This window comes from Diachasma alloeum, unplaced genomic scaffold (genome assembly GCF_001412515.2).
Source record: "Diachasma alloeum isolate Michigan unplaced genomic scaffold, Dall2.0 Dall_scaffold_78908, whole genome shotgun sequence".
Taxonomy (NCBI): Eukaryota; Metazoa; Arthropoda; class Insecta; order Hymenoptera; family Braconidae; genus Diachasma; species Diachasma alloeum.
The window spans coordinates 4,271,970-4,334,233 of NW_021683643.1; the positions used below are offsets into that span (position 1 = coordinate 4,271,970).

At 38.5% G+C, this 62,264-nt stretch overlaps 6 protein-coding genes across 6 annotated transcripts; 5 read left to right on the forward strand and 1 right to left on the reverse strand.

Annotated features, from left to right (window-relative positions):
• Positions 1-12,412: 12,412 nt before the first annotated feature.
• On the reverse strand, positions 12,413-13,294 carry LOC107047703. Its single transcript, XM_015270504.1, has 2 exons — positions 13,289-13,294; positions 12,413-13,101 (listed from the first exon to the last, which is right to left on the reverse strand). The coding sequence occupies exons 1-2, from the start codon at positions 13,292-13,294 to the stop codon at positions 12,532-12,534; spliced, it is 576 nt and encodes a 191-aa protein (XP_015125990.1). The 3' UTR covers positions 12,413-12,531.
• Positions 13,295-21,731: 8,437 nt separating this feature from the next.
• Positions 21,732-22,625, forward strand: LOC107047799. The gene is made up of 2 exons (XM_015270635.2): positions 21,732-21,821; positions 21,924-22,625. Exon 2 carries the CDS (start codon positions 21,924-21,926, stop codon positions 22,560-22,562), a length of 639 nt encoding a protein of 212 aa, XP_015126121.1. The 5' UTR covers positions 21,732-21,821; the 3' UTR covers positions 22,563-22,625.
• Positions 22,626-31,271: 8,646 nt separating this feature from the next.
• Positions 31,272-35,664, forward strand: LOC107047761 (PH domain-containing rcdII). Its single transcript, XM_015270592.1, has 2 exons — positions 31,272-31,363; positions 33,848-35,664. The coding sequence occupies exon 2, from the start codon at positions 33,848-33,850 to the stop codon at positions 35,108-35,110; it is 1,263 nt and encodes a 420-aa protein (XP_015126078.1). The 5' UTR covers positions 31,272-31,363; the 3' UTR covers positions 35,111-35,664.
• A 4,174-nt stretch (positions 35,665-39,838) lies between these two features.
• On the forward strand, positions 39,839-42,691 carry LOC107047727. Its single transcript, XM_015270537.1, has 2 exons — positions 39,839-39,975; positions 40,079-42,691. The coding sequence occupies exon 2, from the start codon at positions 40,079-40,081 to the stop codon at positions 42,374-42,376; it is 2,298 nt and encodes a 765-aa protein (XP_015126023.1). The 5' UTR covers positions 39,839-39,975; the 3' UTR covers positions 42,377-42,691.
• A 3,303-nt stretch (positions 42,692-45,994) lies between these two features.
• Positions 45,995-47,777, forward strand: LOC107047728. The gene is made up of 2 exons (XM_015270538.1): positions 45,995-46,227; positions 46,328-47,777. Exon 2 carries the CDS (start codon positions 46,328-46,330, stop codon positions 47,696-47,698), a length of 1,371 nt encoding a protein of 456 aa, XP_015126024.1. The 5' UTR covers positions 45,995-46,227; the 3' UTR covers positions 47,699-47,777.
• Positions 47,778-51,967: 4,190 nt separating this feature from the next.
• Positions 51,968-56,075, forward strand: LOC107047755 (transcription termination factor 2). The gene is made up of 3 exons (XM_015270585.1): positions 51,968-52,282; positions 52,379-52,638; positions 53,886-56,075. The coding sequence occupies exons 2-3, from the start codon at positions 52,380-52,382 to the stop codon at positions 55,760-55,762; spliced, it is 2,136 nt and encodes a 711-aa protein (XP_015126071.1). The 5' UTR covers positions 51,968-52,282; position 52,379; the 3' UTR covers positions 55,763-56,075.
• Positions 56,076-62,264: the final 6,189 nt, after the last annotated feature.

Sequence of the window (62,264 nt, forward strand, 5' to 3'; positions counted from 1 at the left end):
GTGGCATAAAATAGTATAGACCACTCGGGCATAAACTTCGTTTTCAACGAATGTGAATCAGACTTCGCCTTCAGCTCGGCCTGTAAACTTCACAATCGTCGAAAACGAAATTTGTGCCCTTGTACTCTAATGTACTAATGTCAAGTCGTGCAGAAGTCGAGTTTTGAGCAGGCCGCGCGAAGCGTGTTCTTTTTTTAATCAGAAAACTGAATAGATTTAGTTTTTTTTTTTGTAAAAGTTCTTGTGTTAAAATTTCTTAAATATAAGTTCTTTGGCATAATCTTTCTGAGTTTTGTATTTTCTCTGGTCTATCATTGGAAAAAGAGAAAAAAGTTAAGAAATTTGTTCCTTTTGTACAAAAAAAATGAACAAAAATTGTATAGGTAAATATTATTTTAATTATCTGTTTCTAATTCCTTGGTGAATGCCATATGATTTTCTGTGATATTTTCTCATACTTTGTTCAACAATGTAATTCAAATTTTCAGAATCCTAAATTTGTGTGAATTTCCGAAGGATTTCAAAGGTAGCTAATCTTATTAAAGACAATTGTAGGGATTGGAAGGTGAATAGTGCTTCCTAGAATTTGGGTCAAACGTAAATCTTAATAAATCTTCTCAATTTAGGGGATCAATAGAAAGTTATGACAATTAAATTCCTGAAAAATTAAGAACTTTTATTCTCAGTTGATGGGATCAAATGAATCATTTATACATTTATGTTATTGTGTAGAATTAAAATTGATTTATGCATATTTACAATTTCTGGTCTTTTGACTTTCATTTATCATTTCATAACACAAATATTGTCCTAGTTCATTTAATGTTAGAGTCTTTCTTAATTGATTAAAATTGTTGAATATATGTTACAAATTTTAGTGTATATATATACCTTTTTTACAACCTTGGCTGTTACTTAGAACGTTGAAAACCCGATAATTACGTCAATGTTCTTTCATCAATATAAAAATACCTACTATGAAATATGAGCTAGAAATTATTTTAAATATTAGGAGAAATCGTCAAGATTATTATTATCTTCTATCTATCTCGATTCAAAGATTCAATTTGAATTATGAGAGAAAATGAAAGTAATTCATGGATATTTACAATTTACAATGACAATTAATTGATTATTTCATACCATTTTCGTAGTTGATTCAATGTTAAAATGAAATAAAGTTACGGCTAATTGATCAAAATTGTTGAATATATATTACAAATTAGAAGTGAATCGACATTCTTCACATTTTTAATGGTTACTTAGTGTTTCTAAAATCCAATAATCACCTTCATTTGTCGTTTTAACCATGTACTTACTGTAATAAATGAGCTATCAAATTAAAAGCACTCTTCAAAAACCCAAAATGACTCATTTCACAATGACTAGCCCAACTCAATGTTTAAAACTCCACTGAGGATTATCTAACAATGATATACTACACTACCCCTGTACATTTAGAAACTTTTTGTAAATAAAGAGTACATTACAGTAATTGATTTCAATTCCTCGGAAAAATTTTATACCAAAATGTTAGTTTCCGATTCAAAAATTCAGAGACCGATCATTTTGGAAATATCTCACGCATGAAAAGGTTCGAAATCATTAATTGGGTGACCTTTTTCGTTATTATTAAAATTCAATATCAAAAGAGGACGATATTACAAAAAAACATCAAATGACTTCTGTTCTAGCAAGCAAACATTTGCCACTAAAAACAGGCCCATAATAATTTACCCTACCCTGGTAAAACAATCCGATTATTTCCGACTGGGTGATAAAAAATGAATCGGCGTTAATGATGTTTTTGTCTTTGCCCGTTAAATTCCGATTAGCTGATAGGTAGAGTTTGGAGTTTGAGAAAATTATGAGAGTTAATGGGAACAAGGGTATGTGGCCGTTATCGTCCGATTACTTTCCGAAAAAGTGGTTGATAAATCTCATATTACGCATATAAATATTTAAATGAGCAATAAATATTAAAGATTTATATGAGCAATATGAAATCTATTAACCACTTTTTTGGAAAGTAATCGGACGATAACGGCCACGTACCCTTGATCCTATTATTTCTCATAGTTTTCTTAAACTCCAAACTCTACCTACCAGCCAATCGGAATTTAAGGGCAAAGACAAAAACATCATTAACGCCGATTCATTTTTAATCACCCAGTCGGAAATAATCGGACTGTTTTACCAGTGTAGCTTTCTTCACACGTACGGAAACATTTTACAGAAGAACCTAAACCTTTCTGGTATTCGCTAGAAAATTTATTGGGATTTCTGAACAACTTCTATTAAAAACTATACATTTTTCGCAGAATCTACTGAAAAAAATTGCAGCTTCTCTGCGTTTTTTTATTCAATAGAAATCTTCAATTGAAAATGTTCCCAGGAAAAATAATAGAATTTGATTTTTCTTTACACCTACTTAAATTGAGATATTTTCTTTAGTAATTCCTCCGTCTAAATTTTCCAAGTTTTTTGTTTGATTTTTTGTGCCGAGGAATTTTTATCGGAAATATCTTAATAGAATAAATTGTATAGAAAGATCGTATTCCACGAATTTTTTTTCTACAATAGTCTCTATAAAACACTTTCTGTTAAAAAACGACGCGGGGGAAAACTGCGGAATTCCTCAATAGAATCGGCAAGAGACTAATGGAATTTTCAACAGAAAACTAATATAATTTCTTCCCAAATGTCTTAGATTTTTCTATGAATGTTTTTCGTGCGTGGATAATCAACATACGATACTCTGCCCAAAATTCCCCACTTATCCCTTCCTACCTCGATCATCGCTAATGTTTAAAAACCTATAAGTCTCATATTCTCCTAAAATTAACAAAAAAATGACAATTGATCTAAAAAGAGAATCCATATTCCTCGAAGAATTTATTCTGCTTGTTGATATTTTCCCTGTACTCCTCTAGGACGTTGTAGACACGAGCCCAGGCCAAATGATGATCATAAAACTTGAGTTTCTCAGCCTCATGCTCCTTCGAAATATCATCCATGTGTTTCTTCCTATAAGTGCAGCAGTCATAATCAGTCCTGAATCCATGATTCTTATAAATCCTCTCAGCAGCAGCAACACCAGGAGTCAGAAAGACATTGGCAAAGTAACTCAGCTTGATGTTCGTAGCACAGATGTTATCACTGTAAGTGATGCTGTCATAGACGAGTGGCAGTTTTTTATGCTCCTCTACTGCATACGTGTGCCCAGTGATCTTCGTCTTTCCCAGGTACCTGAGACGTTTATCCTTGACTGGAATCCAAATACTGCTCGTTGGATTCAAGGCTCTTCCCATCTGATGAGCAATGAGGGAGCTAATGGAGTTCCACTGCTTGTGCTTGAAGAATATGTCCCCACAGATGGTGTACACCGCCGCCCTCAGGGTGTCTCCCTTGTTGAAAGTGTCGTGTCTGGGGATTTCGATGGAAATATCCACGGAGATGTCGTATAAACCAGATTGAGCTCTCAGAAATTCATCTGCGATTATGTCTGTCATATTGTCAAGGTTCGAGTCTACAGTGGAGAAACTGTCGCGCATGAGGAAGACTTCTGAAGAGGAGGAGGTGTTAAATGAGACAGACTCCGTGTCACTCATGGAATCATGGGAGAGAGTGGCTGATGAAAATGACTCGTCCGATGACATTTTTAGGGAGGTATGAGGACTGTTGATTAGTTTTGCTCACTTCAACCACTTGTTTATCGCAATAATGAGCTGTCAAAATCACGTTTCCGGAGACGGTTGTTTTGATAACACTGACTTTGGGATTGACTGAGGACAAAGGTTTACACCTTTAAAGATGAGAGATTTGGGGTTTATTATTGACCAAAGCTCAAAACAGTTCAATCGCCACTTTCGTGTTAATTCTATTGATTTTGTTGATTTGAGGTTTTGAGATTTTAGAACGTTCCGCCACTGCGAGTTGTGGTAGAACGGTAAAGGAACCACAGGGCGGTTCCAGTCCCGGGCATTCCTATGCAAACGTCGGTCTTCTTCTTCTTCTTCTATTTTTATGGCACTGACCGAAATGTCTTGCAGCCGTTATCCCACTGGTGGGACGTTGCGTTACTAGTGAGGTGATGGAGATGATAAGGAAGGGATTGTCATGATCCCTTGTGTTAGGAAGCGGGAGATTATAAATTAGGAGGTTTAAATGTGCACACGTCGGCACGTATGCAGCAATGAGAGAGACAGGGTTGAGCATAGAGATGCAAAATGACCGTCATTTTTTAGATCGCGTGATATGACCAAAAAATGACGGTCATGTGACGCACAAATTTTCCAACTACAAATGATTGTCACAAATCATTTGTAACCAAATTGTTGTCAAACCATCTATATAGTTGCATAATGACGGTCATAACTAATTTCCAATTTGTGACGGTCATGAATAAAACTAAATAGTTTCATCTATATGGATGGAAAAAAAACGTGATTTTCATTTTAAAATGCGGATTAGGCCAATACAAAAGGAATTCAACTCAAAATTGACCGAGAAAAAAATAAAGTTTCATCTATATAGATGAAAAATGACTGTCATTTTTTCTTGACAAGTTGCGACGGTAACAGAAGGGGGAGGGGGAATATGACAGCCGTCATGAACGCCTCGTCATGTGACCGTCATATGGCGGGGCATGTGACGCATTTGCATCTCTAGATATTACCCTCATGACGTTTGACGCTTGCTAGGTATGACTCTCGTGACGTTTGACCCTTGCAAGGTACGGCCTCCATAGCGTTTCATCCTCGCAAGGTACAACCCTCGTGAGATTGGTCACACAGGTTACTGCACTGATACCCGGTTCAAGGGGTTTTCTACCAGTTATTTACCTTTTTTACCATTTAGAGGTAAAATATCAGTATACTACAATATACCGTAGAAAACTCCGACTTTCAGTGAACGACCCAACCCTACCACGGAGCATCCCTACGGCAAGGTTTACGTGAAACCAATCAAAATCGAGCTAATAACATTGGCGGGGAAATGTTGGGATCTGTTTGGTTAGACGGGGTTGGGTTAGATAGATTAGAGAGATCTGAGTGGTGGTGACGTTGAGTCGGAGTTAATTTCGAGAGTGGGGGACCATTCTTTTTTTGGCGAGGACTATACACGTTGCTTTACCTTTAGAAAACGGGTAAGAAGTTCTGTACATGAGGTATTTCGCCTGAAAAATAGTTCTTGACCACTCAGGAATTGTGAATTCAACTCTTTGAAAGGTAAGTGGATGAAATAACATTTGATAGGTCCGCAAGAGCCATTTTGTTTGATAAATTGACCTCTGGGTGGTTTCGTGCGAGAGAATTGTTGATGAGATGCCCGGGTATTTTTTTGCTTCGATAAAATCGGTAGTCGAGACTTATTCAATATTGTTTATTGAATTGAACGAATTATTGGACAGATTATCAAAGATCACAGGTAGATTAGGAAGAAGGCCGGTGAAATCGAAGGGACAGTGACAGACTCGAGTTATGTTGATTTGTTTAGTTTTTACGTTGAACATCGCCTGCATGCCATCATTCAGCACCCACCATTTTCAAGTGAATTAATCTTTATGTCATTAGGCCCGATAAATCGCGGTTTTCGGGCCCAACGACATAAAATATCGTATTCACACGGCGATAAAAGCATTATCTGGCGAATGTGAGTTGATAATCCGAGCCGAAGGCAAGCACTTGGGGCCGGCTCGTCCAAGTTTTTTTGCGTTTTATTCAATACACATTGCGACGGTAATGGAAGAGGGGAAGGGGAATGTGACAGCTGTCACAATGCCTCATCACATGACGGTTCATGTGACGCATTTGAATCTCTACTTCCAACTAGGAATAACCGCATTCAAAACAGCTCACGATAATAGACCTTTTCATTCTGGAAATCTAGGGGAAATATTTATTTCGTTCATTCAACGAAAAAATCTCCGAAAAAACCATGGAAAATTCTGATAAATATTGAACTTTACAATGATATACACTTGAGCGCTCAAAAACCATGATTTATATGTAAATTCGATAAAGTGTCCGCAAATCCTAGGGAAATTAACATGGGAAAAAAGTGTCCGCAAATCTAGTGACTCTCAGAATGAAAAGGTCTATTAGTGAGCTACTTTGTACGGTATTAGGGTCGGTATTTACTCGTAGCGGACAGTCCACAAATCACAGCGACTCGTCCGCTCGAGTCAGCGACATACTTGAGCGGAAGGCGCCAAAATTCGAACCTTGCTTTGTTTATCATGAACATCATTAGACATTTCCTCCCAAAACCCAAAATTTTCAGCATAACTGAATATACCCAAGCAGCACAGTTCTGGAGCGTATCTGCAAGTATACCAAAAAGGCTGTCTAATGTCTGTCCGAAAAGGTAACTTGTGTCTAGAAGTTACCTAGAAGTTAACTAAAAGTTATCGTATGACTGCAAGATACCTTTTGGACGGACATCAGTCAGCCTTTTTGGTATACTTTCAGATATCTTTCGCAAGGTTTGCTACTTGGGTACATTCTGCCTAGTCTGTAACTTCTCATTGAATTTGGATCCAATTACTGAACTAACATTGATCAATTATCCTATTTTCAAATTTTGGCGCCTTTCGGTTAGGTGTGTCGTTGACTTCAACGGACGAGTCGCTGTCGTTTGCGGCCTGTCCGCTACGCGTAAGACCCACCCTTATGCTATTATGAATCAATTGCACAGGTGAATCAATATTACATTGCGATATTTGACTGCACTCGACTTGTGAACCCTTTTGAAAACTACGCGCCAACGTGAGATGAATGGTCCTTCCTGATATTCTTTAATTCAATGTTCTGAACTAATGCGCTAGTATTTTCTAGAAATTTTTCGTGTGTGATGCCGGAGTAAATAATAATCAAGAAATTGAATTTTCAGATGAATCAAAAGAATGATTCTGACATTGAAGTCAGTTCGAGCTTCAGATTATCTCCTGGTGCCTCGCACAGACGAGATAATGTCAACTCTGGATTCGCTAGAGTTATTGCAAAATCGGTCTCCTTGAAAAAAACAGTATATACCAAGCGGATCAGGCAGGACTATGCAAGGAGAAGATAAGACGGCTGGAATCACTGCTGGCACAGTGTGCTGAGAAGGAAGTACAAATGACACGTTCCAATGCTGAGATGGAACGCAACTTCTTAGAACTCACTTTGAAACACAATACTGCAGAACAAAAGGTGCTTGAGTTGGAAAACAAATTGGTTGCGACTCTGGCCTCACAGAGAGATATGGAGCATCAAACTGCGGAGTTGAGATCACAGAGGATCTCTCTCTGGACGGGACTACGGAAACATCTTTCGCAGGCGTTACGTACAGACAACGACCTTGGTGAAAAGCTCGAGTCCTTGAAAGCCACTGCTTCACTTCAGACGGAAGTTGCAATGCAAAAAACAACGTGTGAATGTACGGAGAGCTTCGAGCAAGAAGTAAAGTTCCTGAAGAATAAATGCAAAGAACGTAGTGTGAAACTTCAACAGTACGGGGCAATAAGAAGCAGAGTAACACCCTCAACTTTGAACGATGAATGCCATCATATTCAGGAGAGGAGAGATAGGGAGGCACTGAAGACTTTAGAAAGAAAAATTTTGATTGGATTTCAGAAATTGAAAGACATAAGGAGGAAGATGGCCGCATATATGGAGAGAAACGGCGGAAAACTACTTTCAGATGAGAATGAGTCCACTCTAGATTCAAATGATGAAGATAAGTCTTCCTCAGAAGGAAATCATGAGGATGATCCTGATTACGAAGCGGAGAGTGTATCTGAAAGAGAGCAAGAAGGTCTTCTGATTAGATTTGGGAAGCATCGCGTACTAGTTTCTAGTGAGACATATTTCGATATGGATTGGAAAGAAGAATATGGAGGCAAAAACCATGCATATTACTGCAGAAAATGTCCGAGGCATTTCAAAACAACGTGGAATGTACAGGACCATGTGTGGCATCGCCATTTTGGAGGGAAATACAGATGTGTACTTTGTTTTCATGGCTACACAACGCGGAGCCATCTGATAGTACACACAAAAAAACAACATATCAACGTAAATCATTGCGATGAATGAACTGAATAGAAAAACAACTAAATGCTCACAGAAAGTAAAATGTTTGCCCAACTTTAATATCTTAATTCTGCTCTAATATTTAACAGGCTTTCAATTTTTTATTTCAGCTTTCCAATTTTCTAAAAATATCGATGCAATTTCCACTAAGTAAATGAAATTTACTATCAAATCAGAATCTCATGGTACCCGAATCATTTTTTCAACATCACTAACAGTCAACACTTCGAGGATATTCTTTTCTGATAAATTCAAATCTAAGAATAATAAACATGTTTTTGTAAGGTTTTTTGGGGGGAAAAATGGTAGCTGTGACGTTATGAGTTTTACCCGTTTGGTAAAACTCAAATTAAAGGATAATTCTTCTGCTAATCTCTCGATTGTTAATCCTTTCCTGGTTCACTCCTGCCTCGGCTACTTCGGCGGTGAGCTCACGGGGGGTCCGCTCACTCGGAGGGATGTTAAGGATGGAGGATCGTGGAGGGGTTAAACCTCTTAGTAAACACTCGCGTACAGTTAGATAAAAGTATGATATATTGTCTAACTTGATGGTGAATTACACGATATCTATATTGATGGGTCGGTTTAACGCGTAGTTAATGGTGTTTTACTCGACTGAGACTCTGACTTGTGGTAGTCTTATCTGGCTGAAGGCCTGAGCTTTGACAGATCCTTTCTGTTTCGCTCTCGATCGTGCTCTGCCGTACCCTGGTGCTTCCAGAGTCCTCGAAACTCATCAAAGTCTCAGTTTGCTGATCTAAGCAATCTCACGGTTTTTCTCACTAACACAGTCTTGTGTCGTCATTGACACAAACTACAACAGTCAAACAGTTCGGTACCCCCGAACTGGACTTGTTGAAAACCGTGGGACTGCTTACCAAAGTGTCCAACTGACACCCTGGAATGGCTGACCATTGTCTGGATGGCAGGAAAGAGAAATCATATTTCTCATTCCTCTCATCCACCATTTATGTGAACATTTCACATAATTATTAACTAAATCGACGTATTGGTCTTTCCCAATACGTCACAGCTGTAACAATTTTTTTAAAAACTCCGTCACTTTCATCTAGTCCCAAATATTTTTCCAAAAAATGACTGCAAAGGACAGCGGATTCGTCTTGTTTCACGACTGCTGTTAATTGGGAATAGACGGAAGTGAATTAAAACGGTATAACCTGGTGTTTTGAAGATTCGGAATTATGCGTAAAATACAGAGAAGTGGAGCATTACGTGGATTATTCAAAGTATTATTCAAATATTGTTAATTGAAAAACGTCAAAAGTCACACTTTACGATATCTTGAAGTCGAGAAACGCCAAAATATAGGGATGAATCATAGGTGGAATATAAAAAAGGGAATAATTCACTCTTTCGCCCATTTACTTGATGACCTAAGATAAGAAGGCGAGAAAATGAGTTGTCACAGGACGTCGACTCTAAGCGAAGGATTCCCCCATTTTTCTACAGTTTTGGATTCTGTGAAACGAACTCAATCTCCCATTCTGTGTTATACCGATTCGCTGAACATTAATATAAGGAGAGAGGTGGGTAAAATGGGCCTTTTCCAGTTGTCAATAAAGCGAGATTAGTAGAGTGAACTTCTAATTTTTTTTTCATTTGAGGGTATTTTTTAGACGTCAAAACGGGACTTGACCCATCTAAATTACATAATTCGATCAGGACGTATTGATGGTTTAAAAATGTTTATTCTATCTCACCTTTTCTTACTAGAAATAAAGTACATGTGTTTTGATTAAATTTTAGAAAATAAAACTCATACTTACATGGCATGAATGAAAATAATTTCCCCTACAATTAAAAAACTTCAATCATTGACATGCATCTAAAAATCTTCATCTTTCATGGCATCTTGTTAGAAATTTAGGTGTTTTATCTTTTGTACCTCTAAAGCTGCTGAGAATGACAACAATCGTAAACAAAATAGGTCTATCCATGGAGGACACGTTCCCGATTATAATTATTTCTTCATGTCCTAAGATTTAAACGAAATTAACTTTCGACAAGCATTTTTAGAAGATAGAAAACATTTTCCATCACGCACTATTCATAAAACTATTCTTAACATCTGAAAAATATTCATCTGAAAATTAATAATCACCTGATATTAGGGAAGTGGTATTATACAGATGAAATCAGGCTCAAACAATGATTATTATCTGCAATTATTTAGTAGCAACTAGGGAGAAGTATTAAATCGTTTATTTTTTCTTTCAATCTACATGAACTTGCATTATGCTTCAATATTTGGTGGCTCCCACTGTTCCTCCGTGAGGGCTCCTGACGGAAGTTTTCACAATAAGCTTATTTGAATTACACTATAAATGATTCTGCATACTACTGCTAGTGATGAATCAGTGTAAGTTTACAGTTTTCTCGATAAATATCTTCATCATTATTGAATCAACCTGTCGAAAGTTTTGGAATTTAATTTAATCAACAGCATTAAACTTTATGCAAAAAATCTTCGATCAGAACCGATAACTCGATACTTTCCATATTGAATAGGAGAATCCTGAGAATTCTCCTCTTGTTCTGCTTCGACTGCGCTCATCTCAATTCTGTGATCAACATCATCAAAACCTGCCTCTGGTGAAAAATCATTGTCGCAATTTGCATCTGTGGTAATGTCATCACCATAATCTCGATCTGAAGCTGACTCATGACGATCACTGGAGGATGACACGCACGAAAAAATTTAATAGAAAAACGTATCGAATTCGATTTTTCTATATAACTTATTCTTTTCATATATTTTCTATAGAATTTGCTCGACTCAAATTTTCCAAGTTGTTTTCATTCTATTTTTCTTTTCTTCTCATCAAGAAAATCAAATGAAAAAACTTATAAAATTTGAGCCGAGGAAATTCTATAGAAAATAACTCAATAGTGCTGGAAATAATATTAATTGCTTGCAGGGAATATAATATAATAACAATTTATTGGAACATCTTCAGACTAATTCTTAGAAATTTGTAGCGTGAAATTTTTTGGTTCAAATGAAAGTCGTTTGAGAATGTGTTGTTATTTCTTTCAGTGGACCTTCAACGTGGCTCTACTTACTGTCAAATACACAAATCCCTTTACTCGTTCAATTTCATGTTAAATAAAATGCAAGACCTATTACTAACATTGGAGTAAGCACTCGGACTCGTTTCCGACAATGGAACAACAGCAATTGTTTCATAAAATTCCTAACTAGATGAATGGGAGAAAAATCTCTGTTCGCTAAAATCTAACTCCGAAGGTCCAAAATGCGATCAACTTTGAATGAACAACTGTGTTATTCATTCACGAAAACATTTTCAATTTTTATTTCGCAACATAGATGTGAGAGCCACCAAGTCGGCTTTAAACTAACTTCTCTTGGGGGCCAACCAATGAAATCTCTGGGAGTGAACCAATGATAGGCCTCAGTCAATGAGATCACTGGGTTCTCCGTGATTTCATTGGTTGGTCCCCAAGAGAGTAGCTAGTTTCGAGATAACTTGATGGATCTCACATCTGTTGCGATCGTGAATAATAAATGGAAAATAATTAATTTGTGAAAAAAAAGTGGCAACGTCGACTTGACATAATAGGGTTCTCGCTGTACAGATATAGTGACACGATAGACGCATGTAATTTTTTTATTCAATCACGAGTCGTTTCTGCGAAAAATTCATCACCCATATCGTTCTAATTAACTATCGATAAGAAAAATAATAGCAAATGATTGTCAGGGCCTTTCTACGAAGTTACCGCAAACAGAGATCACTTTAGATCCGCAACTCTTTTTTATACAGTTATGAATTTACCGCATCAATCCCCATCCGATGGACAGGTGCTACATTATCACCGTTCACAGCTGTGCGCGCAGAAATTATGTTTGCTAGTTTTTTTTGTTAATGTTGGTTAAAAAATGTTCTGAACACAATTTTTCTTGCAGAAGGTGTATTTATCAGTATCTCACATGTAGACAAAATTTCGTAATATTGGTTGTACGTTTACGTTCATGATGTAGATTTTTATACATTTGCTATAAAAACACGAGTTAAATTGCGTTTTTTAAAAAACAATTTATTTTACTTGAACCATTCTCTGCAGCAATCTGAAACTCCACACAGGACTACGGATCATATCGAAGAATGTATTTAAAAATTTCACAACTTGGCTGCATTTTGTTATTTCGACGGTTCATCGTTCAACTAAATAGCAAATGAATTGGAATGTCAAACAAATTTCACTGCAAAGGCTAAAGATATTGCTCTAAGTAAAACGACTTGGATGATGCTTTCACCTTACAAATAAAAACAGTACAATTAATACACAAGTCAACTCTCAGTAACTATTTATTCATTCATACAACGAAGAAATGCAGTAAAGAAAGAATGCGTGAAAAAAAGATAAAGTATCTTGTCGAGTAACTCATGTTGAGCCCACTATCTCATGTTTATCTACCGTCTGGACTGAAGTACATCATTGAAGAATCAAGTGATTCATTCAATACAGGCTGTTGATTCTTCTTTGGAGTTGGGATGTCCATGGACGAATCCTCCACCTTTATGCTAGATTCCATCTCACTCTCCTCATCCACTTCTTCAGCAGCCTTTCCAGTTCTAGCAAGAAGATCTGGAATATTCCTCCACAATGATGTCGTAGTGGACTGCAGCTTCATCAGTGTTGTTCTCAGCTCAGTCTTGTCTCGTTCCAAGGATTCCTGAGTCAGTAATATTGAGGCCAATTGCTCTCGTACTGCATCACGACTCTCGGTGATCTCTGCGATTTTCTTCTTCAGCTTTGCCTGCGTATCCCGTGCCTCTCGTTCACTCTCAACCAACTGTGACTCCAACTCTTGGATCCTTCGCTTGTAATCCTTGGATTGATTCTTGAATAATTTTCTCTCCTTGTCCACGAGACCTAGAACTGAGACTGCTTTATCGACTTGAGGGGTCAACTGCTGTCCTGCTGAGTAGGAGGAATCGAGAGTCAGGTCGAGAGTGGTGTCGTTTTGTTGATGCATCTGGAAATTTTATGATTTGATTACTCTCAGAATGAGAATAATGAATGACGATGGATTGATGTATTTCATTCGAAAAAGGCAGATGATGATATTAATCGGAAATTTATATACGATTTTCATATCATTTGGACTATGGACGAATATTTCTAGAATGTTTCGATATCTAGTTTTCAAGTTGGTAGCCTACAGACATTTTCGAATTATTTCTCTGTTCGGAATTCCTAAAAATTGTGTTTTATTGGTTGCTCTCACACGTCGAAAGCACTGGGAAGAGGCGCTGATATTGAGGAAATAGATTTCTGAATCAACATTGAAAGAACATTAGAAAACTGCATTATAATAGTATATTTCGACAGGAGTGAGACGGAATTTTCACGACGGTGAAGTTGACTGCCCGAGCCGAACTCGAGGAATGCATAATTTTTCTTCACAGTGTCCGTAAACGGCATTTTACGGACACGAAGTGTGCGTAAAACGTTTTACGAACCGTGTGATAAAAAATATTTTTTCGTTTACATAAGCAAAAAAGATGTAAGGGACACATTTCATGCCCTTAAAATAATATTGAATTTAGAATGAGTATCAACATTTCGATGAATAGACGAAAACAATTTATGCAGATTTGTTCTTTGAATGTTCCCACAAAACTTAGTTTTTGGCTTACCTAATCACGGGTAGACTTCGGTTAAAGTTACGTTAATATGTATCGAGAAAAGATCGCCGATTGATCGGGCTCAGTAATGGGGGATTTTAATTTAACTTCAACGATAGGTTAAAGGTCTTGAACCAAAAATTGGCCTACGTTTTTTTTATTGGCCTAAATATATCTACGAAAAAGTCGCATTTAGACAATCCTAATGGTGTGATTTCGTTGAAGGTATTTCACTTAATTTTATCAACAAAATTGTTATTATTGCTAGGTAATGATTGTTATTATGACTTTACCCTCTACGGTTTGGTCAGGAGGGAACCGCCGAATCCCCACCTTCATTAGTACATTTCGACACTAGGTCGTGAGGAACTCTTCTGGCGAATATGTTCTGTAAAATCACATGAGGCGTAAAGTTGTTCACGGCCGTGTATCGAAATTGTATTTTTCCTCTTAAAACTCGTCTGGCGTTGGCGTCCGAGCCGAAGGCGAGGACTGGCCAACCACACGAGTAAAAAATCGCATCGCAGTAGCCCGGGACAAGATTTTTTTGTAGTGATTTTCAAGTTTTCGAGTTTGGGAAGTATACAATACCAATTCCCAGACGAGAAATCGTGAGAAGCAGTACAGAAATAGTATATTATGTCATTAGCGGATAAAAGCATTATCTGGCGATTGTGGCTTTATAATCCGAGCCTTCGGCTCGGATTATAATCATATTCGGAAGATAATGCTTTTATCGCCGTGTGATATACGCTATTTTATGTCGTTGGGCCCGAAAACCGCGATCTAACCGAGCGAAGCGAGGTTAGATTCGCGGTTTATCCGGCCTAATGACAAAGTATTTTTTGCCATTGGGCCCGAAAACTTTCGTCCGATTCTCCAAGGATCGAACCATGGATTCTCTCTCTCTCCTACAATTATTGCACTGCACTACAGAATTTTCTTCCGACCAAAATTTCATTGCTATATGACATTTAAGACTTCACTTGAAAACGATGGATGGGTGGATGTCAACGAGGTGTTTTTCAAAGTTAAAAAAAAACAAATCAATCATTTTTCCTTTTTTCCCATTTCCGACTTTCCGAGAGCTCAATAATTAGATTAATAATGATTAATTATTAATAATGATTAGTTCAATAAAAAAAACAGAATAACTCTCGAATTCCTGTTTCAGATATCTCGTTAACCCATGCACAAAACCACAAAACGAGGTCAAATTTTATTGCACAGAATGCGTTGCTGTCTTATCAAATGTTTATTCATTGACTTACGTTGGAAGGAGTTGAATTCCACAAGTTTTAAGAGTGCAAAAATTATTTTTCAAGCGGTATACGTTTTGTTCACAAGTTCTAACGCGTTCTGTAACGACGAAACAACGTGCAAAAATGGAGGCGTTCTCGTTGCTAGGTTCCCGTCGTTACGTCTAGTCTCACTGAGAGGAAAGGACAACAGCTGACGTGCGCATAGGAATGCGCGGGAGGAGTTTACCCCGCACCACTTCTCCTCCTTTATCAATTGGCATTAGCGGTACATTACGAACAGAAATGCAACTGCGTCACATGAGCTAATAGCCTCACCCTCCCCCAAAATCGCCTATTTAATCCATAACTTCCTTCAAATTGCATATTTCGATAAGAGAGACGGAATTTTCACGCATGTGAAGTTGGTGACATGAGGCGAAGCCGAGGGCTTTCAATCACACGAGCTGAAAATTCCCGTCTCACATGTGTTGAACTAGTATATTTCGTTACGAGTGCGGAAAAGTGTTTTTTGGCTCGTCGGAGGTTTATAGCACGAGCCGAAGGCGAGAGATATAATCCCATGAGCTAAAAAACATTTTTTCACGAGTTACGAACAATATTTTTCATCACGCTGTGACGAAAAGTGAACTTTTTGGCACGCTCCGCGTGCCTAAAAGTCCACTTTCCGTGGATTTCCGTGGCCACATTGTGATGAAAAATATTGTTCGTAACTCGTGAAAAAATGTTTTTTAGCTCGTGGGATTATATCAAACCTCCCACTCGCCAAAAAACACTTTTTTGCACTCGTTACGAAATATACTATTTCGTCACAGCGTGATGAAAAGTAACTTTTTAGGCACGCTCCGCCTGAAACGTCCCTTTTCCACCCATTGTGATGAAAAATATCGCTCGATACTCGTGGGAGAAGCGTTTTTTAGCTCGTGGGATTATATCACTCGCCTTCGACTCGTGCTATAAACTTCCCACGAGCCAAAAAACTCTTCCACGCTCGTAACGAAATATACTATTAATGATAACACACATCAAAATCTCCCGCTCTTTACTCCAAAACATCCCAAGTAGCAAACCTTGCGAAAGATATCTGAAAGTATACCAAAAGGCCTGACTAATGTCCGTCCAAAAGGTATCTTGCAGTCATACGATAACTTTTAGTTAACTTCTAGGTAACTTCTAGACACAAGTTACCTTTTTGGGAAGACATTAGACAGCCTTTTTGGTATACTTGCAGATACCCTCCAGAACTGTGCTGCTTGGGATAATGCTAATCCCTCCATTACCATCTCCCCATCTTAATAACGTAATGCCCCGTCAGAGGGACAACGGCCGCAAGACATATCAGTCAGTGCCAAAAAAGTAGAAGAGAAGAAGAAGAAGAGAAAAAAGCGTCACATGAGTCGTCGGTCATGTGACTGTCATTGACAGTCACTTAACGAGGCAGTTATGATGGCTGTCACATTCCCTTCCCCCTCTCCTTTGACCGTCACAAGTTGCCTAGAAAATATGAGTCCTTTTTCATTTAGATGTAACTTCCTTTTTCTTTTATCAATTTTTCTTTGAATTTATTTTGCATTTGCCTAATGTGCTTTTTGAAACGAAAATCAAGGTTATTTTTCATCTGTATAGATGAAACTTTTTTTTAAATTTATGACTGTCACAAATTTGCAATTAGTTATGACTGTTATTATGCATCTATCCAGATGTTTTGAAAACAATTCGCTTACAAATTATTTGTGATCATCGTTTCTAATTAGAAAATTTGTGCGTCACATGACCGCGATTTGTGGTCATATGATGCGATGTAGCAAATGACGGTTATTTTGCATCTCTAATTGCGAAATTCATTAGATGTAGTTGGAGTGAGTTCTAAAACAATCCGATTTCTTCCAATTCTAATGGACCAATTTAATTGGTAAGAGCTCACGAAAAAAGTCGAATTCAATAATGTTCCTTTATTTATTTGCAACAACTTTTATCTTTTGCAAAATTTTGATTAACTCATTAGTTGATGAGATATACGTGACGAAAGAGTTACGCTGCCGATCGCTTGCGTCCAGCCGCGCATGGGCACACGCTCTGTGGAAAACTTGATCCACGTTGAGGTGGCAGTTGCGACTTCAGAAGAATTTTCCCCATTATTGAATAAAACACCGTATCAATCTTGGATAAAATTTGACTAGATTTCAGTAACAGAGCTGATAGTGCTATGAGTAACTCTAGTGAGTGTAAACATTGTTAAAAAGAAATTGAAATTCCATGGACAGTTGACGAGCAATTATCAAGAGAGTGACATTGAATTCAATTGAGGGGGGAAAAAAATCATGGAATTTCACATTTCACTGATTAATGGAATTCCAAATCTTTGAGTAACAGAGAGATAAGAATTCTCCTATTCATTCGGATTTTCAATAAAAACATGAATAGTCAGTACCAAATTACGCAGAATTTCCCATTGATTGAAACTTCGAGAATATTTTCACTTGAATCTTCCTGATTTTTATTAATTTCTATGGAATAATTGAACTGAAATCTCCAGTTTTTATTGATTAGTCCATAAAATTTCGCATTTTCAATTACAAAATTCCTAAAAATTTCAGTGGAACTGAAGTGTGATAAAAATTTACGAGAAGTGTACTGGAAATTTCAATCAAAATTCCTTAACTGTGAACAATTACTAAGAATTAAGGCTGGATACTCAAAGAAATTAGGAATAAATCTCTAAAAACTAAAATTTCAACTCTCTGGTATGAAATTTTATGATAGTTAAAGCCCTCGGCGTATATCTCGTCAACTAATGAGTGAATCAAAATTTTGCGACAGACAAAAGTTATTGCAAATAGATAAAGAAACATTATTGAATTCGACTTTGTTTTCGTATCTGCCATAGGCTACGAGATACGGCGTTTTAAACAATTAAATTGTTAATAACAATTAAACCGCTAACTTTTCAGCCGGATAACCAACGAATTCGGAATCAGAGGCCGAAAAAACATAGAATTAACCCAAGTTATACCTCGGGGACCCCATCACCAATACAGAACCTGCATTGGCGTGTGGAATACACGAGGTACCGGGGAAGTGGGTCTGCAGGACTTGTTCTCAAATTTCACGTAGCAGAGGCAGAATGAAGGATCACGTATGGACGAAACATTATGGGGGACATTTGGGTGCTTCTATCGTGTTTCTCCTGTAACTCGTCGTTCGGGAAGGTACCAGATCACATCGCATACTAAAAGAGTGCATCCAGATAAATATTATATGTCTGCCAGAGATGCACTTTTTGATTCAAAATTAACATTGTACTGAATCAAAATATGATGATGTAGTACAATTTTCGTTGGGTGGTGACACATTTTTGAATTTTGGCTTCGATTGATGAGTTCTTCTCAAGACTTATCAACATGAAATATAATTTCATATAATTTATGCTTATCTACTGTAATATTTAAACGTTTGAAGTGTTTTACTCCAAATTTTAATGAGCGAAAACAAATTTTCATAGATATTACGTTCCGGTCTTTATTGTACTTTATGTACAACAGTGAACGCATGACATGAAACTATTTAGTGATTCCCATTTTATCACAACATATTAATCATTTAGTTGCTCATCTGAAGTGTTTCAATCAATATCAAATGGAATAAATGATTTCAGGGACAAATATCGCGTATAACTTATGCGTTATTATGAAACAAGTAGTTTTGCATTGTGTGCAGGATTTTTGCATCTGCAGTGATTAAGGAATGCACATCAACCTCACAAAGTATTGTGTTGTGTAAATGATACGCTGCTGGTGGAGTGTTTAATCGCTCGAAGCGTTAGTGAAAATGTTATGTGTAATCATAAATTTTCATAGATTCGCAACCCCAGTCTTGACTATCTTCATGTTTATAAATAAATGATTGAAATGAAACATTTTGTGACTCCAATTTTATGGCTCGGAAGTAATGAACGTGTGAGAATAATTCAATTCGCTCCCTTCAATATCAAACAGCTGAATGATTTCATAGTTAAATGTGGCTTTCAGTTCGAAACGCCTCGTGTTACTTAAGTTATTAATGGCGTGGTCAGGGATAATAAAAAAAGTCAAGATATTGATGATTTTTTGGAAATACGTTCTTTGATTGAAATACATTCCCAGATAGCCTAGAAGAATCAACAACGAAAATAATGGTAGTGTCTATTCGCACGCTCCATGGTAGATTCTTAATACTCGCATCTTGTCTGACATCTCCGCTATGAACTCTGGTTTTGAACTCTGGATCCAGAGTTGAAAACCAGAATTGTGACATTATTGTCTAGTGGGATCTAGGAGTCTCCACTAGTTAAAAAATCATCCTTAGAATCATTTGCGCGCCATTTCGAGACTCGCTCTTTCATTCGGGCCCAAAAAAACATTCACATCTTGTCTGACATCTCTGTTATGAACTTTGCTTTTGAACTCTGGTTTCATAGTTGAAAACCAAACTTGTGACAACATTGTCCAGTGGGGGCTAGAACTCTCCCCCGTTTCGGAAATCACCCTTAAAATCATTTGCACTAGATTTCGGCACCCACTCCTGCACTCGGACCCCATTAGACAAATATGAATATTGTTGAGGAAACGTTCACATAAAATGTAAAAAACTATTTATTTCATCATTTATTTGCGTTTAGTCAACGATTTATTTCATTTTTTATTTGCGTTAATCTAGACTGATATTCGTATTCAACGAATTAATATTTTGAGAAAATTATTTGTAAAAGTTATTAGTAAATTATTAGTAAAAGTTGAGGATCCACGATCTTCTATATATCCACGGTAGAAATTACCTTGAATCCACGGGAAAACGTTCCGTATATACATATATCCACGGTCAAAGTTACCGTGGACCGTGTGAATAGACACTGCCTACATTGTCGGATACTGAGAATTGCCAAATGGAATATAAGGAACATAAAATTTATAGAAAAATATCCAATAATAAAAAACTTTGGATAAAGTTCTCGTTTTGGTCAATGATGAAGTATCAGAAAAATTATTGGAAATATGCCTCTGGAATTGGTCATACACGTCAATCTTATCATCATCAATGAATCAATGGTATTCCTCAGGTGAGTTGGAACGAAATTTATTGAGAGTAAATAAATTATCATTTACTCGGGCGAAAAAAGAGGTCCGCGAAATGTTGAAATAGCTATTTTCATTACAAGGCAGAAAAAAACTTGTTCGCCACACGGCCTAAAATAGTATATTTCGATACGAGTGCGAAATAGTATTTTCATCACGCTGTGACGAAAAGTGAACTTTTCGGCACGCTCCGCGTGCCTAAAAGTCCAATTTCCGCCACATTGTGATGAAAAATATTGTTCGTAACTCGTGAAAAAATGTTTTTTAGCTCGTGGGATTATATCGCTCGCCTTCGGCTCGTGATATAAACCTCCCACTCGCCAAAAAACACTTTTTTGCACTCGTTACGAAATATACTATTTTTCCACGAGTATTCAACAATATTTTTCATCACAATATGTGGAAACGACGTTTTACGTACAGCGTGATGAAAAAATGTCATCACCATGCACAATACACATCACTATCCCTCTGCAGGATTATATTTACTGTTGAAGAATACTTTCCATTTTTACCCTAATCATTAGACTAGAAATTCAAATTTGAAGATAGAGTCTCATGATCTCCCACGATAATTTTGCGACGTTGCGGTTGCTCCCCATCAAATAGCTCGTCAAAGTAATTCCCAGAGTCGTCAGTATTGCCGTCATTGACTGAATATCTGAGGAGTCAAATGGCAAATCCTTTCCCACTTTCTTCGTCAGGTGTCATTCTTGTATGGAATTATCGTCGTCGTTTTTCTCCTGAAGAGCATTGCAAGAAGACCTAAACCCCATTCTCCCTTGTTGCATGATGGCTTCTGAGTCCTGTGGATTAGAGCTCAAGGCACTCTTACGATTATCTTCAGGCTTGAGAGACGAGGAACCACTGATGTCAAGTTTCTACCGCTTTGGCGGGAGTTCTGTTGTCTGAGACAGTAGAATGCCATTGTTGTCTTTTTTTTTTTTTTATATTCCGGCCCTCTCTGCCCTCTGATTGGCTAATCGGCCCTATCCAACCCTATGAATGCGGCTGTGATTCTACACTGCACCGCATTCGCACTCCTATAGAACATAGGAGTAGCATGGGAAACCACAGAAAACTCGTGCCGGTACACGCGGTCACTATATTAGCGACCTCCCGCTCGCCGAAGCCTCCAGTTGAAAAACTCGGTTCCACGGGGAATCGAACTCACAACCTTTCGCACACTAGGCTCGCGCCTAGCCGCTTCGGCCACCGACGTCGGTCCCATTGTTGTCCTTATTCATCATCTGGAATTGGAAGTTTTTAGTTTTGGAAGGTTTAGTATTTTTCCCACGAGTATTCAACGATATTTTTCATCACAATGTGTGAAAATGACGTTTTACGTACAGCGTGATGAAAAAATGTCATCACCATGCACAATACACAATATCACTATCCCTCTTCAGGATCATATTTACTGTTGAAGAATACTTTCCATTTTTACCCTAGTCATTAGACTAGAAATTCGACAAACGAACTGCAAATAAACTTCTCAAATTGCATTCGCTTCACTTTCGCGCGCATTTCAAAGAACTTTATCAAACTCACGTCACGGAGGCATGGCGGATGCCGCGGATGCCTTAGTTCTCTCTCAGGGACGTGAAAATAGTCATGAAATCTCAAGACAGTGAACACATGATTCTAGCGTCGATCAACGCCGATCGTTGGAATGATCAATTCTGATACGTAATCAAGGTAAATAGAATGAATTACACATGAAATATGATATTGGTTGAGGTGTAGAGAACATCGAGTGAGAGTTAACCATTGTTGGCGTCTAAAAACTTCCCATTCCAGATGATGAATAAGGACAACAATGGCATTCTACTGTCTCAGACAACAGAACTCCCGCCAAAGCGGCAGAAACTTGACATCAGTGGTTCCTCGTCTCTCAAGCCTCAAGATAATTGTAAGAGTGCCTTGAGCTCTAATCCACAGGACTCAGAAGCCATCACGCAACAAGGGAGAATGGGGTTTAGGTCTTCTTGCAATGCTCTTCAGGAGAAAAATGACGACGATAATTCCATACAAGAATGGCACCTGACGAAGAAAATGGGAAAGGATTTGCCATTTGACTCCTCAGATTCAGTCAATGACGCCAATACTGACGAATGTGGGAATGACTTTGACGAGCTATTTGAAGAGGAGCCACCGCAAGGTCGCAGAATTATCGTGGGAGATCATGAGACTCTATCTTCAAACTCGAATTTCTTCGAAATTGATTGGACGAAATATTACACGGTCATAGCACCTGGCATGTTCGTCTGCAATGCTTGTTCGCACATTACATCTTCCTGTACAATGATGCAGGCTCACATCTGGGTTGCCCATTGTGTGGGAAGCTTCAAGTGCCTTCTTTGTCCGGCACAGGTTCTGTCACATAGATACTATGTTAAGAGACATATGAAAATCATGCACTCCAATGCTTCTTCATAAGCTACAAGCCACAAATTAAAATGTATTCATATCTCGTTGATCGAATAAATGAATATTAACAGTGGAATTTTTTAAGGCCCGTATGGATCATTTCGAACGTTATCTCGATTGTTTTTCCATTTAATCTAAAATAGAGGAGGTTGGGATAAAATGGACACTTGACTTTTTTAAAAATATTAGTAACGGGTTGAAATGTTGATGAAATTTCATCATTTTTTTTTCAATACAAAGAACAATTGTTTCCCTTTGTGATGAGCCTAAACTGAGCTTTATTGATACATTTGTATCTGAGTTATGAATAATTTTAAAAAAGTCCCCTATGTCATAATTTCCAGTGGATTTTACATCACGTAGATGTCCCTAAAAATTAAGATTGCACAATCAAAACAAGCAGGGGACAGCCAACATATGACAGGGGGCCATGTAACAGTGAGTATGTCATCGCGAGTGATGTCTAATTTTTTTTTTCGCCATCAATATATTGGTGGTGGGCTTCTGAATAGTCTGAAATATTACAGAAGTTTATACTTCACAACACCAACTCCATGGGTGCTATCACAATTCCCATGTTTTCCTATGTATACATATTTTCTGTCTAAATTTCAAGTTGATATCTCGATTTTTGTATAAGCTGGAGTGTTTACAAAGTTTTTTTTATGAAAAAATGAAAAAACAGGAATATTTCGAAAACTTTGTATGAACTGACTTATGTATATGTTTTGATTGATTTATACAGAAGGCATCGAAACGAATGTTTTGAAAAAAAAGTGAAATCGGTTGCGTAGTTTTAAAGATACTCCATGTAAAAGATTTTCAGAAAAAGTCGAATATCTCCGCAACTACTGATGTGGTTCAATACGAAACATTGTTATCATGAGAGGAAGATTCTATCCAAATTAATCACAAACTACTTGCCAATAAAAAAAGAATCAGCTCCCTGGAATCATGTGAAAATCACATTATCGCTCAGAAATAAAGGGTATTCAATTCGTCAGGATAGTAGTCTATACATGTTGAGCTTCTCGAGAGATGTAGAGCATTAAGTTGTGTAATTTCTACTTAATTTTTCGGAGTGTTTAAATGTTTCATATGTTTCTCAAAATTGGAGGAGTGAGGATTAAATTATTGCACGTGTTAAACTCTGCTCTTAAATTCTTAATAAATATGGGACATGTAAGAGCTTGTTGATTTCAATTCGTTTGTTAGGAACTTACTTGCACAACTGAATAATTCAGTAGCGAAGTGGTCAAACGGTACAAGTCACTTTTGTCGATTGACCAGTTTTCAATGAATATCTCGGAATCTAAGGGAGATAGCAAAATTTTTATTATAACCTTTTTTGTAGAGCCCATTGAGAGCTACAACAAATGCAATTACGAAAATTTCGCTATCTCCTTTAGATTCGGAAATATTCCTCAAAAACTCAACTGGGACATGAGTCGACTTAAACTGTTTTACCACTTCGCTACTGAATTGGAGTTGTTCGTATTGATTTAATCCGTATTCAAGATTTAATCCATATATCAGATCTAAAGACGAAAATGAGCAAGTGTTTCACTCTAGTATGAAGTTCTTTAGCCGAACAGAGTCATAAGCGACATATTCGCTAATAGTAAATCTTTCTCGAATGAGACGTGACTTTATGCCGAATAAACAAATAAAAAAATTTGTAGCTGAAGACATTTTCGAAGAGTTTGTCGACATTGTATACTTGAAAATGCTTACTCCTTGAAACAATTCTATATTTGACGAGATCCAGAAAATGGAGCTGTTGAATGTTGTCACTTCGATATTGCATGATATACAGAACCGATTTTTATGAAGAATATACACAGGGCAATCCGCGCTGCCATACAGACCTATGATTCGTTTCAATAACTAAACCAAGAGGGGATGTTCATCGATCGTTTTAACGGTTTATTAACCTTTTTTACCAAATAACAGTGTTTAACATTGTAGATCACTATTGGAAAGTAGTTTAATAATGAACTATCGATCCACGTTCATAGACTGAATGGTGCTGTCATTGCATATCGGTTGTGAAATTGTCTGCATGAAAACCTGACAAAACCCTAAACGTAAAATATTAAATATATTTGACGAGAGCTGAGCTCACTCTGCATCGATTCAGATAGTCTCAGCTAACAATGACGACCACTCAGGCTATTTTCCGAGTACTATTTGTTTCAATTTTTCATACGTTAAAAATGAGTTGTTAGAGTGTATTAAATTTTCAATTTTTCAATGGAAAATATGTGTTAGATTTAACGTACCAATTTTGGTGATTTTTGTTGGTAGAAATAACGTTAATGTTCTTATTGATGTCTATAAATAAGATATAATTTTGTTTAATCGAAATTATGAAGGAACTTCATGAACTTCATAAAATCTGTTATAAATTAAGTAACTAAAATCATATCCTCAAATTACGCACAAATTCTTTATAAAATAACACAGACTAGATATTCTATTTTGGTAAAACCACCATTACCGTAAATAGTACAAATTTTTCATGATTTTTAAAAAATGTATGTTGGAAAGAATCGAAAGCGTCAATCGTGAATGAGATGTTCGTTATTCATCAACACTGAGAAAAAATATATTTTTACCAAATTTACTTGAGAGAAGCATTTATTTTTTCAAAAATATATTTTTTTTAAATCGTATTTCTCCAATCGAGTCACTCCCAGGTGAGCCTTATTAGATTTGAATTATGACAATCAAGTTGCTTTAGAGGATGACTATATTGAACATGACCTTGAATGAACTTCTCTAAGGATTATTCATTTTTCCTAAATTTCTTATTTTGAACAGGGAAAAATTTCGAATAATTTTTTAATGTTTATAATTATTGAGGAAGTTCACTCAACGTCATAACTAACATGATCATTTTCTAGAGCAATATAATTGTCATAATTAAAACCTAATGAGAGTTGCCTGCGAATGACTCGATTGGAGAAAAACGGTATTAAAAAAATAAATGGTTCTCTCAACTAAATGGATATTTGGCAAAAATAATTTTTTTCCTTAGTGAATGTATTCAAGAAGAAAATCATGGATTTCTTAGTTCTTTCCTATCTCTAAAGCCTAAACAGTTTGGAATGTTTTTTCTTCATGTGAGCTACGACAGTGAATCTCGTGGTATATGAAGAATTAATACACAGTGGACATTTGAACCATCCACCATGATGTTTGGTCCAAATGTGGTCCTGCATTAGCACTCTCGTTCTTTTAATTTGAGAACACATGTTGCAGTTGTACTCCTTAGAGTGGACTCGCTCGTAATGTGTTCGCCAATCAATCGTAAAGAATTTCGTATCTGAAGACAGAACATAAATATCACCTTCGAGAATTCCACTTCTCACGTTCTCCTCCTCTTCCGTCAATTTCTTCTTCGACTGCAATGCCTTATTCTGACCATTGACTCGAGACCTAGTTTTCTTTGCCTCCTGCTCGAGAACGTTCCCTGTGTCTGCTGACAATGTTCCATTCATTGTTGATTCATACTCCGGAACGCCTACGGATATTTTTTCAGATATTTCAGTCAACTCTTCCAGCTGTTCGACTTTTTCATTTGGTGCTGTCATCGTGAACGAAGAGGATCGTTCCCCTTCCCAGAACGGCATTTCTATTTTCAACTCTTCGAATTTCATTTCATCGTCTACGAGTTCAAAGTCCCGCAATTGCGAATCCTGTTCAAACATCGGCTCCAACTTCACTTCTATTTTTTTCTCTGCACCTACCAACTTCTTCTGAATCTCTGTGTCATTCTTTTGAGCATTTGGAGATGATGAAGGGCCTTCAAAACTCGATGGGATCGTTCTGTTCTGGTCGGTCAATGGATCCATGACTTCTTCTTTGATTATGTTCATGGCTGGTAGAGCAGTTGCTTGGGATTCATAAATCTGCTGATGCATCTTAGTATTCGCTGATTCCAGATTGTTTTACTCTATATATAGGAATTCTTTGATTTTAAATCTAATTTAGTGGAATCCAGATGTAATGACTTGTTCGCAGTAGCCTGATGCAAATATGTGTTTCTTCATCAAACCAATCTATTCACAATTAGGAATAGGCACAGTCATTCCCTGAAAGGTTGAGAGGCGGGGTGCTAGGTGTGTCGAGTTTCTGACGCTGTTCACGATTTTCAGTTGATGAAAACAACGAACATTAATTGATCATTCCGTCTGTCTGAAATTTTTCCTTGTCTATTATTTCGTCTTTTGCACCTAGGACACTAATATTGGATTTCATAATGAATTTATTCTACTTACCTTCTGATTTTTAAGAAAAACACATAAGAATAATTTGACCAGTATTGCACATTCCTTGTAAACATCCAAAGAAATGTGGAATCTCAGTGCTTAGTTGGTTACGTGTTCTAGGGTGATCTATGCATATTCACACGTTATTGAGAGGAAACACGGTTTGAGTGTTTTGTGGAACCCATTTCTCATTGACGCAGTGTCATGAGCTCTAACCAATCAAAGCCCTCCATTAGTAATTTCGTGACATCAGATTGGTTTAAGGATGTTTAGTCAGTGTCGGTAAATTATCGGTAAACGTGTTTTTTTTTTCATGGTCAAGGAAAATTCTGTAATTTTTTCGGCTGACAGCAGAACACATAAAACTAACTTTTCTAACGTTAAAAAAAATTAATCGCAATAGTCTCGGCAGAAATAAATAAACTAATTTTTCCTTATGAAATTTATGTTTAAATTGATAATTCACCTACTAGAAGATTCTAAAAATAGAAGGTAATGTGTAAAATCATACTGAATCCAATGGCCAGAGAAAAATCTGGGATTCCCGGGCAAAAGGAGGAAATATTTGAATGATGGTTCTATCCCATACAGGGTGCGTTTCGCAATCGAGGTAGTCGCAGTAACAGTGCTGTAACCCTATCCAATTTTGCTTGACTGCAACTACGGTAGTTGATTCCGAAACGCACTCATAAGCACATATGTTAGCGCATGCATTTGGTGCATTTTGTCTATTTCATTTCTAAATAGGGGAGGTTGGGGTAAAATGGACACTTTTGACTTTTTTAAAAATATTAGTGACGGGTTGAAATGTCGATGGTCGAGGGTCTTAAGGGTCACGAAGGTCATAGAGGTGCTAAGGGTCATAGGGGTGTTAAGGGTCATAAGGGTCACAGGGGTGCTACGGGTCATAAGGGTCATAGAGGTGCTAAGGGTCATAGGGGTGTTAAGGGTCATAAGGTGAGTTAAGGTCAGAGGAGCTAAGAGTCATAAGGTTCTCGAGGGTCATAGAGGTGCTAAGGGCCATAAGGATCACGAGGGTCAGAGAAGTACTAAGGGTCATAGGGGTGTTAAGAGTCATAAGGGTCATAGAGGGGCTAAGGGTCATAAGGGTCACGAAATGTGACATTTGAGACCCTCACAAAAAAAAAAAAAACTATCATTATATTTTCCTGAAAAGAATTCTTATTATTTCAAATAATTGATTTTTCAGTTTTATAACTATAACATTTTATTATTATTATTATCATTATTATTCTTATTATTACAGGTGTATATATACACTACTGTATATCGCCACCGTCCTTCTAACGGCAAATATTATTAAAAACTACCAGGGTCATAGGAGTTTTAAATGTCATAGAGGTGCTAAGAATCACGAGGGTCATAGGAGTCGTAAGGGTCACGAGGGTCATAGGCGCGCTGAGGGTCACGAAGGTCATAGGAGTGCTGAGGGGCACGAGGGTCATAGAAGTGGTAAGGGTCATAAGGGTCATGGGGGTTCTAAGGGGGCTGCCCATATATGGGGTGTGCCCATATATAGGGGGGTACCTATATATATGGGGGGTGCCCATATAGGGGGGGTGCCTATATATGGGGGTGCCCATTTATAGGGGGTGCCCATTTATGGGCGGTGCCCATTAATGGGGGGGAATTATATGTATGTGCCCTCTTATGGTAAAGTATGTATAGAGCTATCGGAAAAATCCTCCCTCACATCCACTCGGTCACACCGGGAGTGGGGAGCGAGCGAAGCGAGCGGGGTTGGCGAGCGGAGCGAGCAGGGGGCGTAGCCCCCTAGTAATGAATAAATAAATAAACAAAATGAATGTTTGTAATACTATGATATTTTTAATAAACTCTTAATTTAATGTTTTTTTTTTTTCAATACAAAGAACAATTCTTTCCCTTTGTGATGAGCCTAAACTGAGCTCTATTGGTGCATTTGTTTCTGAGTTATGAATAATTATAAAAAAGTCTAAAGTGTCCATTTTACCCTACCCTCCCCTAATGAACATGGGTTAGTGGATTGAAATTTGTATCAAAGTGAGGGAATATCTTCATCTCTCGGTTGAAAAAAAAAATCATTTTTTTTAGTACTTCCGATTTTGTATAAACATCCTTAATGCTCGCTACATAACAATCTACAACAAACTTAAAGTATCATGTTCCGTACTTTATTGTTGGAGCGTTGACATGCTCGGTGAGTTTCTCGAAATTCCAGGCGTGACGATTTTGTGCATCTTAAAAATCTTTTTTGTTCAGTCTCGATTTTATTCCTGATGAATGTGAAAAATCGAACTGTTTGTTGATTTCAATTTGATCGTTATGACATGATTTGCAAAACTAAATAATTTGAGTTGTTCGCATGAATATAAAAGGGACGAATGATTTCACAATGAAATTTCGTTATTGTCTCCGGTATGTTGAGTATTTTTGCACTTAATTCAATTAAGAAGTTATCATAAGATTCGGCGATCAATTTTAAGTATAATATTATGAATTGTATTTAATTGTAGCGTTCAAACACTTCAAGTATTTCTCAAAGTTTTCTGAGTGAGGACAAATTTTTTACACATAATAAACTTGGGACCGATAGTGTTTTATGTTCAGTAATAAGTGTGTGCGACAGAACTGCTTCCTGCTTTTGATTGTATGAGACCGAACGCACGCTACAGCGCGCTGTAATTGTAACAATAATAATTGGAAGTAAACCAATGAGGAATAAGCGTGACAGACTTGCAAGATATCGATAGTTATCGACTCTAAGTGTATCCCAAGCAGCACAGTTCTGGAGGGTATCTGCAAGTATACCAAAAAGGCTGTCTAATGTCTGTCCAAAAAGGTAACTTGTGTCTAGAAGTTAACTAAAAGTTATCGTATGACTGCAAGATACCTATTGGACGGACATTAGTCTGCCTTTTTGGTATACTTTCAGATACCTTTGCAAGGTTTGCTACTTGGGTATGTTCTTTTTAGAATAGGATTTATTTACAGATTATCTATAGATTGTCTACCTTTATCTACAGATTATCTATACATTATCTACATTCATCGCCTAGTGAAAGGCACAAGGCTAGGGCTGATAGACTCACCGGGGAAAAAAGGCGGAAGTCACCAAGGGTCGTAAGATTTAGGTGACTCTGGGCGTATTAATCGACCAGCCGTGTATATATCTATATCTGTATATATATCTACAGTCATCGCTATAACAATGAATATAAAAGAAAATTTTGAAATTTGAGTAATTTCATTCGGTCGATAAAAGAGGAGACTTCTTATCACGTTACATCGCATGGGAAGTGGTGGGGGATTTTGCTCCGAATGTCAACATTCGAGAGCGGTCAAAGATACGATAGGGATGGGCGATGTTTTAAAAAACATTGATTATCGAAGAATCGATGGTTATCAAAAACATCGATGTTGTGAACCGATTTTTCGGGATAAAACATCGATTATTTAAAAAATTGATGTTTTTCTTATTAAACAGGAAAAAAAAAATTTTTTTAATAATTTTTCTTCTTCTCGTTTTTATTGAAAAATATAAATTTAAACAAAAAACCGGAGGAACTTACGTTTCAATGATAACTACTGCTGGAGAGTTAACCCTAGTCTGGTCACCTGACGGGAAAATGCGACTTTAGTCACTTTCGCGGGAGAGTGCCGCCGTGTTTTTTAGGCTCCAGCGTTGCCGAATCCACTGTACACTTCCCGGGCGCGTTTAGCGAGTTCTCAGCAACGTCGCGCAACAGGCACTTTCATTTAACACGGGAAAAAATTGTTCACCTGTTGGAAATAATTTTTGTTTCTCCCAGAATTAAGGATACAATATTGAAAAAATAATACTAGAATTTTCCAGATACTTCAATTGACGAATTCAATTTTTCTCAAATTTTTCCGATCAACCAGTCGATGGCAAAGTGAAAAAAACGACGTGTTGCGACAATTCCCTCGCATGGTGAGGGTGACCAGTCTAGGGTTAAATTTTGAATCTCGAAACAGAGTTTTTGATCAATTGAAAAAAATTTATTAAATATTTTCCGTGGCTGGACGTTAGCTGTAATAATTGTTTAAAAATTTTGATTTAAAAAAATTTTAAAAATTAAATTAAAAAAAAACAATAGAACACTGGACTTGTTCACTTACCATTTATAACATACATACTGTAGAAAATAATTACTCCTGATTGCGGATAAATTATTGTTTTGTTTAGTCTCAATCAATCAACATTATTATTTGAGAAGAAAATGAAAAATTTTGTTAGCTTAATCAGAAACATCGATATTTGGAAAAAAGAATCGAAAATCGATTAATCGGCCGTTGAAAACATTCAATGAAAAACATCGATGTTCGGGCAAGAAAAATCGAGGTTTTCGATTAATCGACAAAAACATCGCCCATCCCTAGCTAAAGAGCGCCCAGTGAGTCATCATCAAAAATACTGACCTTCAACAGCACGAGACAGTCACAATAAGATACCTGTTATCCAGCAAATGTTTTCATATAAGTTGAAATTTGTACGAGAAGGAAAATCAAAAGGTGAGTGATTCAAACCAAAATAAAACTTGAGTTATTCATCGAATTTCAGAGGTTAGGTATCGTTGTGTTAAAGAATAATATGCAATTAACTTACTGTAGGACTGGCAAAATTGTTCCACTGAGATGAGTGGTGAGGGAATGGGAGTTCAATGCATAACCTATAATTCCCGGTGGAACTCTTTCGCCAGTCCTATTGTACATGCACACATTTTCTTAAGGGGTAACGGAAGCCGTCGCAAAAGTTTGTTTTTTCAACCCATTTTTCTCCGATTTTGTCTAATATAAATGGCTGAAATTTTCACCAAGTATTGAGGGGACTCTAAGCGTTGTCGTCCATCTATTATTTTTTAGCATCAGCTGTGTCGTTAAGTTTTCTGCTTTTTTTTTTTTTGAAAAATCTGAAGTCATAGATGGAGGGCAACACTTAGTTTCCCCTCAATACTTGGTGAAAATTTCAGCCATTTATATTGGACACAATCGGAGAAAAATGGATTGAAAAAACAAACTTTTGCGACGGCTTCCGTTACCCCTTAAGTAATCGTTACCAGGATCGACATAGGCAATCAACATATATAAGGTTAATGGGCGCACACGGTTATTAATTAAATTTGTATAATTAGCGAATCATTATTAGGTACCTGGATAATTGATAGACTCGTAAACGTTAACCGTGAAATAATAATCTTCCTAACACTTCCCAACTGTCTATAATACATGACTTACGTTGCTCTTTTGTTTATCTGGATTTAGGGATATGTTTCAAATACCGAATCAAGTGAATAAGAGTTCCTCCTTGATACAATGCGTAAAAAGGACGGTGGATAGACCTACGATTCGAGCAAAGATGTTTATCCAATACCACAAACATCCTAATTTTTTTTCATTTCTTTTCTATTGATAGATGGTTATTTTCCTCATGTTAATAAAAATTGCAACGAACATAAGCTGATGATTCAGAAATCAAATAGATAATATGCATTATATCTAAGCACTATAGCCTGGGATTATCGGTGGTTTAATGTTTTGAATATCCCTATTAAATGCTTGGGTACCAAAGTTTTTCTTGGCCATTTTATTCATTTTTATCATTCCGGTCCTAAGGCAGCGAATGAGAGCTGGCCTTCGGCTCGGGCTGCAAACTCATATTCGCCAGAATAGTATATTTTGTCATTGGGCCAAAAAAAAAAACACTGCTGCTACGTTCACGTCGTGCCGAAAATTGTTTTTTCATCACGCTGTATGCGAAAAAGTAACGCTTCACGTGCCTAAAACGTCCCTTTTCCATACATTGTGATGAAAAATATCGTTCGATACTCGTGGGAAGTGTTTTTTGGCTCGTGGGAATATATCACTCGTCTTCGACGTGTGCTATAAACCTCCCACGAGCCAAAAAACTCTTTTCCGCACTCGTAACGAAATAGTATATTTCGATACAAGTGCGACGGTGTGGTAAAGAGTGTGAAGTTGGCGACCCGAGGCGAAGCCGAGGGCTGCCAATCACACGAGTTAAAACACCCCGTCACACGTGTATCCGAACTATATTTTTTGTTAGTGATGTTACGTTCAGCTAGTGCCGAACTGTGCCATTTTTCGACATGGGCTGAACGTAGCAGCAGTGACAAAATAGTATATTTCGTAACGAGTGCAAAGAAGTGTTTCTTGGCGAGTGGGAGGTTTATATCACGAGCCGAAGGCGAGTGATATAATCCCACGAGCTAAAAAACATTTTTTCACGAGTTACGAACAATATTTTTCATCACAATGTGGCGGAAATTGGACTTTTAGGCACGCGGAGCGTGCCGAAAAGTTCACTTTTCGTCACAGCGTGATGAAATATACTATTCTTTTACTTGTAAATAAAAAAGACAGTTCGGCCACTGGCTGAATGTAACATCACTTTCAAAATAGTATATTTCGATACGAGTGAGACGGAATTTTCCCTATCGACCTTCACTTTTACTCGTCCGGGGATTGATATTGGCCCTTCCTCAAACTCGTAAAAGTAAAAATCACTACAGAAAAATATCGTTTACAGCTAGTGCCATGGGGTTTTTTACTCGCGCGGAGTTGATGTCCGAGTCGAAGGCGGACTGGCCAACCACGCGAATGAAAAAACCCCATGTCACTCGCCCTGGAGCCTATTTTCGAATTGAAATCGTACGTTCGAGTTAATCAAGTGGCATGCGACCCATAAGGCGTAGCATGAGTTGCATGCGACCTGCTGAAATCGAACGCACGATTTCATCGCGAGAATAGACTCCCTGAAATATTCCTATAACTATTTCCTTGCTCATCAGAAGTGATGTTTTACTTGTACGTTTCGCTACTCGGTCCAACTGCTCAACTACAGGGACATTCCCCTTACCCTTATTGGACGGATCTTCGAACAATATCGCTGATCACTCAAATTCGGTCATTTTCCTGAATGGCTAATTCGTATTCGGCGGTCACCATTATTTTCCAAAAGTATTTTTAATCTTCCAGATGAGTGACAGTAGCAATGAGAGTTCATTGTCTCCATCAACTGAAGTCTCTGCAGTACCCTCAAAGCGGCGAAAAATGGAAACATCTAACGGTTCAGGCGTTGACTCTTACAGCAATGACTCTATACTTGGCACTGAGTGGGAATTGAAGCATACAAAAAGAGAACTTGCAGTCCTCCGCGTCAAATTATTTGAAACCGAGGCTGCTGGTATTCAGCATCACAAATTGAGGAAACAAATCGAAGAACTGTTTGAGAAAGAGAAGAGTATCCTGCAAAAGCAGGCGCAGGTGGACAGAGAGACGATAGAACAACTGCGAGAGGATCTGAAGGCATCGATGAAAAGTCTTCGTGAGGCACGTGAAGCCAAGACTGTTCTAGAAGCTCAGCTGTCCCTCGCGAAAACTCAAATGAGGAATCAAATTGCAGGTTCATTGAAGACCTACAAGAAGTCTGAAGAGACAATCAGACTCCAAAATATCGAACTGAAGGACGCGAAGCTTACGATTGAGCGGTTGAATAAAGAGAAACGAATCCGTGAAATGCGCGAGGCTCCAGTAGGTGGAAAAAAAAGTGAAGCCTTGCAAAAGGAATCACAGGATGAGGACGAGGAAGTTACGGCAATTGTGATGAAAAAGGAGCCCGTCGTTGTGTCAAGTGGTGATTCCTCAGATCAAAACGAGACCGTAATATTATTAGCCAATACTTCTAAAAGAGTTTCATCCCCGGATTCGAGTGACAGTGATGACTCTTCATCAGTGATCCTACCTATAAATCAGTCGTCATCATCAGCAGCCCTGAATAACACCACTCGTATTATCGTTGGCTTGTCCCCACGTTCTTCTTCATTCGGTGGTGGTAAAAATGAAGATGATCCCTCATCCCCCTCTTCATCAGATAATTCGTCCGAACCATTAGATCAGAACCCTCCCTCCTCGTCTAATAATTCTAATGATTCAGAGAATGCGATGGACAGGATTAGCAGACGCCTATCGATAGGGAATCATTATGTATTGGTGTCGAGTGAGCAATTCTACCAACTTGATTGGGACGCAGAGCGCTTTCGGGGGGGACTAGGCCACTGGTGTTGCAAGAAATGTTCTTACACTTCGCCGAACAAAGTGGGAATTGAGGATCATGTGTGGACCACACATTATGGAGGGAAATTCGAGTGTCCTCACTGTGACATTTGCCACACTCTTGCTACCGGCAGGTATGCTGCCATGGAGTATGCTAAAAGAAAGCACCCGGATAAGTATCAGTAATGGTACTTAATATTGTATCCACTCGCTTAAATTGTTGTGGAGAAGCAGATACCATTGAATACTCATTTGTCTCATTGTAATACGTTTTACAATGCCTTTCCTAAAGTTAAATATAGTATTAGGAGAGATATTCTTTAGGAAAATTCTAGTGCTGTAAAGTAAAATTGAAGTAGAATCTAGTTTTCTTCTGGTAAAATTTCAAGGGATTTCTGGTAAAATTCCCGGAGATATCAGCGGAAAGTTCATATGAATACGGGAAAAATTCACGTGCTACCTAATGAAATTTCCAGTATCACCACTGGAATTTTTCCTTGACCGACAAGTTACGTCCGTTCCCCGAGCTACTACTAGAATTATCAAAAAGAATTTCTCTATGTATACCTACAAGGCAATCATAAAAGTATGAACCTGTAATTACTTCTACCAAATCGCCTCTTAGAAGTTGTCACATACGAAAAAACTTCATAGAAAAATCTACCGCATTTACTAGAGAATTCTATCACATTTCGACAGAATTTCCATAGAAAAAACCAATAGTTGTCTACTGGTTCTATTGAAAAAATTCGGAGTTTCTCTTCACGTTTTCTTTTCATCGAAAGAATCAATAGACTTTGATTTCTCTATAAAACGTATTCTGTTTTGATATTTTCTACAGGAATTCTTCGGTCTGAATTATCCATGTTTCCTTGTTCGATTTCTTTTATATAAGGAGATAAGAACGTAGTGAGAAAACTGTTGAAAATTTATGCCAAGGAAATTTCTATAGAAAATGAGGGAAGGTGGGGCAAAGTGAAATGTGCATTATTGAGTCAAATTCTAATATTTCTGTTAATGAAGACATCAAGAATTAAAGTTCATCACAAACGTTCCACATTACCCTACTCTCGCCTATTTTAATAGTATAAGCTGTATAAAAAGATAAAATTTCTTTTTTCTATTCTATAAAATGGTTTGTATTGGACATTTTCTTTTGAAAAAAAATGCACAGAAAAGCTGAAGAATTTTGCAGTGGGATCGAGAAAACCTTAATTGAATATCCAATAGACAATAGAATTTTCTAGTGAATGCACTAGATTTTTCTAAGATTATTTTTCTTGCGTGAGGTTCAAAGGCAAAATTTGACGGAGGCTAGACTCCCTCAATTCTTGATTGAACCGATTCAATAAAACTCATTTCCGTACTGATCTTCAGTTTCCCTCGTCCGGGGATTGGTATTGACCCTTCGCCAAACTCACAAAACTGAAAATCACTACGGAAAACTATCCTTCACGCCTAGTGCCATGGGGTTTTTTACTCGCGTGGTTGGCCAGTCCTCGCCTGCGGCTCGGACGCCAACTCCACGTGAGTAAGAAAAGCCAAGGCACTCGCCCTGAAATATATTATTACAGTGTCGACTGTATGTACCTGTCGTCTACGTTGTAATGAATTAAATTTTGGGGTGTTGAAAGTCTAATTGAAAACGTTATGGATCTGCGTACACATCCTGGTAAAACAGTCCGATTATTTCCGACCGGGTGATAAAAAATAAATCGGCGTTAATGATGTTTCTGTCTTTGCCCGTTAAATTCTGATTGGCTGGTAGTTAGTTTGGAGTTTGAGAAAATTATGAGAATTAATGGGAACAAGGGTATGTGGCCGTTATCGTTCGATTACTTTCCAAAAAAGTGGTTGATAGATCTCATATTGCTCATATAAATATTTAAATGAGCAGTATCGACTGTTTTTCATGTCGATAGAAAATAGTATTTTTCGGTCATATGACGAACGATATTTTTTGTCATTCTGGTCGTGACGGAAAATAGTATTTTACCTTACGGCCGAAGCGACAAAAAAAGTGTATTCGTATGAAATTCAACTTTTTGTTAATCTTGGGTTTATTGACAACAACTCAGCTGCACCCCTGGAGGATTTTAATTGCTTCAATCAATTGTAATCGGAAGAATGATTCCACAGTTAGATGTTGGATTGTAATTTCCGAATTACAATGGATAGTCAAATATCGTTAAATACTTAGGTTTGTTGTTATATTGCGTGTTCTCGCCTGCATTCATGTTAAGTATCCCGTTATGCGTGTTATATTTAATTACTTTTTGAAGTCTTTAAAGTGAAACTTATCTAGCCATCAGTGGATAAAGGGAAAGAACACAAAGTGATACAGTCGAACGGGTAAGAAGTCAGACTGTGATTCTCTGGTTCCAATATTTTTCATTATATATTTAGACAATTAGACATTTTGTCTACTCCAATGTTAGATATTGGTAAATTAGCTGCCCGTCAGCTCAAAGAGCTGCGACCAGTGTTACAGTAGTTTTAAATTTATTTAATTTTTGTATTACATTTGTGTTATATAATTCACTCATTCTGAATAAAATAAATGAAATATATGTTGTAATTTGTTATAAACAAGCTATTATAAGAAAAATTTGTTGAACCCTGTAATTGCCTGAATAACAAATGATGATTCTAGCATCCAAAACTGTAACCAAAAATGGGACAGATTATTTCGGAGCTCTGAAGCCTAAATTCCTCCACCTTATTCCCATTCGTATCTGTCATGAAAAATAATAAAGAGTCAAAAGCCATCCTAATATACTATTTTTAACAGAGGCATCGTGAAAAATTGAGTGAAAAATTGGCCTCGAAAACGACTAATTTTGATAATTTTTACCGTTTAGCCATCCATATATTAAGAGGAATGTGTGAATAGGTGAATTAGAAAGAATTGAGCTTCATGCAAGTTCCCTATTGAGTAGCAAAGACTATTATGTTATTAGTCTTTTCATTGGAATTGTTATTAGGCCGGATAAACCATGATCTACCCCAGCGAAGCGAGGTTTCCGGGCTCGTAACATGAAGTAGTTTATATCCCGCGGTCCACACAGTATTTTCCGATGAATGCAAGTTTATAATCTGAACCAAATGCGAATGATGACATTTACTATTCGCTTATTGGTGACGAAAGAAAAATCAGCGTTGAAAGAAAAATTGCTTTCGGGCAATGGCCAATGACTTTCATGTGAAATTTATTATACACTGACAGAAAAACGTCAAAGTTCTCAAACAAGTGTTACTTGTGCCAAGAAAATAGTTTTTTGAAAATTATCAAAAAAGGATTTTTTTGTGCCAAACATGCAGCTAGTGCGCCAGGATGAAAAATTTTTGTCGCAAAAATAGATTTAGTAGTTTTAAAAAAATTGCATTCTCAGTACACGCAAGAAATGTAATTTCTAACACTACTCCTTCCTTATTCGATACTCTCAAACGTATTTTGCTGCCGAAAAATCTTTGTTTTATGCGAAAAAAAGGATAGTATTTTCTCGTTTCGGCTGTCTAATATTCACAGACAATAAATGAACCCTTAAATGAAATAATAATAATGATATGATAGCAATCTTGTAGCTTAGGGACAAAATATTTGTTGATAAATTTTCCTCTATATGAAATATTTTCATCCTGAAGAGGCACCGTCTGGTGTAAATTATCCGCCTCTTCAGCCAAATATTTCGTTGCTGTTGAAAGCAGAATAATTATTCATGTTTTTGAGACTTTCAAATTCGAATCAAACAATAGTATTTTTCCGGGCTGCTGCTACGGGGTTTTTGACTCGTGCGGAGTTGGCGTCCGAGCCGAAGGCGAGAGTTGGCCAACCACACGATAAAAAAACTCCATCGCAGCAGCCCGGGACAAAATTTTTTTGTAGTGATTTTCAAGTTTTCCAGTTTGGGAAGTATACAATACCAATTCCCAGATGAGAAATCGTGAGAAGCAGTACAGAAAATTCTTTTTTGGCAATTTTCAACGATCGATCTTGTTGGCCCAAATAAGACTTGTTTGAGAACGTGTTTGTTTTTCTCCCAGTGTATAACAACAACGCATACTGCGGTCTTTCCACCCAAAAATGAAAACAACCCTTAGAAAGGGTTGAATCTATAATCAATAATATAGGGTGAACAGGCCAGTTGCTGGACGGTTAAGGGAAATTCGAGTTTCGTGGTAGCATCTAAAATAAAACAATCACCTAAATGGGGATATGAGGGCTTCCATACCTTCAAGAATATTTTAATTAGCAGAAAAAAATTATTTGAAGTGAAAATAGCAAAGCAAAGAATGATTAAATTAAGAAATAGTTGAATGCAGCCGGAACCCCTCATTTCTGGACGACTGAGCCATATTTTTTTTATTTATCAAATGCTGATCGGTCGAAAAAATAATTGATCAGATGATTGTAGACGAGTAATGTTATTGAAAGGTGAAATAGTCAGTACAATTTTCATTTTATTTATGGAATATTCAATGCAAGTTGAAATCGTCCAGAAACTAGCCCCCGTCCAGAAATATCACGTATGAAAAAATACTATAGGATATCCTATAGGAAATTCTGTGGAGAATTCGAACATTTCCTATAGGATTTTTCTGATAGGATTTCCCACAGGATTTCCTATAGGATTCCCTATAGAATTTCCTATCAGATTTATGACCCTAATCTTGACCTCACCCTCAATTTTGTGTGTTACTTTCCATAGAAAACCCTATAGTGAATTCTATAGAAAATCCTATAGGATTTTTTCATACGTGTATATAGACCTGTTCGTCTTACGCAGAATAAATAATTGTCAATCGCGAAAAAACGAAACATTTTCAAATTCCCCCACAAACCCCAAGATGTTCACACGCACATCCATATCGCGCATGACATCACACGTCAGTTGAGTATTCAATGGCGGAAGATATTGCTCCTCAGTTGGTGACAGTTGGTGAGAATAATCAAAGAGTAAAAGTCAGGTTTAATCTCCTCTCGAAAACAGTAAATAGTCACAACCGAATTTGAGCCCGGGTAGAGCACACAAGTCTCACAAGATTAAAAGGTGAGTGAGAGGAAATTTCCATGAAATGTCAGATTCATCGAATTCTAGAGGTTATGACATGTTCCCCTTTGAAAAAATCACCATGACTGCTAAACACTTTCAGATGGAGCAGGCTATTATCAGAGCCGGGCTATTGCGTTCGTCAGGTTCATGCGAAGATGATGAAGTGCCACCAAAACGTCGAAAGCTCACCTCATCGACTCCTAACCCTTCACTCAATGGTTGCACACGTCTATCCAAGTATGAACGTATCTATCTTGCCAGAGAACTCGAAGCTTTCCGCACCAAGCTATCCAGCACTGAAACAGCTTCAATTCAACTTCACAGAATGAGACAACAAATGAATGAAATGTTCGACGAAGAGGAGAAAGTACTGGGGATTCAGGCAGTAGTAGCGAAAGAGGGGATAGCAAAATTGGAAGCATCGTTGCAGACAGCAGGAAATGGCCCCTTGGAGACCCTCAAATCCGGGGAAATTCCTGAATCTCAGATTTCCGCGATGAGAAGCAGAATGTGGGAGAAAATTAAGACGTTACAGCTGGATAATGGAATGACTTCAACATCCGCTGAGCCTCAGGAGAACGAGGTAGAGGCCCAGAGACAGCTGGAGAGAAAGATAAAAACCGAACTAGAGCAATTATTGCAAGCCTCGGGGTCTCAAAACCACAAAGGAGTCTACGTTCCAGCTCAGCAGATTTGTTCAAGGAATTCCAGAAAAACTCCTCCGGAGAAGGAACGAACACGAATGAGTGATCTTGAAGGGCTGCAATCATCAATTGGTACCACGTTAACTCTTCGTGAAACTGTCATGAGAAAACTGCTTCTTGAAGAAAAAATATCGAACATGGAAAAGAAATTGGATGATGAGAGAGGTATGCTGCAGATGCTGCATGGAGAATGTGAGAAGCTACTCTTGCACCTTCGCAAGAATCAGTCATCAACTAGTGAAACGTCACTGAGAACTTCGACGTCTTCGCTTCAGCGTCCAAAATACATTCGGAGGATTGACCGCATGAACTTAAGACTTGGGAAATCGGTGAAAACCGGCGTGGAAAAGATAGTTGTCAGCTCGTCTGAAACCGAGTCATCCGGAACGTCACCGGAAAATTCGAGGAGCAGGACTCCGCATCTTCAGCTGCCAAAAGTCTTTCGGAGGTCGGAGCTGATGACAAGGAAATCGGAGGAATCGAAGATGGTGAAGGTCCCCATGACAAACAAAAATGCTATTCAGTCTCACTCCGAGTCACCAGGAACTTCGAAGGACAAGACTTCTGGGCTTCAGCATTCAAAATCTATTCGGATGACTGAAGTCATGAGAATAAGACATGAGGAATTGAAAAAAGTGAAAGCCGAAATGGCGGATCAAATTGTTACTTCGTCTGACACCGAGTCATCAGAAAATTTGAAGAGCAGAACTCCTCATCGTCAGTTACCAAAAGTGTTTCGGAGGACGGAGCTGATGACAAGAAAATCGGAGGAATCGAAGACGGTGAAGGTCCCCATGACAAACAAAAATGCTATTCAGTCTCACTCCGAGTCACCAGGAACTTCGAAGGACAAGACTTCTGGGCTTCAGCATTCAAAATCTATTCGGATGACTGAAGTCATGAGAATAAGACATGAGGAATTGAAAAAAGTGAAAGCCGACATGGCGGATCAAACTGTTACTTCGTCTGACACCGAGTCATCAGAAACTTCAAAGGACAAGACTCCTCATCGTCGGCATCCAAAAATCACTCGGAAGTCAGAGCTGATGACAGATGAATATGGGGAATCCAAAGCAGTGAAAGTCGTCATGGCTGATAAAAATGTTGTTTCGTCTGACACCAAGTCATCAGGAACTTCGAAGGGCAAAGCCCCGCATCTTCACCCCATTGCTGTCCGGAAGTCGGAAGTCATGAGCAGAAAAACTGAAGAATTGAAGAAAGAGGTCTCCACGAGGAATAAAACTGCTCTAGAGTCTAACCCTGACTCAAGCGAGGATGAGCTACCTCCAAAGAACTTGGATTATCTTGAATCACTACTCCTGACATCATCGGATGAAGATGAATCTTCTGATAAATCACCGGGGAACGATAAGAAGAAGGCATCTGAAGCAAGACGGGCACGAGATCTACGAATTACTGTGGGAGATTATTACGTTCTGGTTTCGGATCGTAAATTCTTCGAGACGGATTGGGCTACATATTATGAGCGTGAAGGTCGCCTCTATGTCTGTAAGGATTGTCCGGAGATAGCATCAAGGAAGATTGCCGTCATTCAAGATCACATCTGGGTGAAACATTGTGAAGGACGATTGGTGTGTCCTTTTTGTCGTGATCCCCCATATTCCATGCAGTCGAGGTACAGATTCCTGTATCACTTGAGGAGAGAGCATCCCGAACAATGCAAGTCCAAATAAAAAATTGAAATGAAGGCAGTTCTTGTTCAAATAATCGAAAAGAGGTCGTTAAACGTAGTATATAGAGGAATTCCGACACGTGTGTTAGATATTGGTATACACCAGATACTATTATCGTTGTTGGAATTCGATTGACAGTTCTATTGTTTTTATGTTGCAGTTGAACATTCGGTACTTTTTCCATAAAGTCACATTCGTCAGATGATAATTTCATCACCTGATGAAATAATGTACTAATATCTGAGGTATTCCACGCCAAATCAGTCAACCGCTGACCCTCATCCTCTTGGAAATTGATGGCGATTTTTTCTACGATTGGGGAGGTTGAAAAACTATATCTCAAATTTTTTCAGATTTTTTCAGCAGCCCAGTTCGGAGATATGATTTTTGTTTAGTTTTTGCAGTTTTTTTCAATAACTCGAGTTCTATCCATCCGATTTTGATTTATTAAGCGTGAAAATTTTTCATTTTTTACTGCCTATAAAAATATTTTTAGTGAAATGTTTTTTTCGATCTCTAGATACGCATAATAACGACTTTTCGAATAAAAAAGTTGAAAAACTTGAATTTTGCAAATTACGTCACGGCTGATTTGTTTCATTTTTTTTCAGTAATTCTTACAATCAAAATCAGTATTTTGAGCCATCATACAAGTTGGGCATCGCCCTGGATCTATTTTATTTTCAATTTTTTCGTTTCGAAATCCCGTAAATTTGGTCGCAACACCTCAAAATGGCGTTGATTGACTTTGATTATAGACAGTATGAAGTGAATTTGATTGTATACCTATGTATTACATATTTTTTCGATACATAATCGAAGTAGTTTTATGGTGTTTTGACCAAATTTGCGAAATTTCCAAAAGAAAAAATTAAAAATAACATAGATCCAGGAGAATACCCAACTTGAATGACAGCTCAAAATATTTGTTTTGATTATGAGAATTACTGAAAAAAAAATTTAAATATCAACAGTGACGTAATTTGCAAAATTCAAGTTTTTCAACTTTTTTTTCCCGAAAATTCGTTATTATGAGCATCTAGGAATTGAAAAAAAAATTACTAAAAATAGTCGTATAGGTGGTAAATAAATCAAAATCGGACGAATAAACTCGAGTTATTGGAAAAAACGGAAAAATGTGAAAATAATCACATCTCCGAACTGGCCTGCTGAAAAAATCTGAAAAAATTTGAGAAATAGTTTTTCAGCCTCCCCGATCGTGGAAAAAAACGCCATTAATTTGACTCATTTTACGTGGAATATCTCATATACACTAATTAAAATTTCGGTAATTAGAATTATCATTATCAATCGTGACAGTATCAATCTTTATCATCGATCTTATTTGATTGCATCTACTACAAGACCGCTAGCTGTCTCCTATCGTTCATAATTCGGTTTTGAAATCGAAGTTATAACCCTGTATGGGTCGTATCACGACAGGCAGACGTATTCGCATACAGATAATAGAGGGATGTTCTCATTTTTTTGGATGAGTGAGATCAAATAAATAATATATAAGCCACATTATCGATAACTCACAATACTTAATCACTCAGTTGTTTGAAATTAATGTAAGTGGAGTTCATACTGTATTCAATCAATAAATCGAATGATTATTCGATATCAGCATACATGTAAATCCATATCAGTTCATAGATATGAAATTCTTCCAATAACGGCTGGTCACAGGAGAAAATTTATAGTATTTTATGACACTAGGCCCGATAAACCCCGATTCTAATCTCACTTCACTCGCTTAGGTGGCGGTTCCCAGGGAACAATTTTTACAGATATCAAAGTCCCCAGCAAGACCAATAAATATCCGGAAATTTACCGGAAAATTGTTAGCAGGGTTTTCGGGCCCAGTGACATTTACTTAGCAAAAGTAATTTTTTTTCTCAGTGTATCGCTCTACTGCGCTTGTCTTACAACTGTCCCTAAAAATATTAACATACGAGTTTAACGTTCCCCCTTTTTCACATGTGTAACGTACACTATTTTTTTACATTAGTGTTTGAAAAAGTCCTGCATAATTTTTTTGACACTGCTGACAGGTGCACTTCATGCCGAAATGTGCCTTTTCGTTTACTCGTGAACGAAGTCTTTTCGTTTACTTGTAAACGAAAAAAATGCACAGTTCAGCACGCGCTGAATGTAACGGTAGGCGGAAAAAATAGACCAAGAAAAAAGAGCCCACACACCCAAAACGTGTTAAAACCCACCCAACTTAAAAATTGGTCTCTTTTTTCCATGGTCTATTTTTTCCGGGATTCGAATGTAACATCACTGTAAATAGTACATTACATGCCCGAGCCTTGGAAAACATACCACCCTCCCCCACGTGCTTGCCATCCTCGCCTTCGGCTTGCAAGATTGCCTTCCGAGCCGAAGGCGAGGATGGCAAGCACGTGGGGGAGGGTGGTATGTTTTCCATGGCGAGGTGTGTATATTAATTTTTGTGTCGAGGAACCTGCAAAACGTCAATTTCGTCATTAGGCCGAAAAAAACTTTTCTGGCGAATATGGGGTACGAGCCGAAGGCGAGGGCTGCAATCATATTCGTCAGAAAATTTTTTTTCATCACGCTGTGACGAAAAGTGAACTTTTCGGCACGCTCCGCGTGCCTAAAAGTCCAATTTCCGCCACATTGTGATGAAAAATATTGTTCGTAACTCGTGAAAAAATGTTTTTCAGCTCGTGGGATTATATCACTCGCCTTCGGCTCGTGATATAAACCTCCCACTCGCCAAAAAACACTTTTTTGCACTCGTTACGAAATATACTATTTTAGCCGTATGACGAACAATATTTTTTGTCATGACGGCCGTAGACAGTAAGGGCCAAGGGCCGAAGGCCCTCGCCTTCGGCTCGTGCTGCAAACCTCATCTTCGCCAGAAAAGTTTTTTTCAGCCTAATGACGAAATAGGCTATTCTAGTCCCAAACGCACAACTTGCTTAGTCCGGTCGTAGTCCAATGGCCTCAAACATAGAAGCTATTTACACAGGGATTTCAATTCGTTCCAAATTTGGCTAAGATTATGTCTACTCCTGCCTAACTCTCGGTGAAAACATAAGTTTATGTCCACCGAGGCCTAAGTCTCAATGAAAAGGCCAAGTTCAGTTCAATTTTACGTTTCCACCGAGACTTGGGCCAGAATAAACATAAACTTAGCCGTACTTGGCGGGACTTAAAGCCCCGGTCTACAATTGTCAAAAGAAGTTCGTGAAGAACGTGAAGTTGCATCCCATATAGACTTACACAGGGGGGCGATTTTCCTCGTTTTATGTCGACATAAAATCATAAATTTCAACCAATCCTAGTTGAGTATTCCGAATCCAGGACTGTCTTTTTTTGCAATTTACGATTTTATGTCGACATAAAACGAGCGAAATCGCGTCCCCGGGATGCAACTTCACGTTCTTTACGAACTTCTGTTGACGATTGTAGATGCAACTTCACACTGTTCACGAACTTCTTTTGACCATTGTAAATGCTCCCATAATAGAATTCTCAGAAAGAAGTTCCCCTCTGTGATTGACCTCGAGGAAGGGGAAGCACCCATCTCGCCCCTCACGCGCATTCGTCCAAGCAGGGATCAGCTGAAAAATGGCTGAATACCTTATTGTTGTTCTTCTCAACGGCCGTAAGACTGTGGACCCCAATCCTAAACAGCCAGTGCCATAAAAATCATATAATAATATATTGTTCTTCTCATTCGCAGTGGCAATAAGAAACTATTGACAATATAATCATCTTCCCTAGATAACCCAGTTGAAAAACATTATTTATTAGCGTACAAGGTCAATGAGATTTGTTCTTAATTAATAGCTTCGTCTAAAACTAGAACGGTAAGTGCAAAAACTTTCGAATGCGAAGCTTCGAAACGACCGATATGTAGTGACAGGTTATCACTTCGGAACAAGTCCCAATGATCGATACATTTTTCAGATGAGTGAGAACAACAGTGATGATTTACAATCTCCACAAAGGAAAAATCACGAAGGACCTCCAAAACGCCGACAACTCGACACCCTCAACTCATTGACCCCTAACAGCTCAGACAATGACCCTGTGCTAATATCCAAATGGCAGAAAATCGGTCTCACCAGAGAGCTCAGAGTCGTTGTCACTGAGTTATCTGAAATAGAAGCCACTGTGTCTAAACTTCGGGGAATGAGACGAGAGATGAATAAGATTTTTGATGAAGAGGAACAAATTCTCGAAGTACAGGCAAAACTAAAGAGAGAGACCATGGAACATCTGGAACTGGATCTGGAGAAGTCTTATGCGCAAGAGGGTCTGGACCGCCCAGCGACTGTTGAAGTTGAAATGGCGATGAACAGAAGGATAAGTGGAAAAATAAAGACAATAATGTCCAACAATTCCAGACGTGTGAATCTTGCTAATACTGAGCAGGCTGCAACAACCTCAAAGTTTAAGGAGAGTGGAGCAGAGCCCCAGATGCAACTAGAGAAAAAGATAAAGATCGAGTTGGAAATTCAGGAATTAGACTCTCAAGATTCTGACCTCGAAGAGGCCAACTTTCACCGTATTCCCCGGAAGAAGAAAAAGACACCTGCCAATGGACTCGAAGAGCAATTGCAATCAGCAAAGAACGCCATTTCAACGACTCGTGAAGGTTTGAAGAAGAAATTGCGGTTTGAGGAGAAAATATCCAATGTCACAAAGAAATTGGATGATGCAGAGGGAGTTGAACAGCAGGGTGTGCGCCGCAAAACGACACGGAGTGAAGCGTCGTCAACCGCTTCAAAGAACAGGACCACGCGTTCGCAGGAGCCAGAGGTCGTGTGGATACATGAGAAAAGACATCAGTGGGCTAGTGATGAACTGCAGACGACAAATCGAGGAACCGAACGAAGATCCGAAGGCTCAAAAGCAATGAGAGAGTGTTCGACATCTAGAAATGCTGAAGAGTCTGACTCGGAGTTGATTGTCGTTGACGTTCATTCAGACGACAATGAAGCCCCACCTGGTGAGCAAGCTGACGACAAAGATAAGAAGCCATCTGAAGGAGAACAATCATCTCAAGGTCGCAGAATTATCGTTGGAAATTATCACGTTTTACCGTCGGATTCAAAATTCTTTGAGATTGATTATGAAAAACACTACAGATGTAACAGTGCCAGGAGGTTTGCCTGCAATAAGTGTTCCTCGAAGTCACACAGTGGTAGGCAGAGAATAGAGGATCACATATGGGTCACTCATTATGGAGGGCGCTTCAACTGTCCTTTTTGTCCTTCCTCCTTTTCACGGAGGGACGACATAAGACCACATATGAAGGTCCGAAAACATAAATAGGGTGCTACGATGTATTTACATTACTGTTCAGTCTCCACACAAGATACTTTCGTACAGAATACTAGACCTAGAATTCGTTAGAAAATTCTATTGAATCTCTATTAAACTTTCTATTAGTTTTTGGCTGATTCTATTGACATGTTCAATAGAAAAAGTCAACAGAATTCGATTTTTCCATATCACTTATTCTTTTCATGTATTTTCTATAGAATTTTCTCGACTCAAATTTTCCTAGTTTTTTCATTCTGTTTTTCTTTTCTTCTCATCAAGAAAATCAAACGAAAAAACTTAGAAAATTTGAGCCGAGGAAATTATATAGAAAATATCTCAATAGAATAAGTTATATTGAAAATTGAATTCTATTGACTTTTTCTACTGAATATTTTCTATTGAACATTTCAATAAAATCGGCCAAAAACTAATAGAACAATTCAATAGAAATTCAATAAAATTTTCTAACGAATTCGATAAGTTTTTCTATTGAATTTTTTCGTCCGTGTACCTCCACTTTTTGGTTTGAATGTTTTTCGTTTCCTATTTTCTGTACAAGATATTCGAAAAAGGGACTAGAATTGAGTGGGAATGGAGTTGAGGTATTCCAGAAATTTATTGGAAATATACGGTTCTATAATCTAGAACTTGGTTGCACATCAATTGAATTTCAAAACGGGCACTCGTTACAGTTTATAGAAAAATTCAACGCATCGGTCATAAAACTTGGTAAAATATATATATTTTTACATATCTTGCACCATGTGTTTTGCGTCCATTTTTCGGATAGAAATAGGGGAGGTTGGGGTAAAACGGACACTTGACTTTTTTAAAAATGTTAATGAGGAGTTGAAACATTCATGAAATTGAATAATTTTGTCAACACAAAGAACAATTCTTTCCTTTTGTGACGAGTCTAAACTGAGCTCAATTGATAAATTTGTTCCTGAGTTATGAACAATGAAAAAAAAGTCTAGTGTCCATTTTACTCCACCCTCCCCTATAGACAAAACAAAACAAAATTCAACCCCATTTTTATGAAAACTAAAATTCTAATGCAAGTCTCAGGCCCTTATTAATAAACTAATATATTCCGAGTTTCTAAATTGTTATTTTGAGAAGGAATAATACCTTCTTATCAAACATTCGTATTTCACATTAGGAATCGTATTCAAATGATCATGAAAAATGGAAATCGTCTAGTATCTTGTGCGAAGAATGTCAAATCAAAATATTTTCCCTGCCGAGCCTAAGTAAAGTGGGGGATCCTTAATTCTCGGAATTTTATTCCCCTAGAGTCCCTGTGATATCTTGTATAAAAATTGGACTGTAATATCTCAGTTATTACCACTAAGCCAATTTCTGCCACTCTCAAGAGCCTCAATTAGTTTTTACAGAATATCAGTTATCAACTGGAAATTTACCGATAGATTATAAAGGGATAGTTGTAATGCAACGAGAATTTATTATTCATTTGAAAGTAAAATTCATTGCAATCGGACAATTAGAGATATTTTGAATTCAATTACATGTGAAAGCATTTGATAGAAGAACCTGGCGCTTTCTTTAAAAAAATCGATTGAACTTATATTTGAATTTACCGTGTCATTTATTTGACATATATTTCATAGATGAACGTCTGGGTTTCGATTTTTTTAAATCAGAGTTCTTGAACATAAATATTCCAAGTTTTTAAAATTGTATTTTCATTTGTTTCTCACATCAAAATCCAAGAAAAAAATTTGGAAATTCATGTTGAAGAATGAGTTCTGTTAAAAAATATTTATCGAAAACCGCATGACAGAGTGGCGGTTAATAATCTTTAATAGTGCGTGGAAACCTAATGGAATTCTATAGAAAAATCCAGATAATTCTTATAAGATCCTAATAAAAATTTAACAGAATTCCTTCGAGAACGCGCTAGCCGTTTTCTATTAAATCTTTTCATAAGTCATCACAAAGAGACGAAGATCAGTGAAAATGTGGTAATTACCGGCACACTGCCTTTATCACTCACGTGCCAATCTCTGCAACTCGTATCTGGGAGGTACCTAACTCCTCAGTATTTTTCACTCAATATTTTTAGACTTAAGGTTGAGTGAACATGGTACTTAGCGGTTTATTTCTACAGGTGATACATGATTATTTTGAACTAGAACATACCATTTTTCAAATTTGCTTCAAGTGCAGAAACTGGCACATGCGATTTTCTTTTCGTTCCAAACATATTAGTTGTTTAAGCCTGTTTCATAAAAGATTCAATTTCTGAATGCGAAAAAACACTGAAGTAATGTTTTCTGATGTATAAGTGAATCGTAATTAAGTAAATGTATTTTTTTTGTATTCCGAGAAAGTGCGCGCTAGGCTTAAAGTAACAATAGTTGGGACATTGACTGTCTCATTTTCTGTACGGGTGAATAAATATAGAAAAGTAAAAGTGTTTGACACTTGAGTTTTTTTCTATAAAAACGTGATTAGATGAAGCGTACGCTAGTGGATTGAAGCGAACACGATCTCCTCCATTCAGAATCACTCCTCTTCATGAATCCTCTTCGAATCACTCCTCTTAACTTCTCATCACTCCTCTTCATAAAAAAATGGAGAAAAAAATGTCTTCTACTATTTAATATCTCAAACTTTTCGTTTGAGCTTATCATCACTTCATGATTGGAATTGACTCGAAACATCAAGCAAAAATGATATCATAATTATTGGGGGAGCCATTGCCATCTGCCCCCCCATTTAAAAAAAATCAATTTCAGTCAAAAAGGGGACAATGGTTTAAAAAAAAGATCGAGAGATTTTTGGAGGAACGGGGGAAAAATAGTGAACTGATTTTTTTTTACTAATCTCAGAAAGACCACCATGAAAAAAGATTGTCTGTACTTGAGGAAAAAGTATCAACAAAAGTTAGCTCAGAATTATCCGCCAAATCGTCCAAATTTCACGCTCCCTGGATTTGGTTCATACGACTTTTTTCCACACAGCTTGGAACTTATAAAATGGCCAAAACGACTTCTTTCAATGTAGCATGTGATTTTGAGGAATTGTTCCACTTAGTGGCTCATAATTAGCATTGGAAAAAATACATTAGAAGAAAAAAAACAATCTTGAATATTTCCAATAATAATTAATTAGAGTGCTGACGGCGGTAGCTGTGTGGTTAGACTGGGATTGCCATGCGGGGGACTCGGGTTCGATTCCCGGCTGGAGGAGCCAAAATTTGTGATGAAAGGGCAGGGGAGGTTGGGGTAAAACAGACACTTTTAACTTTTTTTAAAATGTTAATGAGGGGTTGAAATGTTGATAAAATTTAATAATTTTTTTTTCAATACAAAGAACAATTCTTTCCTTTTCTGGCGAGCCTAACTGAGCTCCATTGATCAATTTGTTCCTGAGTTGTGAATAATTTTAAAAAAGTCTAGTGTCCGTTTTACCCCACTCAACCCTATACGAGAAAAAGAAAAATTATTTTTTTTTAATGAGTTAGAGTTTCGGTTGGAGCTACAATAACTTGAGATCAAGTTCGGTGGCACTGGGGAGACTGATCCGCCCCCAACCGCACACATAACTCAACTTAGAGTTTCGGTTGCACTAATTTTTGTTTTTTTGGCTCAAATTTTTTGTCAAAAAATAGAAAAAAAAAGTTTTGGAGGCAATTTTTCATATACATAATTGGGGATTCGCTCAAGGACAAAAATGCAGTGTAAATTTCATGAAGGCGAAGGGAAATGCTTTGACTAATTCCTCCAATGAAAAATCCCAAAAAATTGGAAAAAGTTGAAAAAAAAATCGAGTCAATTTCCCTAGTAATAACCGCGTCAGTGAATGATAAGAATTGTAAAGCAATGATTATTGTGTTTTAGAATTGCGAAATATTCTTCTCTCAACTCGTCTACGTCCTCACTGGCCGATTTCACTTATTATATATTACATTTGCCTGATGGCAAGTTCCATTCAGTTTGTAAGTCCGTTTGAAATAAGAATAATCCCGCCATTCCTCAGTGTGGCGTTGTGCTAAAACATTCGATTGATAAGACATTTCTTAAGGATATCTTCAATACCGAGCCCTGTTAACCACCTGATCAGAATCTTGAAGATAATGTGTCTGAAAATTTTTGTGTCAAACAGTCTTCGGTACAAAAGAATGGTCGTGGCTGGATACCCCCACTCTCTCGAATTTGGCTTCGACTCGAAGTCCCCCACCCCTCAGATCCAAGATCATTCTTTCCTGGCGGCGATTATATTATCCTTCTGTGCGGTCGTTCCACTGTGGACTCTGTCCTAAACAGCCGGAGCCATTAAACATCAAATAATAATATATCCTGCTGCACTGCTCCGCTGTATATCCCCGGCACATGTCCAAAACCGAATGTCTTCTTCTTTGATTGATGATAACTTCACTTTAAAAATTTACGCGATATTCATCAGAACTAGTACTCGGTGCGAAGGAAAATAGTCACTCAGCTGTGGCGAAGAAGACGATTGAGGTTCCAGTCGTCATCTCGCTTGATTCGGCGAACGAGGAGGAGCATCTCTGCCAAGTAATCCGCCAGGAAGGCACCCAGTCATCTGACAAGTCGACGGGACCATGTAAGTCGATTGTCATTACTGTCAATGCAGAATGTCATCGAGAGATTATATTGGAATTCACATTCTAACCGATTTGTTTTGTATTTTTCGTGTCAGAATGTTGAGAACTAACGCAAAACAGAGGGGCGGAGGCGAGGACGAGGAGTTGGACGGTGCATGGGCTGCTCAACTGCCAACTTCTTCAACCCAGTGTCCCATATTTCGGAAACAGTTCGAGGCCCTTAGCCTGCAGCAGCGAGACGAGTCCATGGACTATGAGAGGAATACAATGGACGAAGGAATCGACCTTGAGGAGCCACTAAAAGCTTCAATCTCTCAAACAGCTGATGGCGTCAATGGCATTCCCACTTTTCAAGGTATAAACAAGCAGGTGACCGCTCCTATATTGCAGAAGACATGTGAATGTTACTTCATGTATTATTTGTATTTTAATTTTTCATTTCTATCAATTTCATTGGTAGTAAGCTTCCAGATGGATCCATAGCAATTCCCTTTTTCAATTTACCTCCAAAACTTTGTATAAACGGGTACATATATTTTAATTGACCTAGATAGAAGACATCGAGATGAGTATTTCGAAAAAAAATGAATTCGGTCAAGTAGTTTCTGAGATATTGACCAATATAGTTTTATACAAAAAATTGAATATCTCTGGAACTACTGGACCGATGACGCTCTGCTAAAATACCCACCTTTGGTATTGTGGAAGCTAAAATGATACCAAATTTAAACCTTCTATCTCAATTTCTTGTCGAATTATCGCGATTATAAGGAATTTTGGAAAAAAATAGAAAATTGGCAATATCTTGAAAACTTGGTATGAACGGCTATATATATTTTGATTGATCTAGATGGAAGACATCGGGACCAATATTTTGAGAAAAAAAATAAAATCGATCAAATAGTTTTTGAGATATTGACCAATATAGTTTTATACAAAAAGTGGAATATCTCTGGAACTACTTGACTGATGACGCTCAGCTAAAATACGAACCATTGGTATTATGGGAGCTACAATGATACCAAATTTAAACCTATCTCAATTTCTTGTCGCACTATCGCGCGTACAAGGAATTTTGGGAAAAAATGGAAAATCGGCAATATCCTGAAAACTTTGTATAAACGGGTACATATATTTTGATTAATCTAGATAGAAGACATCGAGATGAGTATTTTGAAAAAAAAAATGAAATCGGTCAAGTAGTTTTTGAGATATTGACCAATATAGTTCTGTACAAAAAGTTGAATATCTCTGGAACTACTGGACCGATCGGGCTGAAATTGTACATCAAACTTGAGCTTAATAGTACCTAGCATGAGGCAAAATGTCACGTCCATATCAATTTTCCCGTATTAATGTTATATTTTCTAAACAGTGGTAACCCAAAAACCGAACTATCAGACGCAGACATACAGACATTTTCTAAAAACATCATTTCTTTACGTTTCATACCATTCTATATATCATTTCCAGGCAAAATTAGAGAATGTCAAAATCTGACGAATACCATGCTTCCATTCGGAGGCAAAAACAATCATAAGCCTCATTCCACTTGCGGCAAACATTGAACATAGAATAATCCCAAAAATTGTGAATCTATAGGTGATAAATCCCCACATTATCCAGAGGGCCAACAAAACCCTTCAGACGAAGCTCACCTCCAGGCCCCAGCGCTAGAATTCAACGAGGATGAGCCAGGCATTCAACCCAGTAACCAAATGAAAATTGAAGTTCTTAACGTCGTCCCAAGGCCTCCCCAAATGCTAGTGAAGCTCTACAATTACCAGATGAGTGCCCTCACCTGGATGCTGAGCAAAGAGACCTGCAAACCAGCTGGTGGAATCCTGGCTGATGACGTGGGTCTTGGTAAGACCGTTACGACATTATCCCTGATAACAAGTTCACTGATGTACGACCCTCAGGTTTATCGAGGATTTCATAGGAACTCTGGGGGGACTCTCGTCGTATGTCCAACTCATTTAATGCAGCACTGGATGAACGAGATACTATCAAAGACTGACATTCGACGAGTTACAATCATCCATCGAGGAAGAGAGATGATTCTCCCGAATCTAACTGAATGCCAAGTCGTCATCACAAATTACGACGCAGTATCACGTGATTATCTGTCCAAGAAAAAGGCCCTTTTCATGATTTACTGGAAGCGAGCTATCCTCGACGATGCGCACGTCATCATCAACCGACATGCCCTCAAATCAATTTGTGTAGCACATTTGATGGCACAAAATCGTTGGGCCCTCACATCTGTACCAATTAACCCCATGACACTTGACATTTTTCCAATTCTGAGATTCCTGAAAGTTCGACCAATCGATGATCTGAGAGTTTTCAACACATTCCTGGACATGGGTGATCCAATCGAGACAATTCGATCCTTGGCGGAGGAGATCATGCTGAGGAGGACCCGTGATGACGTGGTTGCTGAAATATTGCAAGACCTGCCTCCCCCGTCAAATTGTCTCATTCGGGTTAAATTGACACCAGCAGAGAGGCGTGTTCACGACAGACTCAGCACCTACTCGAAGACACTTGTCATTCAGCTTCTGCATGAGAGGAATGAGAGGGGATGGTCGACGGCACTGGGGCCTGACAACCGGGGGGACAATGGTTACAACTCGTTGCAGGTGACTGAGGCTCAAAAGGCATTCTTGAAACGTCGAGGACCCGTCGCTATGCGTCACGTCCTGCCGTTGATTATGAGGTTGAGGCAGGTCTGTTGTCATCCAGGATTGATCAGCTGGGATTTTCCAGAGAGGGATTTGGTAGGGAGAGTTCTGCTGGAGAGAGAGGACTTTGAGGCGACTGGAGTCGATGATATTGAAGCTGGTGCCTTGGAAGAAACTCAGAGGGAGGTTTTGTATGATCTGGCGGAGTTTGATCGGGCCATTGGGATTGGTGATAATGATCTAGTTTGTGGGGACGAGCCTGTGTTTGATCAGGGAAGCGTGTCCTCGAAGATACAAGCGGTCTTGAGGCAAGTTCAGGAGATTGTCCAGAGGGGGGAGAAGGTGATTATTGTCTCTAATTTTGAGAGGTTCCTGCAGATGATTGGCCAGCAGCTGAAGAGTATTCCGGGGGTTCGGTATGGAGCATACGTTGGGATGACGAGTTTCAATTCCAGAAAGCGTCTTGTTCACCAGTTCAACAAAACTGATGTGATGAGGATCATGTTGGTATCCCTGAGGGTTGAAGGTCAGTGGTTGAACCTCACGGCAGCCAACCATGTGATCCTTGCGGATGTTCATTGGAATCCGCAGATGGTGACACGGGCTCGCAACATGGTCAGTCGACATGGACAGATGAGGGATGTGTTCATGTACATGGTTGTTTGCGAGAATTCTATTGAGGAGCGCATTCTGGGAATTCAGGAGCGAAATTTGGCGGCTGTTGAGAAAGGAGGGGTGCAACGGGCCAGGGCGCTTGGGCTTGCTGACATACGCTCGTTGTTCAATGTTTAGAAAAATCATCTTGGGAATGCCGCCAATATTGTTTTTTCATCAGGTTTATTATTTTTTATCGAAAGAATGAAGGAGGGAACATTGAAAATAGGGCGACAGAAGTAGTGGAGAAATTTTCAGTCTGGATAAGTTTCAGAAGATATCTTTTATTGATGGGAGAATGGATGAGAATTAGTTTTTCGGAGCTGAAATGATTTTTTCATCACGCTGTACGAAAAAGTTACTTTTTAGGCATGCGAAGCGTGCACGGCAGCCAACACGGCTTTGCATGCCTAAAACACCCCTTTTCCACACATTGTGATGAAAAATATCGTTCGATACTCGTGGGAAAAGTTTTCTTGGCTCGTGGGAGGTTTATAGCACGAGCCGAAGGCGAGTGATATAAACCTCCGACGAGCCAAAAAAGTCTTTTCCGCACTCGTAACGAAATATACTATTTTGACACTGTTGCTACGTTCACCTCGTGCCGAAAAGGCTTTTCGTTTACTTGTAAACAAAAAAGGCACAGTTCGGCCACTTGCTGAACGTAACATGACTGCCAAAAAATATTATTCGACACATGTGAGACGAGAATTTTCAACTTGTGTGATTGGCAGCCCTCGGCTTCGCCACGGGTCACATTTCACACTCGTGAAAATTTCGTCTCACTCGTATCGAAATATACTATTCGTTTACTTGCAAACGAAAAAGGCACAGTTCGGTCACTCGCTTTAGGATAATCGGGCTTGGAGTAGGATATTCAAAAAATGCAGCCAATTTTATGAAGATTTTTTCATTATTGAATGCAATTAGACACCGTTTGCAAAATTTAAGAGACCCCCGAAGCAGGGCAACATAAAAAATTATGTTTAAAGTTGCTGCTTTTACATGAGGTTAAATGGATGATTGATAATTTCAGTATTTTTTCCACATTACTGACTGGTCGATAATGTAGGGGAAATACATGAGTCATCGAGACTCCCTTTTACCTCATATATAAGCAACAATTTTAGAAATCATTTTTGTTACTGCCCTGCTTCTGGGGTTTCTCAAATTTTGCAAACGGTGTCTAAATGGATTCAATAATGTGTGAAAAAATCGCTTCATAAAATCGGCTGCCTTTTTTGACTATCCTACTCCTCGTCCGATTATCCTTAACGTAACAGTGTCAAAAAATATTATTCGACACGTGTGAGACAGGAATTTGCAGTTCGTGTGATTGGCAGCCCGCGACATCACACTCGTGAAAATTCCGTCTCACTCGTATCGAAATATACCATTTCATCATGTTCCGTTGGAATTGATGGGATTACACATCTAAACCGGGCATTGAAAATTCCTCCAATATCATTATTCTTTACGAACTCTATCAGAACGAGATCACAATAGTTATTAGTTATATCAACACGGATTTTGTGTTTTTTTAATTACATGAACGTTCATCATCATGAAGGTAAGAGAGGTTCATTTTTAGAGATGAGTTATTTTTTCTCCTTTATAGAAATTTTTAATCGTGAAAATCCGTTGAAGGTCTGAGTGGAAACTTTTTTTCAAGATAGAGTATGTTTTATGATCTGGATATCGGATGAGGAATTAAATGATTAGATACGTGTGCATTGACAATTTATATAATTCTCTATGAAAGGTATATTGACGGATCAAAAATTCTGTGATGATTATCACTTTGAATATTGTGTTCATTCGTAATGTCTAATGTCCCACTGTTTATTAGAATAAGTACAGAGTATTGTTACATTGTCTCAAGTTTTATGATGTTCTTAATATGTGCTGTGACATTTTCCATAGACAAATCATCTCAACAAACTTGATAATCAATGTTAAAATATATTGACAAATAATGAGGAATGAAAGAAAAATGGTGGGACTAACCCAGGACTATAATGTCCAGCATTACCAGGAGACAAATATTTACAAAATCATTGATGACAGCGGGAAAAGGTACACTGGGAAAAAAATTATTTTTTCTAAATATTCATTTACTTGAGAGAAACATGTATTTTTTCAAAATCGTATTTCTTCAATCGAGTCATGCTCAGACGAGCCTGATTACGTTTCAATTACAACAATCATATTACTCTAGAGGATGACTATGTTGCACATGACCTTGGATGAATTCCTTCAATGATTATTCACTTTCCCTAATTTTTGCTTCCGAATGGAAGCTTTGAAAATGCAATTTTTTCGATTCTCTAATTTTGCTTGGAAATGACTCAGAGTGGTCTGGAACGTCGAGATATGATGTTTTTAGGCGATGTCTGTATGTGTGTGCGTTTGTCCAGAAATGTGTCAATAACTTCAAAATCGTAATTACAAAAAAGTTGAAATTTTGGCTCATAGTTGGTACCAACGAGATACAAATCTTTGCTAAATCTCAGCCTGATCGGTTGAGTAGTTCCTGAGATATAGTGATTTCTCAAAAATCGTTTTCGCAAATATCTCAGGAACGGCTTGACCAATTTCATTTTTTTTTTCAAAATATTTGTCAAGAGAGACCTTGTTGAAAATCATCCTTCAGTCGGGCTAAATGTCGAATTTTGCTCGCTCGGAAACCTTCCGGCATCGACGAACACGCACGAGGACGATCGTGCGTGTCGTATCTTTAGTACGCCATCGAACCTCATCGAGTGAAAGTGCCGGAAAATCATCGCAACTATTATCGAACATTATAATCGCAAATCATCTTTCTTTGTTAAGTTGTATACAGTCCACTCGGAAATCATCTATTTATTAAACTTTGTGTTGTGTAATTTTTCAGTGCATAATAGTTTGTTTATTAAAGAAAACTCATCAAATTACCTCCGGCTAATTATCAAACCGTTAACCCGAACCTCACTTTTCCTCCCGACCACCCGGCTCATCAAATCGTAATTGATTTCCAACATTGGTCCTTCGAGACGGATAGTGGAGTGTAAAAGTGCGGTGTTGAAAGTGGATAAGCATCAAGGACAGGGACAAGAGACAGTGTGGTGAAGTGCAGTATCACGTGTGAAAAATCAACGCGTTTGTGAAATAGACGCTTTGTGTGCCACGAGGCAATTCGGGGTTCACAAGAGAAACAACGTGGACAATCACCAGAAAAAATTCAGTGCTATTCATCCGGAATAAATTCCTCAGAGGATTAGTGCTGTGGCCTCATCGAAGTTTGTTCACATCGTACGCTGCGCGAATTGAAAATCATCGTTGACACTCGGCGGATTTTGATACTCATCGGATTCCTTCATTCTCAATCCGTCCGACTTTCGGCAGTGAACCTCATCAGCGTGAGTCGAGGAGGCATCCCCACTCTCGCTACACTCGTATTACGTATATCGGCGTTCAACGTGCGGGTATCATCATCTCTCTCACGGAGTCTCAACGCATTCATCAAAATTCGAAAATCTACTCGTTCAAACCACATCACTACGTCTTCAGAAAGTCATCAAGTTTATCAACGCAGGGCAACTCAACGAATGAACAAGCTTGACAGAGACGTCAAGGACGTTGGCAGGGTCGACAAAATTTCGGAGAATTATCAAAATTCAACTTTGGAAAATTCATCATCGAGAGAACATCAACGCAATGGATCATCTACTCCGAGCCCGGGAAAGCAGGAAACATTTGGATGGAGAGGTAAAGTATCATTTATCTTCTATCAACTTCGGCAAATGATACCGCCCTCATCCATTGTTTCTTTCCCGAGGTAACTCATCTTCAAGGACATCTACAAGGTCAACGGCGATTGAGAGAATTTACGACTCTCTCAACTCTCCAGAGATCTCAACGGTCGAATCTTCAGGGGACTCCAACTCCGGCAAAATCATCAGTCATCGTCATAGCAGGTTTCTCGAGTCATCAAAAACGAATCGGAGCTGTCGGCATGGCGGGCGGCATGATCAACACTTATTACGACAGACCCATTATCAGCTCTTCAACTTCAAGTCACTCATCATCACGTGGTACATGGTTTAGATCCACAGAGCTCTAGCGAGCTTATCCAACAGTAATTCATCCAGGAAGCTTGATCTAATTTACCAGGAATTTACGACTCCGGTGAATTGGGTTGAGTCCTACGTCATCGCAATCATCAGAGGAAATCAACGGGAAGATGCCTGTCTACAATCATCTGGTCCATCATCGCGCCAAGACACAGCATCACCAATCAAATCATCTGTCAGATCACTCATCGAGATGAAGAGGTCATCGACACCTCACAATCAGACTGGAGATCATCATCAATCAGAGGGGTACCACCTCGGAGGTCATCATCAATCAGAGAAATACCACGTTGGACAACAACGCCATTCAAAACAACGGCGTGTTGGAGATCTTCGACAATCAGAGAATCATCAGAACACTCATCAAGGGCATCATCAACAATCAGAGAAATACCAGGTCACTCATCAACGACAATCAGATCCACAACCATTAAAGCAGGTGGACACCATCAACGTTCTGGAAGCTCAACGAATTCCTCAGGGAACATCACAACTGGTAGTCTTGGCAACAGCTAGGGTCAACGCCCTCAATCATCAAGGATTCTCAAAGCCAGCAAGGATCCTCATCGACCAGGGTTCCGAAGTATCACTGATTTCAGAACGCTTGGTCAATCAATTGCGATTGGAACGAAAGTCATCATCACTGGTCATCATCGGCATCGGAGAAACATCATCGGGGAACACACGTGGGGTTGTGAAACTCGCCTTACAACCGAGACATGACCCTGCTGTGCAGATCATCGTGGAGACTCACATCCTGAGCAAGTTGACGGCTGAAATACCGCCATTCACTTGCAACACATCAACCCCACTTCAACTAAGAGGACTACAATTGGCAGATCCTCAATTCTTGAGACCTGGGGCCATCGACCTCATCATTGGAGCTGACGCCTATGGGAAAATCATCGGAGAGAAAATCATCAGGTTTGAGAAAACCGAACTTATTGCTCAGCAGACCATTTTTGGCTGGGTAGTATCGGGACCAGTTTGTTGTAACGACTGCGTCGCCAAATCATCCTTCAAAACATCAACGCAGACGGCGAATCAACAATTATTAGAACTCCTAAAAAAGTTCTGGCTCCAGGAGGAGCTACCGGATACATCATCAACAGTTGTCATGAGCAAAGCTGAAGCCGAATGCGAACAACACTTTATCGAGACTCATCAGAGGGATTCGTCGGGACGTTATGTCGTGCGTCTCCCCTTTAAATCATCACCAGCCGCCTTGGGAGATACAGCATCAACGGCCAAGAAACGGCTATCTAAGCTATTGGGAAAATTATCGTCAGATCCAGTCACTCATACCCTCTATAAGAAATTCATCGAAGAGTACGAGGCCCTGGACCACATGCAGCGAGCACCTTCAACTTCAGAACCAAAGCAGGCATATTACTTGCCTCATCATGGAGTGCTTAAACCAGACAGCACGACCACAAAATTGAGAGTGGTGTTCGACGCATCGCATCGCAGCTCATCAGGAGTGTCACTTAACGACATACTCCATCCAGGACCGAAGCTACAAGTAGACAGCTCCGACGTGCTTATCTGGTTACGTCGTCATCGTTTAGTATTTGGTGCGGACATTGTGAAAATGTTCCGCCAGATTCGTGTTCATCGAGACGATTGGGATTATCAACGGATCTTCTGGAAAGACGACGAAGGAAAACTCATCGACTTTCAACTGACGACAGTCACATACGGCACCAGCTGCGCACCTTGGCTATCTCTGAGGGTGCTGAAGCAGTTGGCCATCGACGAAGGCCATCGATTCCCGTTGGCCTTACCGACATTCATCAAGGGACGGTATGTTGACGACATATACGGAGGCGCGGAAACAGAAGAGCATCTGGAAAACATCATCAAGCAGCTCATCGAACTTTGCATGGCGGGCGGCATGCCCCTGCAAAAATGGTGCAGCAATGCACCACAAGCCCTAGAGCGACTCGGAATATCATCAGGATCAGCTCCAACCATCGAATTCGAGGAATCAACGGTGAAAGTGTTGGGACTATGCTGGCAGCCCCACACGGACACCTTCCACTATAAAGCAAAGACATTCACCGAGGACACCATCACCAAGCGCGTAACCTTGTCCGAGATTGCGCAAATCTACGATCCATTGGGACTCATCGCGCCGGTGATCGTCACGGCAAAGATACTCATCCAGGAATTATGGCTGCTCAAACTTAACTGGGACGATCCACTTCCAGATGACTACAAGGATCGCTGGAAATCATTCAGAGAGCAACTTCAACACTTGAGCAGCCTATCAATACCACGTTGGCTACATCTATCGCCCGGTACATCGGAAATTCAACTTCATGGATTTGCGGACGCATCAAATCTGGCAATGGGCGCATCGGTCTATCTCCGTACATCCGCAGCGACATCGGAAACGTCTGTCACTTTAGTTTGCGCCAAGACCAAGGTGGCACCCCTCAAGAAGAAGACCATTCCAAGACTGGAGCTCACGGCAGCAGTCATGGTCACAGAACTCGTGGCTTATGTCAAAAGGGCTTTGGAATTGG

Coding starts and splice junctions, on each gene's coding strand:
- LOC107047755 (XM_015270585.1), top strand. CDS start 52,380: ATGTTGAGAACTAACGCAAAACAGAGGGGCGGAGGCGAGGACGAGGAG. Junction 52,639..53,885: donor TGGCATTCCCACTTTTCAAG/GTATAAACAAGC, acceptor GTGAATCTATAG/GTGATAAATCCCCACATTAT.
- LOC107047728 (XM_015270538.1), top strand. CDS start 46,328: ATGAGTGAGAACAACAGTGATGATTTACAATCTCCACAAAGGAAAAAT.
- LOC107047799 (XM_015270635.2), top strand. CDS start 21,924: ATGATGAATAAGGACAACAATGGCATTCTACTGTCTCAGACAACAGAA.
- LOC107047761 (XM_015270592.1), top strand. CDS start 33,848: ATGAGTGACAGTAGCAATGAGAGTTCATTGTCTCCATCAACTGAAGTC.
- LOC107047727 (XM_015270537.1), top strand. CDS start 40,079: ATGGAGCAGGCTATTATCAGAGCCGGGCTATTGCGTTCGTCAGGTTCA.